The sequence below is a fragment of the Centroberyx affinis genome, unplaced genomic scaffold, assembly GCF_046629955.1.
Source record: "Centroberyx affinis isolate AG114_WGS23_722 - 3 ecotype Tasmania unplaced genomic scaffold, CSIRO-AGI_Caff_v1 ptg004513l_1, whole genome shotgun sequence".
NCBI lineage: Eukaryota > Metazoa > Chordata > Actinopteri > Beryciformes > Berycidae > Centroberyx > Centroberyx affinis.
This window is the reverse complement of record NW_027282158.1, coordinates 1-68,846: the sequence shown is the minus strand read 5'-3', so window position 1 is coordinate 68,846 and position 68,846 is coordinate 1. Positions and strand designations below refer to the sequence as shown.

At 42.1% G+C, this 68,846-nt stretch overlaps 7 protein-coding genes across 10 annotated transcripts in view; 2 read left to right on the top strand and 5 right to left on the bottom strand.

Moving 5' to 3' along the window:
• The window catches only part of gps2 (G protein pathway suppressor 2), a 6,180-nt gene extending 3,107 nt beyond the window's left edge, over nt 1-3,073 (bottom strand). Inside the window, exons 1-7 of one of the 2 annotated variants that reach the window (XM_071544286.1) lie at nt 2,933-3,073; nt 2,463-2,580; nt 2,261-2,370; nt 1,779-1,894; nt 1,222-1,301; nt 444-523; nt 1 (exon numbers count right to left, since the gene is read on the bottom strand). The exon at nt 1 is cut by the window's left edge and continues 174 nt beyond it. In XM_071544286.1, the coding sequence (XP_071400387.1) occupies nt 1; nt 444-523; nt 1,222-1,301; nt 1,779-1,894; nt 2,261-2,370; nt 2,463-2,556 (481 nt within the window). In that variant the 5' untranslated portion in view covers nt 2,557-2,580; nt 2,933-3,073. The remainder of the gene's footprint in view (nt 2-443; nt 524-1,221; nt 1,302-1,778; nt 1,895-2,260; nt 2,371-2,462; nt 2,581-2,932) is intronic. The other variant, XM_071544287.1, reaches the window with a different exon arrangement.
• Nucleotides 3,074-4,073: 1,000 nt separating this feature from the next.
• Nucleotides 4,074-7,213, bottom strand: LOC139665270 (gamma-aminobutyric acid receptor-associated protein). The gene is made up of 4 exons (XM_071544274.1): nt 6,976-7,213; nt 5,500-5,578; nt 5,253-5,371; nt 4,074-5,095 (listed from the first exon to the last, which is right to left on the bottom strand). Exons 1-4 carry the CDS (start codon nt 7,063-7,065, stop codon nt 5,015-5,017), a joined length of 369 nt encoding a protein of 122 aa, XP_071400375.1. The 5' UTR covers nt 7,066-7,213; the 3' UTR covers nt 4,074-5,014.
• A 3,810-nt stretch (nt 7,214-11,023) lies between these two features.
• LOC139665276 (CTD nuclear envelope phosphatase 1A) lies at nt 11,024-21,280 on the bottom strand. Of its 2 annotated transcripts, XM_071544282.1 has the most exons (8): nt 20,569-21,280; nt 17,966-18,032; nt 15,020-15,138; nt 14,840-14,911; nt 14,332-14,448; nt 13,973-14,084; nt 13,168-13,252; nt 11,024-12,846 (listed from the first exon to the last, which is right to left on the bottom strand). In XM_071544282.1, exons 1-8 carry the CDS (start codon nt 20,671-20,673, stop codon nt 12,786-12,788), a joined length of 738 nt encoding a protein of 245 aa, XP_071400383.1. In that variant the 5' UTR covers nt 20,674-21,280; the 3' UTR covers nt 11,024-12,785. The 2 variants fall into 2 exon arrangements, with proteins under 2 accessions (XP_071400383.1, XP_071400384.1); XM_071544283.1 differs by lacking the exon at nt 14,840-14,911.
• A 799-nt stretch (nt 21,281-22,079) lies between these two features.
• On the bottom strand, nt 22,080-24,545 carry elp5 (elongator acetyltransferase complex subunit 5). The gene is made up of 8 exons (XM_071544288.1): nt 24,248-24,545; nt 24,085-24,145; nt 23,890-23,970; nt 23,590-23,801; nt 23,075-23,250; nt 22,893-22,988; nt 22,695-22,795; nt 22,080-22,587 (listed from the first exon to the last, which is right to left on the bottom strand). The coding sequence occupies exons 1-8, from the start codon at nt 24,300-24,302 to the stop codon at nt 22,479-22,481; spliced, it is 891 nt and encodes a 296-aa protein (XP_071400389.1). The 5' UTR covers nt 24,303-24,545; the 3' UTR covers nt 22,080-22,478.
• Nucleotides 24,546-24,805: 260 nt separating this feature from the next.
• phf23b (PHD finger protein 23b) lies at nt 24,806-28,648 on the top strand. The gene is made up of 5 exons (XM_071544290.1): nt 24,806-25,312; nt 26,659-26,690; nt 26,805-26,897; nt 27,016-27,634; nt 27,826-28,648. The coding sequence occupies exons 1-5, from the start codon at nt 25,285-25,287 to the stop codon at nt 28,017-28,019; spliced, it is 966 nt and encodes a 321-aa protein (XP_071400391.1). The 5' UTR covers nt 24,806-25,284; the 3' UTR covers nt 28,020-28,648.
• A 6,783-nt stretch (nt 28,649-35,431) lies between these two features.
• LOC139665273 (phospholipid scramblase 2-like) lies at nt 35,432-49,504 on the top strand. Its single transcript, XM_071544278.1, has 8 exons — nt 35,432-35,569; nt 36,435-36,518; nt 40,596-40,921; nt 42,318-42,360; nt 42,609-42,829; nt 44,290-44,451; nt 46,083-46,244; nt 46,352-49,504. Exons 2-8 carry the CDS (start codon nt 36,506-36,508, stop codon nt 46,409-46,411), a joined length of 987 nt encoding a protein of 328 aa, XP_071400379.1. The 5' UTR covers nt 35,432-35,569; nt 36,435-36,505; the 3' UTR covers nt 46,412-49,504.
• A 1,838-nt stretch (nt 49,505-51,342) lies between these two features.
• Nucleotides 51,343-64,966, bottom strand: tnk1 (tyrosine kinase, non-receptor, 1). Of its 2 annotated transcripts, XM_071544280.1 has the most exons (15): nt 64,712-64,966; nt 61,833-62,022; nt 60,405-60,475; nt 60,075-60,260; nt 59,537-59,689; nt 59,022-59,299; nt 57,336-57,462; nt 57,006-57,152; nt 56,655-56,749; nt 55,652-55,773; nt 55,501-55,603; nt 54,504-54,571; nt 53,130-53,650; nt 52,934-53,029; nt 51,343-52,032 (listed from the first exon to the last, which is right to left on the bottom strand). In XM_071544280.1, exons 2-15 carry the CDS (start codon nt 61,993-61,995, stop codon nt 51,856-51,858), a joined length of 2,307 nt encoding a protein of 768 aa, XP_071400381.1. In that variant the 5' UTR covers nt 61,996-62,022; nt 64,712-64,966; the 3' UTR covers nt 51,343-51,855. The 2 variants fall into 2 exon arrangements, with proteins under 2 accessions (XP_071400381.1, XP_071400380.1); XM_071544279.1 differs by having other exon boundaries at nt 55,501-55,773.
• Nucleotides 64,967-68,846: the final 3,880 nt, after the last annotated feature.

The following is a 68,846-nucleotide window of genomic DNA, read 5'->3' as shown; positions in this document are numbered from 1 at the left end:
CCTGCAGGAGGAGGAAGAAGGCTGGGTAAATAGTCTGGTATGTATTACTAGAGTCCTAAATTCTTTTTTTTCCTGAAAGACATTTGTTAGTTTGTTTCTCTGAATATAGGTGGATTAGAAGAGTGGTGTATGGGTATTGGCTTCACCCAATCCCCTGCAACTAAAACCACAAATGAAGTTTGCACACACACAAAAACTAGTCAGAGATCAAACTCCACACAAAATTGTAAGGTTGACACAGCAACAAGCAGGTACTCCATTTATCCCAGAGGGAAATTCAATTGTCACAGCAGCAACACACTTGAAACACAATAAACAAATTACAGTGAATCCATACTCCAGTTCACTGCCTGTGGAGAAAAATCCAGAGAGAGATGGGGGGCAGAACAGTGACATTTGGTGGAAAGACAATAGTAGTTTGAGTGCAGCACTCCTCCACTCACCGGGATCACAGGAGTCGGAAACAGCTGTTTACTGCGTTCTCCTAGCAGCGCACCGGGTCGACTGTGGCTGACTGGACTGCCTGAGAGAGGACAATAGAAGGATCAGCGCACTAGTAATAATGTGATATGGATAATAGCATTTTCCCCCACAGCGCTGTTGCCATGGTGCTGTGGGCATCAAGGGGCAAATTCAGGTCAGTCAGTCAGGGGTGAGACACTTCACTCCTCACTACCTGTGAGCAATCAAACTTCAATACGGTTTACATCGCTTTAGAAATCATTTTGCACAAATATGGTCTGTTTATTGAGCGGTATCTACTTAAAAGGAAGCAAAAGTTCCATCACTGTGAAAATGTATCCTTAACTACAATGTTTGCACCTTAGCTGTGATTTTTCATCCCAGACAAATCCTCTTCACATGTTCAGAAAAAAATGATCTGTCTCCTCTATCTTTTAATATTCATGTCAACATCTGAGGAAAAAACTCCCCTGTGTTGTTTATTGGGTATATACCATTGCTGATACATAGCTTATTCACCAACAGGTAGGACGGTTTGGTCACAATTCAAAACTCTGTCTGACATGGATTATAATATTTACACCTTTGCGTTTAATGCGTTTTGAAATCCTTTTTAGCTAGCTAACTGCAAAATCGTGGGACTGTACAGAATCTGTGCGTGAGTTTCTTTGCAATAACAAAACAATGGATTTCGTACACAAAACATTCTCTGTAATTCAGTTGAAGCTATATGACGCATAAAACTTAAAAGTATCTTACCTTGAATGCTGAGGAGGTGCTGTCCTGCGTGCATGGGCAGACTGGGTTGGTAGCTGGCTGACGTCAATGTTGTGATATCACTAGATAGATAGATAGATAGATAGATACTTTATTGTCCTACGAGAGGAAATTTGGTTCCACCCTTTATACACAACCTCACATACATGTACCCACATACCCACCACACATTATTCATACAAAACAGGAAGATCACAATACATTAACAATACATTGGCACAAGACATTCAATCAATGCATTGAATTCAGAGCTTCAATGGCAGAGGGGACAAAGCTCTTTTTAAAACGGGCCCATCTCCAGGTGAGGGACCTGTACCTGCGACCAGATGGAAGCAATGTGAAGAAAGAAGTAAGGGGGTGAGTGGGGTCCGGAGTTATGGTTAGTGCTCTGCATATTATGACAGGTGGTACAGAAATACAAGTGGTCTTTAGTTAAATCCTTGATTCTGACTAAGCCTTGATAACACACCATCCTCTCACACAAAAAGCAAACATACCTTCATGTACTGAATTAAAAAGAAAATCTCTGAAGCCCTTACTACCTCTGCTCCTTTCTGCGTCTCTTCTCCTCTTCATGGAGGACTTTCTTGAGCTGTAAGAAGAGCTGGTGTTTCTCCTCTTGGAGTCCCTGAAGTTTCTCCCCCATCTTCATTACCTGAAATTCAGATGGCAAAGACACATTGAGCTGAAAGTACTGATGCTAAAGAAATATCACAAACTTTTGGTGAGTAAACTCTTTGATCCGCATACATTGTATAACGAGACTTGGTACCATTTTCACCCACGTGTTTTGTGTATGATGAGCTAGCACAGACCACCTACTGAACATAGTGAAGATGAATTTGCAAAAGCTCTAGCATGTACTGCAGTGACAATAATAATGCTGCATACAGAGGTGAAACTGCTACTAATCTTCTCGTTGCACAGTGATGAGTTGATCAAAGAGCTTATTCTCCAAGAGTCCTTTGATATGATGTTGCAGTCTTTTGTGGAGGTGTGAATATTTGTGTTTTTTTCCAACCTGTTCTTTAGTTTCCTCCAAAGACATCCTCTCCTCTATTTCTTTCGTCCTCTTCCTTTCTTCCTCCTCCTTCATCTTCTGCTCCATCATTTTGTCCACCTCTTCCTCCTCTGACAATTGACAGTTGTTACAGTGTTACACACTTGGCACAGCAATCATTGTCTATTATATATTCACATACACACTCCGGGTGGCACCGCACCTTGCCTCTTGCGCTCCCTCTCCCTCATGATGTGCTTATGGAGGGCTCTGGCCATCGCGTTGGACAGCTTGGGTCTCTCCAGCAGAGCGGGCATGGTGACAGGCAGTGGAGGGGCCAGCTGGTGTAGGAGAAATGTAGTTTACAAGTAGTGAGGGTTACGTTTACAAGAAAGAACTGCTTTGCAAATTGCAACGTCTATAGCTAAAGAATATATCTAAACGTTATGGGCCTAGCTTTCTTAGCTTTAAGCTAACAGTTCTAGCCTGGGTAACATTAGCTGCTGCTATGCATTTATATAGTTATCTATATAAATGGTATTATTTGAGATGAAGATGTGTGGAAGTTGAGTATATCGGGTAGCGATTACGTTACACGAAAAAAATCCTTTGAACGTGCCCAAAACGTTAGCTACGCAGCTAATATTATCCGTGCTACTGCGGCAAAGTTGAAGTGGAAAACGGATATCTTACTTTCGTTGCTTTGTGAGTCGTTTAATAAAAACCTAACCGTGTCACGGTTTGGATTTGAGGTGGCTTAGCTTTTTACTTCTGCTGTAATTCAACAAAATAAAATCCAAACTTTTCCCCAAAACATAAACATAGCGAGGGGGTTTCTGGTCAAGTAAATATTTTAATATTGTACTTCCTGTGTCAAACAAAAGACGACATCCGGTTTGCGGTCTTGTCGAAATGCATTCTGGGACTGGTAGTTTTTCTGTACTTCGGCCTAGCGACCCCCGATGCCTTAGTCAAAATATGAAAATATAATAAATCAAAATAAATCCCTGCTGACCAAGACGTTTACGTTGAGTATGGACACATTGTAAAAACCAGTTCAAACAATCTAAATGTGAAACAGTAGGGCTTGTCTTGAGCCAAGCTGGCTCCTCAGATACAAAACATAAAAACACCTATGGCCTTGCACAACTAGGGCAGGCACACATGCAGCCACAAGCTCTCTGATATGATAAGGCAGTTAGTGCAACTGTGGCAAAACAAAGCTATGAAGGTTGAACTAAATAACAATTTCAGCATGTATGTTCAGTACACTGTTACACAAATAAATGTCCCGAAAGGCATGCACTAAACTTTACCAGGGTTGTAATTACTAGGGACCAGTCTACCACCTTACATTTACAGTTTAGCCTCTCACTTACACACACACAAAAATACAGTTAAGTTGCATGTCTTGCTTTTACTTCCCTACGAAGTGTCTCTCTTCCTTTTTTTTTTTTTTTTTTTTTTTTTTACAAAGGATGTTATCCTGAACGGTACCACATATTCAGTATCCATCTTACAGTGAAAATAAGTAAAGCACTTCATCAGCACACCTCCATCTTGGCTCTAGATGGTGAAATCTCTTCCTCACCCATACACTTCACACAACTGATGCAGTAGGAGTGGTTGTCAGCCCAGAGAATTGCAGCTGCGGCCGTGGTGCTGTGCTGACATCTCTGTGGCAACTGGTTGTTAAATTCCAATTATCAAGGGAAAAGATACAGTGTAATAGATGAGTAAAAAACGCATGTGCAGTTCCCTAACAGGTCGTTCACACCAGATAACATATACCCTCCACGTGCACTATGATATTCAATAAAGACAAGAAACACAGTTAGCTTTTTATCACATTTTATCATGTATGGTCATGAGTGGAGAGAAAGAGCCAGTAATGCAGCTGTATACCGAGTTCAAATCTTTTTTTTTTTAAAAAAAGGAAACAAAACTTAAAAAAGAGAAAATTGCACTCAGCTTTACAATACCTTTAGAAATTAAGCCATCTAAAATTAAGAACAATAATAACAACGATAATCATAATAGCAGTCAAAGTAATAGTCTTACCACTGAAAGCAGAGAGAGGGAAGATGATTGTTTAGTCTGAATTCTATTATACTCCTTACAAAGATCATATGCAGGGCAGGAAACTATGATTCTTATTCACTGGCTTTAGTGGCTGATGGTACAAAAATTCACTAGCAATTTTAGTTTTTTTTTAGGGGAAAAGAACAGCTGTAAAACAGTTATCTGTCAAAGTAGCTGATACAACAGACATATTTACCTGCCACAAACAAATTTACCTGGTGGCTGCTGTTAATTTCCAACCCTGGTCAAACGCAACACATCCTCATGCAAACTATAATGACTATAATAACCAATAACTATCTTCATTGTCAATAAGAGCTGATTTTAACTTAAATTCACATTCTGTGCCTTCCATCCCTTGCCTTTGAAATAACTGCAATTACGGTCTAGTTCTAACACCAAATTCTCTCTCAGTTTTGTCAGTAAAGCAGGATCAATACACTACAAAAAAACTGGCCATGAGACCACTTAAACAAAGACACTATCGAAAAGAAAACTGGAGGCAAATACAATTCAGACTGCAGGAGAATAATAAAGACGTATGGATGGGAGAGGGGAAAAGGATGGGTGGTGAAAGTGCATTTGACATATTTACTCTGGGAACTCTAGGCTGCTGAGCTGGATTTAATATTTTAATGAATGGTGGAGGTCTTGGAGAGGTGGATGGGTGGGGGTGGGGTGATGGTAGTGGCATCAGATTTCCCTTTGGCTGTCCCCATACACGCTCTCATCACTGTAGGCAATGTAGAGGAAAAAGTCCTCTTCATGATGCTCCTGTGAATGAAAGAAAGTCAGAAGGATATAGAGTGTGAAAGAGGCAGATAAAAAGCCGTTATGACATGAAAAACAGAAACAAAAATAGCTCAATAAGCTGATAAAGACGCAGTTTGAGAGCAGGTCATCGGTGGAGAAAATTAGATAAGACTCCTACCTGGTACAACAGTCCCATGGTAGCTGAGGTGGGTGGAATGACGTTGTTTACAAAGAAGAAGAGAGCATCCTCAGCTCGCAAGTGGATTCTTTTCCGGATGAGGAAGTAAAACTGGCCCACTATTAAAGAGAGTGTGCGAGAGCAGGGACATATTTTAAAATGCAACTAGGAGATATCAATGTCTCTGTAACATTGTCCATTTTTGGCAGCTAATACAGTTTTTAATCTTAAGGTCTGTTCTGTTTACCTGTCAGGTCGGAGGGGACAAGGTATTTCTTCTTGTCCAGATCTCCTATTCTGGCTTTGGGGGCTTTCTCCACAATTACCTGAAAAGGAGAAAAAAAAACAGTGACACTAAAATATTAAAGACTTGACGTGCTCTCAGCAAATTAATCTAGTTATCTTTTCCATTGAGCAAAAGTTGTGAGCATTGAGTAATTACTTCAGCTACTGAGTGAGTAATATTTCACCTGTTTCTGTCTCACGTTTCTCAGAAAAGGGATCTGAGAACACACACTAAATATTCAGTCAAATGCTGATTAAAATAGAAAAATATTTAATCTATGTTGTTTTTTTTGTCAAATAGTAACCTGGACCAACAGTTTCACAAGATCACCCCCAATATTTTGTCAGTGGTTTGGAAATAGACAGGTTGATTTTCTTTGCTGTTTGGGCAACCAACCTAGGACACAGAATAGACGAGTGGGGGAAGGGTCAATGTGAAACCAAATCTTTAAGAGAAAGAAAAAATGTGCTTCTTCCTGTTCTTTCAAAGAAACAAGCCTTAAAACCAAGCAAATGCATAACCTAGATTTGGGGAATAGACAACTTGAGACAAAGCATTATTACATTAAAACAAGTCTATTACAAAGTATGGCTAGGAGCATTACTACTGAAACCAAATTCTTGCTATAGCTACATATAATACTTGTCATGAGAAAAGACAAACTAGCTTAACCCATTGGCAGTTTTGACCTAGCCATTCTCGTTTAGTTACTATGGGTGATAAAAGGCCAGGGAACATGACCGTAAACAATCTATCTACAAGAGGCAGTGCGACGTAAACAAGTGTCCTATTTGTTGACACCACCTATTTTAGGGTACACTGCCGTTGCCATTTCAACATGCAGCCTAAAGCTATAACCAGGTTTTAGTATACATCTAGCTACCTCTTCGTGAACACTTTTAAAGTATGATCAGCCAGCGTACACTTGATATTTCTTTCACTGTGTTGAACACCCAAGCTACGGCTAACGCTATAACTAGCGAAATGTTACTTGGTTTATCAAGCGACTGAAACTGTTCTTTATCTTTGTATCGGTAACATCAGAAATGTGGGTATTGCGGTTGTCATTGTAACGTTGAATAAATAAACGCACACGGGCAGATTAGTAAATTAAGCTATCATTAGCTGGCCTGTATGACATTTCGGGGCCGTAATTCCTGTTGTTGGTTAACATTAATATTACTGTGTTGTTTTCGAACGTGGCAGTCAGTCAAACGACGAGGAAAAATAACAAAAACTGTGTGGGTAATTAGCAACCTAACCGTATCTGTTACTGTTTAAATTTAAATATGTACAATAAATGGCACAGTAAGCTAGCAAGCTGCGGTCGTAACAGGGTATGGTTAGCTACAGCAGCTAGCTATCTCAAATGGCTATCTCGTTTGCTAACAACACCGAACAAGCTAAAGTGTTAGCAAGCTAACGTTCGCTACTTACTGGTACCCTATCCGGATACTTCTTCCTTATTTTCTCGCCTTCGGACCGTCTTTTCTCAAAAGGGTGCTCCTCTTTGTACTGGAACTTCATTGTTAAAGAAATGACAGACAACTAGTCGGTCACTCCGGGGTATATGATTGCGGTTGCTCAAGGTACGACTCAATTCGGTGACACTCGACAAAAACAAACGTTGCTAGCTAGCGTTAGTTAGCTCGCTACAGCTGTTTTCCTAGTGCGACTGCGGCGGAGGGATACAATAACAATATGACGTAGCGAGTCTAAATCGCAGAATAAAAGTCATGCTGTTTAGACACATTGACATTATTCATGGATCGATACCCAACGTTTCTTCCAATAAACATTCGTCTTTTGAAGTAGTCACTGTCTGGACCGGTTTAAATACTAAGATCACATCTTTATTGGAACTATTTTATTTTGATCAACCACTGCGCGTAAAACCTAGGGGAGGGCTGTGATGAGGCATCTGTCCTTGTCATATGACCGAGGCCCTGCGGTTGCCAGCCAAAGAGCCCTGCTGAAAAAGAGACGCAACAACACGCAATTTTAGGCGGAGGGTGTTGTAATTTTGTCTGTGCAAGGCAGTGGTTGTTAGTCCCAGGACATCCAGGGGGTTCCCAGAAAAATGAGGACTGTTTAATCCACTATCCACTGACCAATTTGGGGATTCCCAGCAAAATGGGGTATAGTTTACACTGACAGTAGCCTATAGACAGTTAAGCAATAACTGGTAGTTAAGTACCTTCAAGCCCCATGTTTGGCAAACATCTGCCCTGCTGTGTCCTTGAGCAAGACGCCGACTCCCTACCAGCTCCTGCAGTGCTGATCTGCATCTCATTCTGACCTCTGACCTCCTTGAAGGGGGTAAAGTGAAAAGAGAAGCAGTTAAGTATAACATTATTATCATTATAAATGATTGCTAATCACAAAAGTCTTCACAGATGGGCTTCCTTGGGACAAAATCTTATAAAATGGGGGTCCATTGTCTTGAGCTGTTGAGCTATTGCCAGTTAGTATTAGATTAGATTAGATTAGATTAATTGATTGTCATGATTACTAGCCAATATTGGGAATTGGGAACAAGGAACTACAATTTAGAAGATACAAGGCCTACTAGCCGAATTAATTACTTTACTTAACTATAAAGTGCTGCTGCCTATTCAATGATTAGTAAAATAGATAATTGAAAACATAAACAGGAATAGTGGCTGTTAAATTTTTAATAGTGACCAACAATAATTGGATTCATTTCTGGTAAAAAAAAAAAAAGAGAAAAAAAAGGAATGTATTCATGTCAATATATTTACATTATCAAGTAAGATAAGTCTGAGAAGTGAATGTTAAAACAGTTTTCCGTCCATAATATGCCCATTTCCCTAAACACACCCTCATGGGAAAAGGTGACAAGTGGGTATTGCGTAAGAGACCATAGTTCCCTGAGTCACACTGAGCTCGACTTCCGTATCTCTCCCTGCTCATGTGATGCCTCCACCTAAACTGACCTGAGTGCGTAATACTCCCCTGATGGTTTGTTCTGCGTTGAACCACAGGCAATCAGCCAGACCGCATGAATCTGAAAAGTCCCTCCCTCCTTCATTCCACAGCACACTCCCACCTCGCGTTCACAAAACAGACTCTGAATGAAACTTCCCCCTTCTGAATGCCCATACTACTAACTGATGAGTTTGAATGATACTACATGTTTTTTTTCAGGCCTGTGAGGAATGCAGTTTCTGTTTTGTACCTTATGAGGAGTGTTGGGCATAATGTGTATCAGTGTACTGCTAGTTGATCTCAGCCCATTCACAGTATTAGAGGATTATCTCTCCACTTCACCCACCTTGTTTCAGTGATTGAAAAACAATATGTTATATAAATACTGAATGACTTGTTTTTTATTATTCCGTCAGTTAGTTTTAGCAGTATAGGTCTAGTTTTTCCTCAGTGAACATTTGGTTTTTTATTTCACTTAACAAAACGTTTTAGTGAGTAGCCTGAGTTTCACTATTGTTTCAACATTTCCATCTAGATAGAAACATGCAATCGACTAGTGAATAGTTTTTAATTGATATTTTAGAGCAGAGGAAAGCACTTTTAGTGTCTCTGAAAGACTTGTCTTTGGATTGTTTGTTATACATGATATACAGTACTGTGAAAAAATATTACCCCCTCCCCATTTGATTTTCTGGATTTCTGCACATTGTTCACATTGAGTTTGGTCAAACCTTATGATGCATTGTGGGACTTTATAGAGGGAATCTGAAATAAACAAAATTACACCAACGTTTGCTGCTTCTTTCATTTGTTTGGTGCGCAAGACAGTGGGGATTCAAGTATGTTTTAAATGGGGGAGCCATGGGGGTCCGAGGACCATACGCATAAAAATGAGGTTGAGAGTTCAAAATGAACTATAATGCAATATAGTTTGATTGCTTTTAATCAATTGTGTGTACCCAGGATTCAGCAAATAAGTTTTAATATGCTCAGAAACAAATTATTAAACAAAGTATTACCTGAAGGACAAAGTTTCTGTCACTGCAAGGACTCATTTGATTTGTATTGTCCAATGATTAATTAGAAAAACAGACTATGGACTGGACTGTGAAATGTCTGGAAAAAACAAAACATAAAAACCTGTCACACTCTATGAGGGGTGTCAAAAAGGGCGCCTCGGTCACTTAAAACGACACAGTCTTACATTTCAGGCAATTTCAATGTGTCAATCAGAGTTAAACAGCCAATGACGTACAGGAAAAATTGGGTTGGCACAAAGGATGGCCAATCAGATTTCAAGGATAGCCAGTACAACTCCAGCCACCCCTGTAGCTCCGCCCCTGGTGCAAGATGATCAAACATGCAACCTTCAAGTGAAAAATAATGCCCTCCAGTTAACAACCAAATCAAAGGGATCGCTGGGGACAGTTGTTCAAATACTTTGGTTCACATATCAGGCTTGCTTAGGGCCAGTCCTGTCCAATAAACATCTGACAAACTTTGACCCTTACCATCGGAGTGAAGTTATCAGTACACAGGTTCTTCTTTACCTTCAATATGTCTTGAAGGGATTTCAGAGTGTAGGGCTCACTCCGCTTCAGCAGTGTGAAATACCTGTCACTTGTGGATGGGATTTGATTCCAGCTCCTGCGATTCAGTGCAAAAATAAATCATCTTCCTTCTGTCTTCATGTGTAACCGTAGAAGGTGCCATTTTCAGCAGATTTTTTTCAGCCCAATTCCTTCATGGACTTCCATAGTAAAAGTAGAGAAGGGAATTAGAAGAGAACATTATTTCTTTCTGAAGAACAAACCCCAACCATAACCATATATAACCAGGTCACTCTAAAGTAGGTCTTCATTGGTTTAAAATGTATACAAAATGTCTATGCAGAAGCAAGGATGGTTAGTTGTATAATGGTTTCATATAAAACCATTGATGGTTCTTGTTGGTTATGCAACAACTCACTGTAGAACCATTACTGGTTAGGTATCTGCTGTGGCTCTGTGGTGGCTCTTTTAAGAGCTCAACTAACAGCCATTCATCTAGGGAAAATATATGTAATTGAGGCCTTTTCCTCAACACAGAACGGAAGTGCACAAACACACACACACACACGACCTGCAGCCTTCAGGACAGAGAAGCATGAATGATTGATCAGTATATCTCATTATTGATGCTTGTTTGTGTTCAGCAACTACCTGTGTGCTCAGACTTACAGGGTTGACCACCACAGTATGGACTCACAACAAAATTCCTGTGGGGCATCAAAAAAGAAAAGAAAAAAAAAAAGCACTTTAGTGCCATTTCTGTTTCTCCATTACACATTATTTCAATCATGAACAGTCAGCAAACTATAATCAAACGTGCACTGCTGAATAGCTAAAAGAGAAAAATAGAGCGGTGACTGGAGAAACCTAAAAACAGAGGCTGGGAACTGTTAGATTTGTACTAGCATCCTTAAAAAAGTTAATTAGCCTACATTTACAAGTGATTACAACAATCAACAGATCAAAGAGAATTACAAGCCACTTGGATCTGAGACGGTGCTACATGGTACCATATGAGATACAATACAGTTCTTAAATAAGTACAGCTGTTCTCAATTGCTTTAATTGTTTAAAGGCTAGAGGAGGCTCTCATGTTACATCCCATGCAGATTCCTTCAAGAAGGGGAAGGAAACAAAAACCTTACGCAACCTTAAGACATCTGTTTCATCTCCAGTTTTGGTTCTGAAGGGGAGATTTTTGGAAAAGCCTGAGCCAAAGTCATCTCAAGTAATTCAGGGGCAAAATACTGGGAAGATGGATGCAGTTTCCTGTCACACCACATGATGGCAGCAGATTATGAGGGAAAAAAAAGTTTGCCTGCCACAGAAATACAGCATGAATCCATCTCACAGGTATCAACACTTCTTTTGCAACCCAGCAACCCAATTCACAGTTGACAAGTTGTAAATTATACATCTTGAATCCATTACAAAAAAGACCGCAGGAGAATAAAGAACATAAAAAATAAGCTGGATAGGAATTGGTTGATACTGACAAGTGTTTTATTAGTAACACAGACCTGGAGACAGAGCCAATAAGAAGCCGTTGTGAGCCTTGACAAGACTGACATTGTTCAGAAGGCATTTAAAGACGGAGGGTCTAATAGTTGAACCCATACAGTAAGGGGAGCAGGTAAAAATTGAAAGGGGCAGGCTGCAAATTTTTTGAATCAAATACGAAACCAACTGCAACAAAAACAGAAGGGAGAGAAATTAAGTGCAAGTCCTATTATTTGAAATTAGGATGGCATCAGATGGCAAAAGGGGGGAAAAGCGAAATGTCATGGTATCCAGAAGTCATATTATCATACATTATGGTAATAGAGAAACAATCAGATATTGAAAGGCGGCACAGCAGTCCACATATCTTTACAAGCCATTCTTTTTTTCTCACAACTTTTCAGTCCAGTCTATATCACTGAGTCCCATAAGGAGCTTTGGGGAAAGTGATGGTTGTGGTAAAAAAAAAAAAGAAAAAATACTCCGGCTGTTTGGCTATTTATCCAGAAAAACTTCTGAGGATGGTACGTTGCAAGCAAAACTTCATCACATCACTTACATTTATCCGTTCTTGTGAAAAAAAAGAAGAAGAAAAGTACCTCAGGAATTCAGTCAGAGCCAACAAACCACCTTTGGGGTATGAGGTTGATCTAAAAAGGGGCAGTTTCGTATTTTCCCCTGCCCCGGTCGCTCTGTGAGGTTAAGACAGTAAAATGATGGGTCGTCATCTATTGAAGTGCAAAGTCTGAGGTGAATAAGAAGAAATAATAGAGAATTGTCTTTGTTGCCTTGCTGATTCTTCTCCTTCCCCTCGCCCCAATCATCAAAAAAGTTTAAAAAGACTAACGAACGCAGCAAGCATACTCCGACTCATGTACACAAACTCTCCATACGCACACAGTCAGTATCAGGAGCTATAAGGCAGAAGAGGCTCCATTTTGTTTTGAAAAAAAAAAAAAAAAAGAAACAAAATTTACAAATAAAGAATCAAGAAGAAAAAAACAAGCTGGCTCCCCCATCCCTCCCCAGTAGTTTCCGGGCTCTGATGATCCCATACTGTTCATCCCATGGTAGGCGCTCACCCCACCCCTCTTCTCCTCAGTACCCTGCTGCTGAGAGAGGCTCCTAGAGGGCTGGTGGGTCGTCTGTGTGGGAATGGAGGGCAGGACGGAACCGGCAGAGAGAGTGAGAGAGACAGAGAGAGGGAGGGGCCGGTCAACAAGCCCCGCCCCCTCTCGATTCAGCCAATCACCAAAGCCGGTGCTGGTGGAGGTTTCGACTGAGGACGGAGCGTACATCAGCAGTGAACCTAGGAGAGAGAGCAGAGAGACGGTTGTAGGAAAAGGCCTAAATCAACTTGCTGTTGGTTATCAATGTTATGTTGAAAAGATGAGAGAGGCCTGGATAGGTGTAAACATAAAAAACAACTAATAAATACATAAAAAACATATAAAACAAGCAATTTAAACCATGAAAGCCAGTTGGAGCTATTAGCTTACACCTCTGAAATTACAAAAGATCACTTGAATACAGGCAAAGGTGCAGCAAAATGCCATGGTGGACAGTGAAAGATGGAGAGTCAAGGTGTTCATATAGTACATTTTCGTGCTTATTTCATCATGCCTCTTACCTTAGTGCATCCAGCATAGGGAGCAAGTTAAGAAGTGCTGTGTCACTAGGGTCGCTGAACCAGGACTTGATGGGTATTGCATTGTCTGGAGGGGAAAAACACCCAGAGAGCCGTGTCAGAGAAAAAGACATGGTTGTGATTACATGCTGTTCTGTTAACAAGGACATTGAGTGTTACAACTGCTGCAGATTTAATGTGCTGTTACAACAATTACAATACACGTCTTGTATTGGAAATGAACAGCTGAGTTAGTTGCTCTGCTCCTGGCCCATCACAAGGCCTCATTTGATTTTGTTTGCTAAAGTCGAACATTCACACAGAGGGGAGCACCCTTTCCCCTCAAACCCTTACCAAACTGAGGAGGGTGACTGGTTTTAATAACATCACTAACACCTAAACCCAGCAGCACATGAGAGGATGTGAAATTACTTTAAATAGACAATGAACACCCATAACATATGCTTAATTGTTTATGTGACAGAGAGAGAGAGATGAGGTAGAGAGACAAGTTAGAACTAGACGTGAATAAGATTTCAGATATTCAAATTTGTCTAAGGTGCGCATGATTCATCTTAGTGAAACATCAAAAACTGAAGACGGGCTCTCAAGTGCAGTTATTTGCATGGTACAATGTAGAAATCCCTTGATATTTTGCATTTCACATAATTCAAAATGTATTCAGCGACTATTTTCCCTGGTCTTGAGTGTAAGACAGTAAGAGGCAGAGAAACAGTGAGTCAAACTGATGTAGGTGTATGTGCGTGTGTGTGTGAATCTGTGTGTGTGTGTGAGGCTGCAGTCTTACCTGGATGGCTGCGATAAGCGCCAGGCGAGTTGTCCAGGATGACAATACTGGACAGGTCATCATGTACTACAGACAGGTCTTTAATATAACTACCTAGATCCAATGTACAATGCTGTGCAAAGAAAAGAAAACACAAACGTCAGTGATGCCGTCAAAACGGGTTTTAGAGAAGGAAGAAACTTTTCCAAAGCAGCAGTTTTAAAGGCCCAATAGGACCAAAGAGCTAAATCAGTGTCATCAGGAATCACATTACAATAATTCCTGATATGGCAGAATGGCTGCAGATCCTTGAGGTCTCAGATTTCGTAAACCCATAGATAGATGCATGCAGCATTGTGTTCAACGGTTAAGCGCAGTACCTGTCTGTAGTATCTGCGTTTCAGGATGTTCCTGTTGTTGTCCAACTTGTCTGCCACTGCCGAACCGTAGATCTCCATACTGGCTGTGAACACCACCAGCTCGTACCACTGGCTCACCTACACACACACACACACACACACACACACACACACACACACACACACACACACACACACACACACACACACACACACACACACACACACACACACACACACACACACACACACACACACACACACACACACACACACACACACACACTAGTTTAAGGATACCAGTTACAGTCAGTAATTAGTAAGTCACCAAGATTAATAATTTTAAAATTCTACTTTTTTATGGCATTAGATAGTGTGAGAGTGCAGCAGAGTGACAGGTAAGAGTGAGAGTGAGCGACAGGTTGAAAGGCGACCTGGACCATGAGCAAGACCCCCAGCAAGTTAATGTTGGATCCAAGCACATAGATACAAAAACACTGATCACAGCAGCTGTTCAAACAGCACTCACCACTTCTAAAAAGAAGTCAACATGTGGCCTTTTATGTACGAAGAATCTGACTGGGTGCTTATCAATGACGACCTGTGTGGAAAAGGAAACAGAAGGACCCATTTTGTTTAGATAAGAGTGGTGTTTGGGCTTGCCTGTGTTAGTGTGCAAACATGCACATGTACATGTACGTGCACGCACCTTGAGGATGAAGTCTGGCGGTGTGCCTGGTCTAACTGTGGGTCTGAGGACCCCGTCATGGTGCGAGTGGATCAGAGTCTCGTCCAGGTCCAGAACCAGAATCTTCCTCTTCACTGCATCTGGAGACACACAGAGTTTGAAAAACAAATCTTGGTAAGACACATACATGTATGATACTTTATATACGCATTGGGAAATTCTCTAAAGAGGTCAACAACACAACAGTAAAGCTGGTAGGGATTCAGTGTCTTCCTCGAGGATGCTTGTTGACATGAGGCTTGAAGCTGGGACGTCCAGTTGAAGGACGATCTCTCTAATCACTAGGCCTCCCTTCACCACACTGGTTGACTCGGAAGAAAAAATATTATTTTTAGCCCTGTGACAGCAGGGGCTCTATGGATCGTATTGTTGGTCGGTCGGTCAGTCGCTCTGTTCACCACTTTTGGTCAGGTGGGTGAAAGTGTACCGCCGGGAGTTAGATTGCAGACTCTCAAGAGTTTCCCAGCAGGGACGCTTCCACAAAATGCAACGTCACGGAGCTGTTAGACCCTTAGTCTTGTTCATCTAATAATGAGAGTGCGCTTTTGAGTCAGGCTTGAAACAAACTTGAAATGAACAAACTTGATTGGTAGTACAGGTATCTATCAGGCTAGTAAACAAAGGAGTCGTTGGTTTGAGACCAGGACAGAGCTCAACCTAAGTGTACAACAGTTCTTCACGTGAATGATATCAGTTTCACGTTGAGACTCAGGTTGATTCCAGGGTGAACTCCAGGATTAGAATGGCTCTTATTTGGACACTTATATCATGATATGGACAACTGCGCTCTAATTGCAAATGCAGCTTATTTTTTGGGGCTGACTGAGCAAAAAGGCTACGATGGATTCTAATCGATTTACATTTGTCAGCTGTCTGGGGCGACCTCAGCTAAATGAATGTAAAGGAAACGCTCACTGGAGATAGGACCTGGCTTACATGGTGAGCAGCTCTCCAGCTGGGGTCACTGCTGTGATGTGCAGGGTGAGTTTCAAGAGGTGAATATAATAGAGCTGAAGAGATCTCATACACTCGATTGGAGGAAACACAGTTCTTTGTAAATTCAAGACTGTGCTTTTGAATTAGCTCTACACAGACCAGAAGGTGGCTCATCTAGAGTACACGCAGTAGTCCAGGCTACCATAAATGCCGCCTGTAACGTTCACATTTCCTCTTCACTTCCAGACCACAAACTCATCTTGTCACCATTACAAGCAGGGCAGGAAACAGTTCTGTCCACAAGCCACAGTGGCAGATGGATTCAGAAATTTACTCGTGAATTTCACTATTTTACCAGCCAAATATGATGTTTAGAATAGAACAGTACATCTAAACAATGGTTGTTTACCAAAATTTACCAGTGTTTTAATTTGGCGCCCTGGTTACAGGTCTTCAGAAACACAAAATATGCTGCGTCTTTGTAACTAGAGGCATGCTGTACGGTGCAATTCAGGACATCTAACATTATTTGCATTTTACATTGTTCATACCACGTCCTTAACGTTCCTGTTTTACACGTCTGAAGCACATGTGTTATGTATTAGATGTCAAAAAAAACCAAAGCTGTTTTGAACTTGTAAGACCCACACATGCTTCAGTAAAACTTGGTAAGACTACAGATTTGCAGTTGTGCGACAGACGAGTCGTTGTCTGGGGGGCATTCAGGCGGCATATCCTCAGCAAATTCACCCTTGCACTTCTTACTGTCAGTTTGGCTTGTAACTGTGGTGACGCAGGAATGTAAGCTTATTCTGCTGTTGCACTCAATGTAACTCACTATGGAAAAGAGCTTCAGCCAAATGCCTAAAACGTAAACTCGATCTTTCTTGGTATTCCATTCAAAGTAATGAGAGGAAGTGTTTATACTTATCAAACTAACCAGTATATCATAACAGGCATCTGATCCATCTTAATAAACTTACATACAACTATAACCCACAGACCTAGGTTGACAGCTGACAGCTCGTCTTGAGTTAACACACAGGGAGGAGGCGACATTATGAGTGTTCCTGTCAGTGTGTCTCAGCAAAACAACTGTTGTGATGTTCATTTACTCTGGGGTGAGGAAGGTCATGATAGAAGGATTCACGGTGTGTGTGGTATTGTTATGTTGTGGGTAACTTTTCATGTCTGCCTGTCAGTAAACCAAGGAAGAACTTGGTTGACTGGTTTAATTTCACCTTAAATTTCTACATTTCATTCATGTTGTGATAGTGACCTAGATTTATGTCTCTAGCTGTGTCAAATCAGGATCAGGCACATATCATATACGGTACTTGTGAAGTTGTATGTTTGAATCAGACTTACGACCTTTGTCACATGTCATCCCTTCTTTCTCCCATCTTATCTCCACTCCACACTATCCAGTATCACGAAACATGGGCTGGACGATAATTCAATATTATCGTTTATCGTCTTTCAGTGGGATTATATTGTGATGATATGGTGATTTTGGGATATCGAGACATACAATTTTGCTGTCTGAACTGACGAGAACAAGCTAATTCTATTTAGAAACTCAGACAAGTAGTATGTTAGGAATGGTAGGAATATTATGTGAAAATTTCAGTTTAGTTTGACATCACACCAAATATTACCATTCGGTTCAATATGATGAACATTAATTTGATTATTTAACTTGATTTTGCTTATGTGAGCCATATTGTCATATATATCGATATCGAAAAAAAATCCTTATGATTATCGTGATATTGATTTCAACCATATCGCCCAGCCCTACACAGAATGTGTGTTCATACATGTAACGGGACCGAACAATGTTCTGTACTTTTCCAAACGATTGGTGCAATTCTTACCTTTCCAGACTTATGCAGGAGCCCTGACAATCTAGCAAAGCAGTCATAGCATAAAATCAATATTCAAAAATAGACAAAAAATAAGTGTACTCACTGAGTCTGTTTCTGGAGATAGGCGACAGTGGCAAAGTGTCATATCGCACCGTCTGATACTGGATTATCTGCAAATGAACGAGGCAAATGAAACAGTCATGATAGTGCCTCATTTCAGAAGACCAGGTGAACACAGAATACAGTTGAAACAATAAACCCATATACTGGATGAGGTGAAGTTAATCCCATCATGGACAGATTTCAAATATATTTTATGAAAGTCAGTTTATGGATGCTAAATCAAACTACAGTGTTGATCCTGAGTGCAACTAAGCCTCCAAACCTCCCATTCCCTACTCCCAGACTCTCTAATTGGGAAAATGTGCCTGTCTCTATTTCCAAGGCAACAGCATTTTGTGTGACTTCGCACAGAAAGACAGAGTTAGATTAGTGTTTTGGCAATCGTTGGGGGCATTTCAGAAGTGGCTTTCTTTCTTGGTCTTAATCCCTCAAATCCATAATCCATTAAAAAAAGAAAGCATCACGGTTGAGATTTAACTCTGCTTGACTTAAAGGCAGAGGGATGCACAGCAAAAGTACACCGCCAATATCTTGATAAAGTCTTACGCTATGCATAAATCCTAAAACGTATATTTGGTCCTTTTAGACAATACAACTTCAGCACACCTGCTCTGCTCTTTTACATCAACACAGATGAAACAAGAGAACAGGGGAACACGGCATACTGGAGTATTGAAATGCACCCAGGTGTGTCCGCCCCATGGCTGCTCCTCTCCAACTTCTTCGCTCTCCTCTAGTGGAAATGAGTGAAGATACAGAGAGGCTCCTTTCCAGTGTCGCTCTCGCCCCGGGGCACTGTACTTTTCTCCATGAGGGCTATTTTTATCCCCCCCAGCTGTCGGTGGGTGTCAGTGGAGCATGGGGCACAGGCGGAAAGGGAGACTTGCAGGGTGACTTTGACTGAGCCTGGGCTGCTTGGTACCTAAACCTTGGACAGGGCCTTCCTCTTTGTCCCCTCCCACTGCTGCCTGGCAGAGCGAGCTCAGGGGAAGCCTATTGGTGGCAGCAGCTGCTGGGCACCGCGGGGGGACCTGACCCTTGGCTCAGCTCGCTGTACCTCCAGGAGTGTCCATCTGGCCCCCGGCCCTGCAAACGTTGACCAAGCCCTTTGCCTCCAGACTCAGCAACGCTCTGGTCATCCCCGTTATTGTATCATGGAGATTATATGCAGAAGCATTACGCTGTATTGTTGTCTTTAAGATTAATAAACAACCAGCTTTCTGTATGTTTGCATACAGTAGCATGCAAAGGATTACGAAATGGTAGCATGCGGTCCTATTATGCGTAATCTAATTGAGCTTTTAATAATCTAAATTTTGTAAGTCAGTCCACTCTACATAATGTGGTCTACTCTTTCTAAGGGATTTCTAACTTGCCGTTTTCAATTTCATTCAATTTGAAAACCAAGAAGAATAGTCAGAAGGAATACTTTTGTGCCATCTTAAAATAACTGAAAAATCTAACAGAAGACCTTGAATCCTACCCAATTCACAGATAAGAAGTTGTTGGAGAGGCATCTGATTAAGCCAGAAAGAAACAGGCTTAGTATTATAGTTTGTATTAATAGTTTGTGTTGACCGGGTGCATTCTTAAAATCCTAGGCTGTGAAATGTTTCAGCAAGATCACCTGTCCTAAATTACTCAATGGCTATCCAAAGAGTCCCTTACATTATATTCCTCACTATAAGCACTCACTGGATAGGGACATTGTGCCAGTGCATCACACGTCGTGAACAATTGAGCTAAACTGTGAGTGAGAATGAGAGAAAGAGAGAGGGAGAGAACAGTGCGCTCTCTGTGCTAACATAATCCCTCTCACTTTACCCCTAACCTGGACTGGACTACTCACTCTCAGGGCCTGTTGACAACACGTGAGTGTGAGTGCTGCACAATAAACTGCAGACAAACCTCTAACAGCAAGACTATTACAACACAGGGCACTACTCCAGCTTTGTTGCCTTGATACAGAGTTAAGAGTCAAAGTCCACTCATATTACACCATATATGCATAATATCTATAACAACAACTCAACAACACTTGTGTGTATCTAAGTTACAAGCAGACAGCCTCGGTCACCTTACATGCCATGTTTATTGTCGTGGCATTAGTGGGTAACTGAAGGTGACCGCAGGCTTGAACTGGCCACTCCATACATCAAGAAGCGTTTGGATGTGGGAGGCTTCCTCTCTGCACTGTAGTTGGATGGGTCATTCATTAAAACCATTACATCACATCAAATGAATGATAAAATGTGGAAGAGTACGGCTTTTCAGATAGTGGGCTTTGTTACCATCCACTCACATGATGATAAAAGTTATGTTTCACAGAATAAACATGATTGCTGCACATGTTGGGACATAAATAACTAGAAAATGAATATTTAGTTCTAACACAGATAAGGAACGCGGGCCATCTAGCTGAATGAGAGGGCAAATTGAGAATGCTTATTGGTGAAAGTGATTTGGAGAATAATGTACCGGCATATGGGAGCCATGGCAGTATCATAAGGACTTTGCTCGCTTGTCACAAAACACCCATGCAACATAATCGATTAGGAAATAGCTTTTAAACCCCATGCTCACCGTTCGTAGGTGCTTCCTGAGAATGTACAAGATGAAGCCCCATATTCTGGACGTTACGCCAAGGAAAGTGCGGATGCCAAGTAAACACTGTCGGGTCTTCAGCATGTTGATGAGCACGCAAAGACCCCACAGCAACTGAACTTGAATTCGTAGCTGATGGCACGCTTGTCCGAAGTTGTTACGATAACTACAAGGAACTTGCTTGCTAGTGATATTCAAAATCCGTCTTTAGCCACAGCAGCCACACTAGCAGTTCAAATTAACAAGAGGCCAAGCAAACGTGTGAGTACTCGCTCTGCACACTTGTGGCACAACTATCATTGAATAGAGTGCATTCGCATCGTAACGATGATAGAATGAGTTTGTAAAAACGTGGACGTGGTCAAAAGTAGACTGCACGACGTCTGCTGCTGCTGAATGGATCTTACCACGCAGCTCGCTGACAAGCTAGCTCAGTAGCTGTGTAGCAGCTAGCTAGTAGCCAGCAAGCTATCGCTAGCTCGATAGGGTGACCACCTTGAACCTTGGAGAAAAATACCCCAAAAACTTTCGGGCCGCTCGTTGTCAAGCACCACTTCAATGCGCCTTTACTCTACGTGGCGTCCAAAGAGAGAAAATGTCTGAAAAGTTCCCAAAAGTCAAACCAGTCGGGATAAAATCAGTTTGTAGTTCACTGCAAATCCGGAATGAAACTGCGAGCCGCCATCGCCGCCTTGCCGTCACTTCCGCGAGGAACCAAATGGTTGCGCGCAGCACGTCCACGTGGAAAGAAAATAAACAGACGTGGACGAGCAACAGTAGGAGGGCTTCCACTAGATGAAAAATGACCAATCTGGTCAGTTTTACTTGTTTATACTCATTATGTTCAGTAGATTTTCACCTGTCCTGGTAGTGGTTCTAGTGCAGGTTAACATGAGTGTGATTTCTGGCAAGAACTCAACCAGTATTTAAAATATCTCCAAGGGAGAGCCTCAACAAGTTTTCAGCTGTCAGCAGACACTTAACACCAGAGGGCTTGCCAACGGCACAGTCAATTCAAAAAGTCTGTAACAAATGAATCCACTACTTCACCACAAACTGTCAGCCATCTAATAATAATAATAACCTCTAGCTATAAAATTTAAATAGCATCACACACGTATTTGGTGTAACTTTAGTAACGTTATTTACAGGGTGATTTTTAGTGAAAACCATATTAATTATCACTTGGTGAAACTATTGCAGTTGGACCATAAATAATGATTTGAGCAGATCTCAATTGATGAGATCCATCATCCAACATCATTTACAATAAATTAGCAGATTGATTACTTAAAAGGCAAAATCAGCAGAATTAAACACCTGAACTCATGTATGTCTGTACTGACAATCATGCTGTAAAAAGGTCAGAATACACTTTGAAAATAAATATTAATTCCAATAAACCACAGTGTGAACAGTCAGTGATGGCATGACAGTGTTTAAATTGATGCACTATACTGTAATCCAAGATTAGGGCTTTAATACTCAAACTCACACCAGTGCAATGGTTAGCAACAGAAACTACATTAATCCAGTGACATGATGTGGCAAACCCTTATCCATCCTCATCCATTTTTATAAACATATTGTGGTCACTGAACTCAAGCACATGTACTGACAAATGAATTGGCTGTTAGTTACATTATGTAATATATAAATTAAGAGTTGGGTAATATTTTGCATAATTTTATTCAACTACCAAAAAAATAACAACTGAGATATAAAACTTTTTTTTTTAAACAACACAGATTTCTAACAGAATCATTAGGGAATTTGTTAAGAGCTTCAAACTTCCATAAGATCGTGTTAAGGCAGTGATTCTGAACCACTGAAAATGTCTCAATGAAACAGGGCACTTCTTTGCTTTCAGTGGCTTTTCTGCCCCGGGCCTAGACATCCAGATCATCATCTGGGTCTTCCTGGTCGTAGTCGTCGTTGGCGTCGGGCTCATACAGAATCCTCCCTGAACCCGGGCCTGAGTGAAGGAGAGCTGTTTTCCTGTTAGGAAAAAAAAAGAAGAGGGAAGTTAAAACACAAGTATTGAAACATATGGAATGCAATCTATGAATAAAAAGACCCATAACAATTGTGAAAATGTTGCTCACTTCTCTTTACTGAAGACAAAGGGAAGTGCCAGTTTTTCCTTGGCTTTGCGCTCTGTGTCGGATAAACGGAGGTTGAAGGTCAAGTTGGCTGTTGGGTCCGCCTAAGGAAACAAGACAAATGCAAGGTTGTCAGTCCCTCCATGTCTGCGCCCTTTCTTTATTCTATTTATCAGAGTATGGTGTACAGATATTGAGCACCTCAGGTTCCTCTGGGTCAGTCTGCATGGTGCCAGGATGACTGGGCTTGCTCTGTACTGTGACAGTAAGATCCTCTTTGATACTGAAAATCTCCTCCTGAGGACAAACAAATTAACTTGTCAATAATTTATGACATCAGTGTAGGAACAGAAAATGGTAATCCCAAAGGAAACTCCTCTTACATCTTGCATAACCTTCCCCGATTTTGAGCGCCTTGTTGTCTTTGCCACTGCTTCGTCTCCCCTAAGCCCGGGTATCACAGTGACGACTGAAGTGGCCAAGTGGCAAACACTTCCCACCGTACCCTGCTGATGCATATCTGAGTGCAGCAGGCCGATAATAGTTCTCACAGCTCCCCCTAACGAAAAAGAGGAAAAGATCCTAAATAGTGGCATGGACTGCATGATCTTACAGTTGCACTTTACTCTGGAGTAAATCAACGCAGATAGTCTGTTTGGCAATATCAGTTAACACTCAGATGTATATTTAAATAAAGATTTGCACTGGTGTCATATCAAAGGTGAAAGTGCAAGCATGCAGGTCTCAACAGAGGTTACTGACAGTGATTTATTATGGTCATGGTTTGGGTTGTGATCCTTACAGTCGCTGTCGAAGCACTGAGTTCTTACCTTCATCCAGTTAAAAAACAAAGACATTATTATACTGATATGCTGACATTAAGAAGATAATAACAAACCTTTTTTAAGTTGCTGAAGACTCTGGCAGATGGCAGGAGGACTGAGATGTCTCAGAATCCATGAAAGAGAGTCGATCACCAAGGTAACTGGTTTGTGTTGCTGTGTTTGTTTGATGACATTTGTAAGCTCCTCCAAACTGAACTGGTGAACTGTGAAAGGTGGCTGTTCAGTCCAGCCAAGGGGGTCTGCGTAACCATTATGAAAGTGCAGCCTAAAGTGATAGAAACAAATGATTAATGGTTAGTTTGACAATGAGTTAAATAAACTGTCTCCTAAAAAGGACTAGTGCCCTTAGTTACCTTTGCATGGACGATGCGTTCAATCCATCTTTGATCTCCTCCTCACTAACCTCAAAGCCCAGCACATTGACAACTTCCTCCCTAAACTCAAATCAAAGGTTCGATTAGTTTTTTAGCAATATCTGTCTGCAATTATATAATATTACAATAATTACAAAAAAAAAAGGTATACACTGTAAGTATTACTTTGCCTACCTGTTCAATGCGGCATTGATGAAGCTTCTCAGAAGGGGTCGACCAGAATAACTTACAGCATCTACGAATGCAAGTTAAGTTTAAATAACATGACAATAGTTTAATGATACTGCTTCTTTACTTACAGGCAGGCATGGCACTGTTAGCCATCAAAAGCACGTACCTAGTATTATAATAAACCCTCCAGCATCAGTTCCTTGCAATAATTCAGGTAACATGGTAGAAGCGGACTGTAGCAGGTCCAGGCAGCTTCAGCTAGCTAGCATGTTTCTGATTCACCACCAGTTTACATCTATCAATGCCACGATAAACACCCGAGAACTCAGTATTTGGATGATAAAGAAGATCAAAGCTTGTAAAAGTGAGAATGGCGAACATCAAAGACAGCAAGTCAAATTCCACAATAAGTTTAGTTGTCTCTCCTCTCCGAGTCCGAGATGATTAGGTAGCATGTCAGGGACCGCCGTGAAAACTTCATATCCCACAGATTTGCTTTATCGCGATCTCGATCATGTGGGAAATGTAGTTCAGCAATGTTTACTATCAACCCGTGTATGGGTGAATGATTATATAACCAACTACAATACCCAGCATGCCCTACAGGAAGCCACCGCGCTGGCAGCCACAAGAGGCTTCTGCAGTGTAGTGCGCGCGCCGCGCAAGACAAGACCGTGCGGAATTGTATTTTTAGTCAAACTCCAGTCGTTTTCTGTGCGTACATTGCAAGAAACGACTAACTTCAGCTGAAAAAGTTCTCGTCAGAGTGTTTTTGTGTATGGACCTACACAGGTATTAATCGTGCTCATCCAGCGGGCTTTTACGTTTTGCTACACTTCTAGTTTGATTGCGAGGATTATGTATGCAACAACGTTAGCAGTGACGAAGAAAAATGAGCTAGTACAGCTAAGCGACACACGAATTAACGTTAGTTTTCTGTCGGGCAACGTTAGTGTGGCGACGGTTTAGACGCGGTTTCCTTTGGAGTAACTCTTGTAACGGATCAACGGGACAATACAACTTCGACCTATAGTGGACTGTGTTTGGAAAGAGTTGAAATCGGGGGTCCGCGCCCTTGGTCTGCTGCTAAAGTTGCCTGTAAGGTGCAGTCACGCCGGGGGAAAGGCACAGCGCGACGGCTGCTACTCTGGCTAGCTCGCCTGCTGCTTCTACTTGGATCGAGGCCTTGTTGCTGAGGCGACAATGCTTGAAATAATGTCTGAGCACCAAGGTATGTTTCACCAGTCTCAACGACAAGCCAATAATCACGCTGTTCATGTTGGATTTCAATATATTCATTGTTAACCTAGCTATCTGTTGTGTTTTGCGGGCATTAGGCAAAGCTGAATATGGCTAACGTTACATTTGGTGGTGTATGCTAACATTAACGTTAGCTAACGTTACTTCGCTTGTTCTTTTACAAATGTTTTAGAATACAAATGTTATCATCAAAATACTTTGAAGGTTAGGTTAATCCTAAAGCAAATATCAACCTGGTAACGTTAACTTACCATAACAACGTAATTTTAACGTTGTGTTGCAGAGTTAAGTTAGCCTGCTAGTTAACGCGCCGACACAACAAATACTAGCTCTAATTCGCTTCAGGAAACAATTCTGTAACTTGCGTAACTTAACAGTTAACGTTAACTGTTTAATGTAACGTTATCGTTAAATTGTTTAGCATGAACGCAGTCTGCAGTAGTGACATGATCGGTTAACGTTGCACCTTGCTAACACCAAGCTAACTTGGCTAACGATAGTTAGCCACCTATCTGTACTTCGATTGCAAGAAAGCCTTATGAGCTAAGTTAGCTAGCTAACTGGATGGCTTGCTAGTACTAGTCCACTCACTTACGGGCTTTAGTTACAATCCACATTAGCCAATTATAATGCGCTTACTCAGGAGTATTTCCACGGTAGGAAATCAAACGCGCCAACTTTACCGAACATAACTTGTTGCTCGTAAATGACCATTCTCGTTACAGGCGACATAACGTGTTGGGTTAGCTTCTTCCCTAGTTGTCAGCTAACATTGGCAAGCTAGCATCAAGATAATGCAAACTGACGCCAGTTTAAATATTGGGTAACCATTGACTCTAACTCTATTAACTATGCTAAGTAATAATAATGCGTATTTGAAGATGTTAAATGAGTGAACAATAAGGTACAGGTGATGAACAAATTAGCCAGTCTGAGTTAAATTTAGCTAGCGAACAAGTGCTGACTGACCGCCGTGCGGTTGATGGTAGGGAGATGCTAAATTAACAATCGATGATTGTCTTGGCCACAATTTTCAAAGTAGATGGTTGTGAGTGAACTCTGACGGTCAATCTAACGCTAACTAAACGAACGCCACTCCGATAATGTTAACACACACACCTCTCACCAACACAATAACACCACGATTGGTAAGCGATGTTAGCAAGCCCGCTAGTGCTAGCATTAGTCAATTCGTTTGTCAGCATGCCCTGAAGCGTATGTATGCGAGGTTACTTTATTTATACGGTGTAAAACGATATGCGAATCAAGAATAGTTAAATGTACTTGTGACTCACAGATCTGCTTTCTCTCCACCAGATTCACTATTGGCGTGCAAAACGGAGCCTCTGGTAAGTACACTTCTTATCAGTAGTTTACTTAAGACTTGTGAGAGTTGTTTGGATGAACCTCACCTGTGGATGCTTGTAGACTTGCTTTAATATTAAGACTTTTGCTTTCTGCAGCCTCCAGAGAGGAAAAAGAGGACTGTTGAGGACTTCAACAAGTTCTGCAACTTTGTCCTGGCATATGCCGGTTACATCCCCAGCCCAAAAGAGGTAAGCTGCCTATTTATGTTGTTATGAATATCAAAATTGCTCACTTTTACAGCTAAGTTGCCTCCCATGTTCAAGTTGTGAGAAAATACAAAAAAAAAGTCTTTCCTCTTTTTTGCAGGAAAGCTCATGGTCCCCTACATCCTCCAGTTCGGCACACAGTTCGGGGCTGTCAGCAGACGGTGGTGGTGGAGGCAGCAGCTCCATGGGTGCGACTTGGGGAGACGGAAGCTCTGACATCCACACCATCCACACGTTTGTCCGTAAAGCCCGTGCAAATAAGGGCAAAAATATTCGCCGTATGCACTCAGATAGCACTCTGCTGGACAAGATGCGCCTTAAAGACTCCCTGTACGAGAGCCAGGCCACCACTAAGGCAGAGCGCAAGAAGGACAAAAAACTGAAAAAGTTGTCTCTGGGTTCGGCCATGGCAGTGGTCGATAGCGGCAGCAGCGAAGGCGAGAAGAGAGCGCGCATCAAACGCAGCAAAAACCCCAAACAGCCGAAAGCACCCAAGAAGCTCAAGAGCTCAGCCACTCAAAGCGAGACAGACTCTGAGGCGGGCCATACACACAGCGAGGTACGACCTGTCAGGGAGGAGCTGGCGGTGCACGGGGGCTCCTCCCCGAGTGCGCAGGGGCTGGGAAAGATGCAGCCGGAGGAGTCCATCAGGGAAGCGGAGATGAGCTCTAGTGAGGGCGAGACCTGGATCGCAGATGAAGACATTATGGTGGAGTCAGGTATGATGAATATGTTTGAATCTTTGAATTATTATCTCCGACACATCTGATTAGGAAATTGTCAATACCAAACCCTGTGATGCTCGTCTCTGCTGTCTGTGTCTTTCTATCCCTTCTTTGCTTAAATATGTACCCAGTGTGGACTTGTCCCGCTATAACAGCCTATAACTCTATTCCCTTTTCCAACACAGGTGATGACTCATGGGACTTGATCACCTGTTACTGTGGGAAGCCATTCGCGGGACGGCCAATGATCGAGTGTAACCAGTGCAGCATATGGGTGCACTTGTCATGTGCCAAGATCAAGAAGTCCAACGTTCCTGACATCTTTTACTGCCACAAGTGCAGGGACTTGCGGCGGTCGGGACACAAAAAAGACACCTAGACATGAGGGGGATGGGAAGGATGACAACCCCCACCCCCTTTTTTGCTGTCCTCCAATGCCCGTTGTTTTCTTTGATGCCTACAGCTAAAACAGCCTAAATTCTCACCTGGATGGCAACTGTATTGTCAGTTTGTAGGATTTCTTTTGACAATCACACAACCATTCTTATTTATCTCAGTGTGTTTTTTACTTTTTTGCCCCTGTGAAAACTGGACAGAAGGCAACAATGACAGTGGAGAATCATTTATTTGTAACTCATTAATTCCTATGTTGATTGGCTTTATAATTATATACTATGCTAGTGATGTGCACAGAAATATCCACACTTTGGTTTTCATGGATGTTCACAGAAGGTGCATGTCAACTTATTGTGAATTATTTCTTGAGGATATCAGACAATATTTCGTCTTTCAGTGTTCCAAAGAAAACTGAATATTTTCTGTTTATCACTGTAAGTGAGAGCCACATTCTCTCAACTTTGAATCAATGCGATTTTCACACCTTGACAAAATGTATAGCTAAAGAGAAGGAAAATGTCACTCCTCTTTGTTTAGAAGTATCTAATAGTGCTAGATGGGCAGCTCATTTTATTTTTGACTGTATTTTGGCAATTTATTTTCTTGTTCGTTTTCAGTTAGCAGTTTTTTCTGTCAGTGGTGATCACTGAGCATTAAGCCGTAGAGATCTCACTCCTCTAGAATAAACTCTTTGTATTCAAAGTACCACATGAAATTTGATTTTTTTTTTCTTTTCTTTTTGAACTGCATCTAAATTGCTGAATTTCAAATTGCACATAGACAATTGTGTTTCAACAGTGCACTTTTTAAATATAAGCCTAAAATACCATTTCCTCTGCATATTAGGGTGGTATTGGAAATATGATTAGCTACAACTGATGTAATCTGTACTTAGCATGTAGCTGTTTCTGTACATTCGCGGCTCAGCGCTTAATGTTTCTCCCTGTCTGGCTTGTCAACCATTGATAGCCATTTACCATGAACAACATTTTAATTCGAACATTGAAAGCTGTTAAGTTTTGATCTTTTTGTTTCCACATTTTGTGTGTTTGTTTTTCATCTTTGAAAGTCATCTGATATGGGAGGGTGATGTAAGATGAAAGTGGGCCAATGCTTTACAATGTCAAAGTGGCTCTGAGACTTGTGCATGAATGGTTGTAAAATATTTGTTTTTCTATTTCATGTTATTGTTTATTTCTTAGCTTTCTGAGAAGCGGGGAGGAGAGATGCTCCCGTATCAGAGAATGGACGTATGATTGTCTCACATCGAGAACGAAGTTGACTGTAGTGTACAGAAAATAAGTTGACGCCGCACGAGTTGTGGCATTCGTTTTATGTTGGTTGGTTTTACCATTTTGCTTTTTCTTTCGTCGGTGGGAGAGTCTTGGTTAGTCCCCAGTAGCAGTTGCACTCTCACCACCACTCCTTCAATTCTGTGTACATACCCTGTTCTTTGACAACTGTACATATGTGAAAGTGAAGAGAGAAAATAACCAAGCAAATACTATATTTTCTGCATTCTGATATTGTTTTCTTTAATTGTAGCTCGAAAAATAAAAGTCTTTTGGGGAACATACAGGTGGTATTTTGAGTTGTACATAAAATAGACATTCATTTGAAATACATGTATTTTTATTATATCACTTTTTGTTTTATTAGATTTAAGCACACAGCAGTGTTTGTCATGTTTGTATTTTTTTACCACTAGAGGGAGATGGTACAGGCATCTCACTTGGTTAGTGTGGCAGTAAATTAAATATGAATAAATATCACTGTTAGTCTCATACCAAGTGCACAAAAATAATGGAACAAATTAAGCAGCATGGAGGAGTTGGTTTGGGGTTGAGAAAACATGAGCCAGCAGCAAAGGAGATGACCTTATTCACTGTAATCTTCCCAGTTGACATCAGGCTCGTCCTGTAACACATACAAATGTAATGTACTCATGTAATGTAGGCCTACTCAGTTCATTGTCTCTGAGGAAAGCAATGTCCTCAAATATAGATGCTAAGTCGTTACATAATTGTGACTGATCTTAGGCAGGGCTCCTACTGTCATTGAAAAACTGGATAAGTCTAGGACAAGCAATTTGAAATTTGTGTTTATGGGAGTTATGGAAAATGATAGTCATCCAAGCAGTTTAGTAATATGGAGTTTTCAGGATTTCTTTTTTTTTTCTACCTTATTTTGCAATCAACCAAGTCATACATGTCAAGCTTGGCTGCTTGTAGATTAGGATAATTTGGAGGGAAAATTAACCCAAATCACAAATTTCCGTAATAAATACATCACCACCAGTGATAGCTATAGCTAACTAAAACAAGACCAGGAACATTCAAATCAGCTGTTCAATACTGATCATGAAAACTGCCATATTACATTGAACATATAGACCTATATGTATACACAGTGTGAGGCATTTAAATGTCAGTGTGCAACAAGCTGATTTGCATCGGAAAGAAGTGAAATTATCTCACCTCATTAAGAAAAACAAGACTTTAAGATTAATACCAGATTACATGACTATTTTTTGTCAGTGTTGCTTCTAGTGTAGTGGCAATATCAATAGTTCCCAAGAGTGTTTGTCTCTAGTGTCTCACCTTTCTGTTTCGGTAACTGGACAGTAGAGAGCTGCCGATGGAGTCCAGAGGAGCTACTCTCCACCTGTAGACGCAGTGAAGGAAAAATCAGAGCCTCAGTCTATTACAGTGACTGTCTGGTAACTGTAGATGCATCAGAATCTCCATTCGGACTAAACATTCACACTATACTAGACAACTTAATCCTTTCATCTTCCTATTTCTGAATGTGACCAAACACCATGAATCCAGGCTCATTTAACTTTACAGGAGATCCATTTTACTTCAGAAAGCTCTGAATGCAAAAATCAATAATCTATGAAAGCAACAACAAATTTATAGATGCAGATGCATGTTTGCAAGTTACTTACTTCAACACAAATTCTAAGTTATATTGTAAATTTGGAAGTATATGTGGTGTCATTCTCTTCAAATACAAATTGTGTCACATTTATTCAGATGATAATTGACATAAGCTGAAAGTTATTTGTGTTATTTGTTTTCTCTTTTTCATGCTGGGTCACATGTTTGTATGCACCTGTGTGTGACAGACTACATAACTCTTGGGACTGATGCTTTGATAATAACTCATGTATCTCACAGTCAGTCAGACTGTATGCTATAAGGTTTCACTGTCGTCCTCACCTCTTCTCGTTGTTTTTACGGTGGCTGTGGAGAGACAGGTGTTCCAGTGGGGTGAGGAAGGCCGCAGACTGAGAAGGGCGGCCGCCCGTCTCCCGGCCCGTCTCCCGGCCCGTCTCCCGGCCCGTCTCCCCTGCATCCCCCACAGAGAGGTCTCCCCGCTCCAAGCGCTCAGGCAGGCGGGGGAACAACTCCTGGTCCAGCCAGCTGACATCCTGAGGACAGGAGACAGACAACAAAACAATGATCAGAAGGTTATAAGAATTGATGAATTTAAGTTTGCATGAGTTTGTTGTAAATTTTGTGTACAAAGGCCTTACCCTTCTCTTTCTGAATCTGTTTGGCAAGACGAAGGCAGACGTCTCCTCCAGCAGCAGGTAGAAAGCCAGCAACGGCAGCACACATCTGGAGCAAAGCATCTGAACAGACAGAAATAGACGATCAGAGTCAAATTCAACTCTTAGGTCTACTCCAGCAAAACCTCACTGATACTAAACCAAACTAGGGTGAGTTTTAAAAGCTGCCACGGATCACGTGTTCACCTCAAATCTGTTCTCCTCTCTGTGGAAACTGCAGATCTTCAGTTCTCAAAGATGCTGCTTCCAGATCCAGATTTCTCTGTGCTGGCGGCTGGTGTGGAGGGTTTTTGTAGCCGTGCATCTGGGGCGGGTTTATATTATGAGACTGGGATCAAGGGCTGTTTAGGCTAAGTGTGTGTGTGTGTGTGTGTGTATTGGTGACTTCAGACATGCCAATTACATCTGCTGCCTGGCATTGTCATCATCAGTGTCAAACCTCTGAAGCCACACCATACACACACACACACACACACACACACACACACACACACACGTACACGCCTCCCCTTCCCCTCCTCCACTTTCCTTTCAGCAGATATGAGGATAGATGAGAACATGATAAGGGCAGCGCTGTGGATATTGTAGTTTGTTGTTTACAGGCTTGTGTTGGGGTTGCACGTTACCTCCCAGCTGGCTTCAACTGGTTTCACCTCATTTGTATTTGAACATTTTTGCCACATTAAGGTGTCCTAAATGTCCACTCGTATCAGTATAATGGCAGATGTTCTGTAAAAATTTTTATACACATTTATTTATGAATGAGTCTTTTGTATTTTTTGTTTTAATAAGGTCATCCTGGCCCACCCAAGAATGATTTCTTATGTCATGTCCCTTCTTAATTCTTTTGTCCACTGGAAGAAATGATCAGTGTCTCCCAGTCAGATTCAGAGAAAGCTTTATTGGCATGAATCAGGTAGTATTGCATGTTGCCAAAGCATATTACAATAGTACAGGATAAAATAAGCCACAATACAGATGAATACAGTACAATTCCATTCACTCTCCCTCCTCGAAGAAGTGAGATTTCTCATCAGCCTTTAGTTTCTCATCAGCCTTTAGTTTCCCATCAGGCTTTAGTGTGTTTGGGTTTGAAAGACAGGAGCCACAGAGAAGCACAGAGACAGATAGATCAGAGATTGCTTCATGATGCCAGTGTGTGTGTGGCAATCTGGACGGCTTGATCGCTCCGTTTCGCCCGATTTCACCCGCGGATTGCAACCCAAACCACCCTATTCCCTCTCCTCCCACACACACACACACACATACACACACACACACACACACACACACACACACACCCGCTGCTCCTGTCTCCTGAAAACAAAACAGAGAGGAGATAGTGAAGGAGGGATGGATTGAGAGGTGGGGAGAGGAGGAGGAGGGGGGTGGGGGTCGGCCTGGAGTGTATGCGCGTTCAGACACGTTTTCACTTTTCCTCTTTTCCCGCCCTGTCCTAATTACTTCTATTTTTGGGACGGCAAGGCTCACCAAACATAGAGCTAGTGCTGATAGATCAGGCGAGTATAAATAAACCGCGGCGAGGCCCTGCAAGGCGAGTCAGCAGGGGCAGAGGACAGATAGGCAGCACTGATTACCAGGGACGGCTCATTAGGGGCCTCTGAATGTGTGTGTGTGTGTGTGTGTGTGTGTGTTGTATTTCTATTCTTTTGAGGACCAAATGTCCTTACAAGGAAACAAAGATGAGGAAAATCCTTCAAAATTAGGACATTTTGCTGGTCCTTACTTCTTTAAAGGTTTAGTTTAGGGTTAGGATTTGGGTTTAGGTTAGGGTTAAGGTTAAGTTAGGGGACTGAATTGTGTTGTTTGTGTTATATTAATGCACTGGCACAGGTTTGATGTTTTTGCATATTATCTAGGCCTACTTTAGGAGGAAGAAGAAAGGTTAGTTTAGGGTTGGGGCTTAGGTTTAGGGTTAAGACTAGAGTTAGGATTAGTTTAGGTTAAGGGTTAAGGGTTCAGCATGTAGTGGAAAGGGTTAAAGTTAGGGTTAGGGGTTTGGGAATGAATGTAGTCAGAGAAGGCCCTCACAAGTATAGAAATACAAACGTGTGTGTGTGTGTGTGTGGGTGGGTGGGTGTGTGGTAGAACCTGAGGCTATCACAGCTTCATCCACACGTCTCTGTGCATGTGCATGATTTACTAATTTATGATATAATGTGTACTGTGTGTGTGTGTGTGTGTGTGTGTGTCCAGAGCGACGTCCCTCACACCCCGCCCCTGCCCAGCGCCCTATAAGTATCCAGCATTGCAGCAGGTGCCAAATATAGACTCAGCAGAGACTCTGTCCTCCACAACCATTAGCACCTCGGAAAAGATTCACCAAATGATGTAAACAATAAATAAATAAACCAATAAGACAAATAATGAGCTACAGTCTTAACTTTAACAGATTGAGAAAATATGATTTCAAAAGCAGTTAAGAAACAGTTGATTTCAAATTTGTGAGATCTTTTATTCTGAAAAGCGAATGAACGCCCTGTTAAATAAGTTGTTATAACAAGTTATTTTCATTTGTATTTAATAAAGCTGGACAGTTTCATATATGATAAATCTATGTTAGCAGGAATTAAGTAGATTAAACCTGTACCACTAAACTGGACATCAAGTTAGTTTTGTTCTGTGGTGAGGTTTCATATTTTGTGTGAATGGTCTTGGTGTTTCACTTGCTTATTCTGAAAGGTTTCATTATCACATAAATTGTTTAAAAGGGATTTTGCACTGGAACGACACCCAGAGCTCAGAAATCGACTTCTTATGAGCCTTTTTCTTACAGAGGTAAAGAATCAGAAAATATATTGTATTATGCAGAGTAGTTACTTTTTTCGATTAGAGTAGAATAGTTTAGATAGATTTAGATTATTTTAGTTTGCTGTGGCTATATATATACAGTATATATATTTTGTACTTATTTTATTTTGTTTTTATTTATTTTTTTACTCAGAATCTAAGTTAATTTGGTTTCATTTATTTTAGTTTAATTCAGTTTAGTTTAGTTAATTTGTTTCATTTAGTTTGGTTTGTCTTAGTTTTTCAAGTTTAGCTCTTTTAGTTTAGTTTAGTTAATTTGTTTCATTTATTTTAGTTTGGCTTATTTTAGTGCAGTTTGGTTTCTTTGTTTCATTTAGTTTAGTTCAGTTCATTTTATGTTATTTTAGTTTAGTTCACACTTGGACCTTGGCAGAACGCTTTGGTCCAACTGATTCCTGGGTTGTTGTCTCCCTCTCGTGGCGCTGCAGCAGCTGACAGGTTGAACACCGCACCGTGTTTTATCTCCGCTGCCAAACCTTCGCCCTCCTCCTGCTCACACTGATAATAACATGCAAGCGTCATGCAAATCCTCCGGCGTTTTGCTGCAAAAATACATTTATGAGAGCAGCTGTGACAGCTGGCATGTGATAATAAGATAAATGTGAATAAAACCGTGACAATGCAAGAAGAAATCACCATGCGGCTGCCTTTGTCTGTCAAAATAGGAAAATGTGCAGGTTGTTGATCGTCTATATGGCGCTGCAGCTGAAGGTTTCTACTGTCAAAACAAAATATACAAACGAATACATGCTTGCCTATTTCTGAATATGCACTACAGCAGGCCTACAGTGGGCTCCATGATACATCTTACAGGTCTTTTCTGTGAGCAGGTCCGATTTTGACTAAATTTGGCTCTGTGCATGATGATGTTCATGCAGCTACACGGAAGCGTCTTTAGGCATCATGTGAGCATGAAGGGGAGGAGGATATTTCAGAAAAAAAAAGAAAGTATGAGGAGGGAGGAGTGACAGCAGGCAGCGACACAGGTTAAGAAAACCAATGCAAGCAATTCATCTGCGACCATAAAGCGACTCCTCCGCTCGATAGATTAGGGGTTTTAGCTGTTTTTTAATCATTATTTTGATTTTTCTGGTTGGAGCAGAGAAGCAGCAACAACTCGACAGGTGAGATTCTTTATCTTTTACCCCCTATTTATAAGTGAAGGATTAGAAAGTTTTGCCTTGTACCACCAGGCACAAGTGTGTGTGTGTGCGTGTGTGAGAGAGAGCGACAGAGAGAACGAGGCGGGGGGTCGATCAGTGTCAAAAAGTCATTGTGCTGTAAAATGAAATACTGGTGACTGTATGAGGGATTTAGATTAACCTTTTCTAAACTCTGTTTCTAAACTGGAAATTCAGGTTAAGTCATTTCCCCTATAATCATCAGTTTGTTGTGAAATAAAAAGCAGGCAGAGCTGGGTGGGATGAGGGAGGGGCGAGGCGACTAAAACACACACACACACACACACACACACACACACACACACACACACACACACACACACACCCACTTTCCATGCGTCTTGTTCTGCCCTGCAAACATGAAACATCAGGAACAAAAGAACCATTTGCTCCGCATTAGTTTCCACTGTGTCACTAAAATCCCGCGTGTTTCCCAGTGTGAGCGCTGGGAACTGGACTTGTGGACTCCTGACTTGGTTGTAAACCTGAACAGGATGAACTGATATGGTTTTTATGAGGAACAGGAGGCAGAGTGTGATTGGAGAAGTCACTCAAAATGATGATATTATGACTGAATGATCTGAGTTATATGTTATTGTTGTGACTTTGTCTTATTCTCTCTCTCTCTCTCTCTCTCTCTCTCTCTCTCTCTCTCTCTCTCTCTCTCTCTCTCTGTGTGCAACCCCCTCTCCATGTTCTGATTTACACCCCTCCTCTCTCTCTCTCTCTCTCTCTCTCTCTCTCTCTCTCTCTCTCTCTCTCCCTCTCTCTCCCTCTCTCTCTCTCCCTCCTCCTGTCATTCCTCCAGTTTCCCATAGCGACCCTGGGAGTGGACCAGGAAGTGTGACCTCCTTTCAGTCTCTTTCTTAACTGCTCACCATGTCTGCTCCTGGTAAGTGGAAAATACCACTAGATTTGTTTCAGATCTCTTCGTTTAATTAAAAATACCATCCTGATTAATTTCTCTGGCCTGTTGCAGATGCAAAATAAGCTTTTGTGGGACTTTCCTAGCTTGCTACAAGCCAAAATAGATGGCTGTTTGTGGATACAGCTGTCACATAGTGTCAGTCCTGGGATTAGAAGCTCAAACGATAACTTCCAGATTGGAAAGTAATGTGTGTTGTGCTGCAATTACTGGCTTGGGTTTTGAAGAAGAAAGTTTCTGCACAAGTGAATTGTTTTCTGATACTGATGTGAGAGCTGTGATGTGACTTTTTCACCTCAATCTTTATTAAGTTTTGTGGAATAAGGATAAGAAAAATCCATGCTTTGACCATGGTGAATAGATTTTTTCTCTCTGTACTTCTATCTTAAAACACGGGCTGAGACAGTGACTTTTTTTCCCATTGTGAGCCTTATTTATCTTACACTCCTCTCTCCATTATTCACACAGATTACAACCCGCCGTTTTGTCACGTCGCGTCCTGTAGACTTTGTGAAAGTATTCCTCTTTTCATCTCAAAAGTTTCCGTTATATATTTTCCCTCACAAACCGCTCCAGTGAGCATAATCACTGTATGTAGGGAGTGAAGGCCATGTTGACGCCCTCCAGGTCCCACGAGGCCTCAAGAGAAACCTTATCCTCCCCCAAAAGTGGTGAAATATGAAAGGAATTTTCCCAAATGTTTGCATGAAAACTGAAGTGAAAACACCCCGAGATTTCACCAGCCTGTCTGCAGTATTCTTCCATTCGCTGTCCAAATACTCTTTAATTTTCCTTCTGAATAGAAAAGAGCAGAAACACGAGAAGTGGACAGTGCTGCTGAATGTGTGTTACTCTGCTGAGTCTCAGTGTGTGTGTGTGTGGGCATGTCTGTGCTCAGGAGGGAAGCCTCTGGTTAAACTTTTTAGAGTTTTGTTTTTGAGGAAGGAATGCGGAAAGAGGTGGAGCAACAAGTAACAAAGTTCATTACTCACATCCTCCGTTTGGCTTCAGGCTCTGGTTAAAATGACAGATCTGCGTTTTTGACTGTCCTCAGTGATTTGAGACTTAAATTTAGGAAAGTCTTCATTCCATTTATTTAGCTTTCAAACGTCTGTGCAGTCCAAACCAGGTTAGCAGATGTGTTAGGGACCATTGTTGGACCGTCTGACAAGAAAACCTGTTTGGTCAGCTGAGTCAAGTTACTCACCAGTGTCACAGCGCACAAGCAAATACTCCTGAACCATCAAGACTCATGACATCATGGCTTGTGACACTGGTTTCTGTTGTGGGAAAGAGCTGTGGTGCGTTTGTGTGGTACGGGTCCACAGAGGCGGGTAGGAGAGGGGTGGTGCTAATTATGACAGTCAGCAGTGACCAAGCACAGTGTCAATTACTGATGACAGCTATTTCCCCACATAACACATAGATTATGAGAGAATAAAAATGACAAAACATATACCAACACAACATCAAATGCAAGATATCTGTATCTCTATATACTGCACCTAAAAGAAAAAGAACATGCAAGTTGCAATAAAAAAATCCAAAACACACAGAAGCGAGAATAAACAAGAAAGGAGACATTTCAAAGTCATTACTGCTGCCTCTATGGAGAAACTTTAAAAAGAAAAGTCGTTTTAAAACCCACTGTATTTCTTTTCGGTTGAGTTGCTTGAAATGGGGGACATCGTCAACACTGCCGGCTAAGAGAGAAGAATAGATAATTATTTATGTAAATGGTGAAGAAGACTAATGTCTATACTACCTGAATGCCATTTCTCTTGTCTCTATCTCCTTCAGAGCTAAATGGACTGCATTTATATAGCGCTTTTATCCAAAGCGCTTTACAATGCCTACATTCACCCATTCACACACACATTCATACACCGATGGCGGCAAGCTACCATGCAGGGTGCTGGCGCAACCATCGGGAGCAATTTGGGGTTCAGTATCTTCGACATGCGGACTGGAGGAGCCGGGGATCGAACCACCGACCTTATGATTAGTGGACGACCCGCTCTACCTCCTGAGCCACAGCCGCCCCAGAGCTGATAGCAGTATATCTTGTTTTTTAAATTGCATCAAATAAAATCAATTCGTTTTGTGGAAGTGTTTGGCCATAGGATCGTCCAAATAGCCTTCCTGAGAGTGGTTTTGTTTTTTGACACGATCCTGTAGATGTAATTTAGTTCGTCCAGCGGCGAACACATGACAGTCAGGACATTCCAGTTTGTAAATTATAAACAAGGTTGGCGCCTCATGCACTGTGGTGTTAGGACTCTTTTTTATTGAGTAGCCATATAAGGTAATTGTCCATGATCCACATATTATCCCTGGCTGCTTTAAACTCTTTCTGAATGACTGTAGGATGACTGATTCACTATTCTCTAATTGATGTGGATCCTCTTGAACCTGATGTCCTCTGCAAAATACAACTGTAGCTGCCCTTCTGTTAGCTTGTTGAATAACATTGTGTCTGCCTCATGACATGTTTTGTATTGTTTCTATTGTTTTTGTCTGAGAAACTCAGGACACAAAATAACAAACAGCATCTGAACATTGAAAATCCACTTTTTGAAAAGCTTATCCTAATGTGTGTAAAAGTTGTGTGGATGTTTATATTGTTAGCAAACATTTAAGTGCAGGCCCGTATTTTGAGATCAGAGGGCATGGGAAAGTTTTGAAAAACTGTTTTTTTAATTTCTTATCAAGAGTCTTTACACACACAAGATAACTGACATGTTCAAACAAACTGGATGCTTCAAACAGAAAAAAATATGAAATACAGTACTGTGCAAAAGTCTTAGGCACCCTAGATTTTTTATATAAATTTCTTGGGAGTCTTAGATGTTTGTTTGTTTTCTGCATTAGTGTGTGAGTAGACTGCTGTTTATTGTAAATTTTTGATATTCAGAAACTTTTCATTTCATTAGTTCTGAAAGCATCTTCGCTTTATGGATTTCTTTGACATATGCCTAAGACTTTTGCACAGTACTGTATATGATCATGTCTCAGTGAATACTTTTTTCTTAAGAGATAATTAACAATATGCAGCATTTGGGCCGCCACTAAAAATGAAGTTAAATAGCCTAAGAAGTGGAAAAAAATAATCTTTGGTTGGTGTCACAGTTGACCAGTCGGTGCATACACACCCATGTCAGGTTTGCAAGTAAGAATTGCTTCACTTTCACCACTGCTTTGAACCAGCAGCTGAAGCTGTTACTGATTAGTGTGGTTTGTTTTGGTCAGATAAGAATTCAGAGGCGGTTGAATGTTTGCCCAAATAAAGACTGTTATCAGTTAAGTGTACTCCAAAATCAATAAAAACTGAATAATAAAACAATGAAAATTTAAATCTGAAAATACTAACACATCTTTATATGCCGCAGCCCCGTATATTTACATGCTGTCCTTCCCTCATGTGGTCTTTTCCTGTAAGCAGTGTCAATCTGCACTGTGTGTGTGTGTGTGTGTGTGTGTGTGTGGGTGTGGCTTGGCTGTCTGGACATTGCCTGATAGGAATAACAAATAGTTGCAGACGTCCTCTTAATGGTATTGTTGTCCCAGTGGGGGAAAAGCAGGACGCCCCACATTCACTAACACACATCTGCCCGCTGTCAGGCAGACGCTCACTCATCATGAGTTGCTCCCTCTGCAGTGTATCGTACTGTGATGTGGTGCAACGAAGGCCTGAGGGTATTTCCACGTGTTTCTGCATAATGTTATTAGTGTCTGGCATTGGAAGATAGGAAGTTAAACCCAGGTGTCGGCATGTAAAAGACTTCTGATCAAGATTCCTGAGATTAGATGTTGAAACCATGTGTCGTATGTTTCATGGATACAATGAACTTCTATCGCCTACAGGATGAAGTTGAATCTGGTCTGGTTTTGGTCCGGGTGTCTAATAGTAGTTCCATGTTCATCATGATCAGAAGTCTATATTTGGACTTTAATTAAATTATTAAAATAAAGTGAAATACAAGTTATTCTTTCTAAAGATGTTGAGGTGAGACAGTATGTGGATGATGTTTGTCTTTTTCCCAGGTTACCCCGGCCCTGCCGGCCAGGCTCCCTACCCCATGCCCCAGCCTGGCGGATACTCCACAGCCCCTTACCCCATTCCCCAGGGGGGGTACGGAGACCCCAGCCAACCCCCCCCGCCAGTAGGCTTCAACATGGGCTACCAGCCTCAGCCGGGACAACCCGTCATGTACCAGCCAGGGCCGGTGGGCCATGGCCCGGCTCCGGGCCAGAGTCCCATGCAGGGGCCGGAGTACGGAGGGCCTCCGGGGGGGATCTCCCCCGCCCCGGCCTCAGCTCCAGCTGTGGTTGCTGTTGGGGTCCCACCTGGGCTGGAGTACCTCACACAGGTAGGCCGGGGAAATGAGCCAGGGGCAGCGAGAGTATAGCTGCTACTGCAAGAAATGTATTGAGTCTTAAAGTCCTGTTTTTCAGCCTGCTTAGAGATGCCCAAATGCACAGGGGGGCTGGGTTTGCCTAATTTCTTATTTTACTACTGGGCAGCCAACATTTCTAAGCTGAATTACTGGATTTCAATGTGTGAAACCAAACAGGGACCAACATGGGCCTTTGTGGAACTTATATCCAATTCGTTACCTTCACCTATTTCTATCCTAAGTTGTTCTTTACCTGTCAGTTTAAGTCTCCAAAGCCTGAGCCCAGTTGGTTTAAATTCAGGAAACATTTTCACTTCAACCAGGCAAACATTTTCCTCCTGTTAGTAGACAACCACCTGTTCCCTCCATCCCAAATTGACACTGCTTTCAAAACATGGCATAGGAATGGGTTGGTATTCTTTGGTGACCTCTTTGTCAAAGGCACATCTGCTTCATTTGAAACACTGCAGAAAGATCACAATATTCCGAAGAACCATTTTTTCAGATACTTGCAGGTGCGTAGTTTAGCACCTGCAAGTATCACTTCCCATTTCCTTCCTTACCACCTAAAAATGCAATAGACACTATACTGGAATTTGACCCTTATAGGAAAGGGAGGGTGTCTAAAATCTATAAAACAATACAAGACATCAGCCCCCCCTCACGGGATATTGCTACACTGGCATGGGAGGAGGACTTGGATGTTATACTCTCTGATGAGATGTGGCAACGTAGTTTAAAACGTATACATACCATCTCTTTCTGCATAAGACATGGTCTCATTCAATTCAAAGTTGTACATCGGTTGCACTATTCGAATGAGAAACTGGCCGAAATATACCCTGGCACAGTCCAGCTATGTTAGGTCACATGTTCTGGTCGTGCACTTCACTAGGTAACTTCTGGGTGAGGATTTTCGATGCAATCTCCTACATTTGTGGTAGGACAGTAGATCCTAGCCCCATTATTGCTGTCTTTGGGGTGTCTCCGTCAGAAGAACAACTTACTGTTCTCCAGGCAAACGCTACAGCATTTGTAACACTGCTGGCCCGGAGGCTAATTCTTCTGCAATGGAAGTCAGTGAAACCTCCCTCGTTTAATGAATGGGTTAAGGAAGTACTCTCTGTGATTCCATTAGAGAAGTTGAGATATAATCGGAATAACTCCCGGGATAGATATATTAAAACCTGTGTCCCCTTTATGGAATTTGTCGAAAGCATAGCCTTCAGTTGATATAATTTTCTCTTACACACTTACATACACATGAGATAGCCAGTTGGATTCATTGATGCATAATGTTTAATAAATACGATATGGTTATGGTGTTTTGCAGTTTATCTCTCTCACATGGCTTCCTCTTGTGTTTCAGATTGACCAAATTCTGATCCACCAAAAAGTGGAACTTCTAGAAGGTAAAGCTTGTTAGTCTGCTGACAATGTTTCTTCAGACCTTAGTAAACAGGAAGGCAATCTTTTTGTTCCTCTGGCTAGCTTCAACCCTCTCATTAATAAATCATAAAGATAAAGTGACCTCAGCCATCTGACCACTTATCTGTGCACTTCCTTCTTCTGTTCCCCCACCATGTCCACCCTTTTCCCTTTCCACTTTCCCCGACTCCTTCCCTCCCCTCTTCTCCCCTCTTCTTCCTCTTCTGCCCAGCATTCATCGGGTTCGAGACCAACAACCAGTACGAGATCAAGAACAGCCTGGGCCAGAAGATCTACAAGGCCAAGGAGAAGAACGACTGCTGCACCAGGAACTGCTGCGGCTCCCTACGCAGCTTCGACATGAAGATCAAGGACACCATGGACAGAGAGGTCATCCGCCTCATACGGCCCTTCCGCTGCGTCTCCTGCTGGTGTCCCTGCTGCCTGCAAGAGGTCTGTGTGTGTGTGTGTGTGTGTGTGTGTGTGAGAGGGTGAGTCAGTGAGTGTCAACAGCATTTCTGAGTGACCTTATCTTATATTGATTTAGCATGCCCAAGACCAATAATGTACCAATTCACAAGTCTATTGAGTGCCAAACTTGCCCTGAAAATCTACTTGAATTAGTCCTGGGCAAACAAACACTCCTTGATATCTGGATTCTAATATTTGACCTAAGTAATGTCATGCTGGGGTTCAAAGATAACTGTGCCATTGTTGATATCGTTAATATTTAACCGTATTGATCTTCTGTACAGTTTGTCACTCTGTAGATTAAGCCAGGACTTGCTAATGCTGTTGATTTACAGTTTTAACTTCACTGACCTATCCCCTAGGCATATCTTAACAATAAACTTTATTTATAGGGCAAGTTTTGAGATAAACTTACAAAGAACACCAGATAAGCAAAACAGTAAAAACAGCCAAAGCAAAAAACTGCAGTGATAAAATGAACAGGTAATAAAATAACAGAGATGGTAGTGATCCGTCTAGACAAAAGAAAAGCAAATTGAAAGTAAGTTTATAAAAGTATATGTTTTTAGGAGTGTTTTAAAAGAAGACACAGAAGAAGCTGGCCTGATTTACTCTGGCAGCCTGTACCATAATGTGGGTTTTGGAGCGGCTAACAGCGGCGTGCCCGAGGAGCTCAGGCTGCGTTTTGGCTTGTTTGGGGGTTAGAAAGCTTCATGTCTCACCACAGTCGTCTCCAGCCGTGTGCCATTCAGAGCAGAGTGTGTGCAGGTTTTCACTCCAACCAAACGCTACAGCAGCTGTTTTCACAGATTAACACACCTTCGACCAGAGAGGAGGAACGTATCAGTGAATTTGGCTGCTGTAGTGTTTTGCTGGCATGAAAACCTGCAGACTCACAGCTCTCAGTGCCTCATGTTTAGAAGCCGTTGCCTTGTGTTACTGTTGCGTTGCTGCATGAGGAGGGGAACCAAGCACTGGTTACACTCTCTTTGTGCGCCGGCTTGCTCAGGCAGCGTTTTGTTAAGCCTCTGAATGGCCCTTTGTCAGTCCAAACTATCTCCTAGACTCCCCTGATCCTCTGCCATCCCTCCACCTCTGAGACCTTCCTCTCTCTCTCTCTCTCTCCGTCTCTGTTTAATCACATTGTTGGCAGACGGGCTACAGTACGTTCCCATGGGCCTGAAACCAAGCCTGCACCCTCACTACAGTGCTGTGGTCTGTTTGCTGGCCAGACAGCAGCCATGTGAAACATATTATCTTTGTTCTGCCACAATCGAGCAGTCACCAGCTCACTTATCACTCTTCTGCTGTCCCATGTGACACGGTGAGGAACCCCGTGATGTTTTATTTATAGCCACAGTGTCAAGGGTCGAGGGCAGGTTTTGATGCTTTCTATTTCTGTGTTCGTGTGTCTTACTCGCACCTGTGTATGTCACCCACAGATGGAGGTCCAGGCGCCGCCTGGTACCACCATCGGCTATGTGAAGCAGGACTGGCACCCCTGTTTGCCGCGCTTCTCCATCCAGGGAGCCAACAAGGAGACGCTCATGAAGCTGGAGGGGCCCTGCTTCGCCTGCAACTGCTGCGGGGACGTCAACTTTGAGGTCAGCCTGGAGTCTTGTTGTGTCGGCTGGGGAAACTCGGCTCCTTTGGTAGATTTAATGTGGCTCAGCTGAGCAGGTTCAGTGACAAATCCATCCTCAACGCCCCACAGCTATGCAATCTAAACCGAAAGCACAGTTAAACTTTACTTTATTAAAGTAAGAGTAAAGTTTGGGCTTTGCGGCCAAAACTGGAAGTACAGTGTGGTTTAACTGAGGTATTATACCACTTCCTCTTGCAGTCAGAGATATTCACCTCCACAAATTCAAAACCATATGCACATATTTTGAACACCTTCCAACAAACAAAACACTCTAGGACAGCGGTCGGCAACTAGCGGCCCGCGGGCCAAAACTGGCCCGCCTGTAATAGTATCTGGCCCGCCAGATGACACTGAAAATCTCTGATCTTGCCATGCTTTGTGTCGTGGTGCCGTCGTATATTGTATTCCTTGCAAACTGCAACAACTTTGTTGCAGATTAGACAGACTGGTTTGGCGTTAATAAAATCAGGTAAGATGAATGCATACTTTTCTTTCCATTCTTCTTTGTACGTCCTACCTTCGCTGTCAACTTTTCTTTTCATTGCTTTTGACAGTGACATTTTGTCTTGCTAGCTATCAATGTTTTGCTAATGTCTCTGTGCACACAATGTAACCTCCCGCACAATAACCCGGGTAACGATGTAATGCGAGAGTAACGTACGTCGGATATCCAATCCTGAGTCCATAAAATAATTATTACAATACGTTAGTTAGGCTCAAAGAAGTAGTCATTTTCAAAATGGAAATGATACACATTTATTATTAACTGTGTGGAGAGGGGAAATATGAGATTTACACACATTCATGTCTTAAAAGACAGTCTGTCGGTGATTAAAGACAGCAGTCACATTATCAGCAGGTTACTATTATAAGCTGTTTTATAACGCAGCCACAGAGTGGAGCAGGAGACAAAGCAGTAATAACACACTAATAACAGTCTGTAGCAAATTCAAGTTACTTTATTTTAAACAAATAACTTTCTTAAATTACTCTTTTGTACAATATATAATAGTATAGATTAGGAAAAAAAAGTTTTGTTCGGTAGAAAAAAAGGTTCTGTCCAAGATATTATGTTTTGGCCCACCATTCAGTCGCTTGGAAAAAATTTGGCCCGAGGCCAAACGTACTTGCTGACCCCTGCTCTAGGAGATACTCTAGGAGGAAGGATTGTGCCACTGCTGCAGCCAAATCTGCCTTAGCCTGTCATCGTCTCAGACAGGAGAACAACTGACACTGTAAAAAAGAAAAATGTGTGATCAACACTGTTTGAGAATGTAAAATGTATGTATTTAGATAAATTGGTTGACTGTATTATATTTAAATTTAATGACTCATCAGTTGTATATTTATTGCTCACTGTCATTTGAATTTGTTAACTTTGCTAGTGGGGTTGGCCACACTTTTTATTTTTGGTGACACCTCAACATATGGAGAGACTGCTGTGAAAGCAAATAAATGTCAGCTCTCCAGAGTTAGCAAAAAGAGCTAGTGTCCCACTCTCTGTCCGTTCTATCAAGATTAACATTACACTGTGGTGACAGTAGTGGGTGACATCGTGTTATGGACACTGTTGTTGTGATTCCTCTGCAGCTGAAGGGGAAAGATTCTGACAAGCCCATCGGACGCATCAGCAAGCAGTGGAGCGGACTCCTGAAGGAGGTCTTCACAGACACAGACAACTTCGGCATCCAGTTCCCACTGGACATGGACGTTAAGATGAAGGCCGTGCTCATGGGAGCCTGCTTCCTCATTGTAAGTCCATACGTAGTTTTACCCGTGGGACTATTGTTTGTGGTTCATTTAATCCATAAAGTAAATCCAGAACGATGATCATTTCCCTCTTTGTTTTCGCTCTGCAGGACTTCATGTTCTTTGAGAAGGTCGGGGAAGCGAACCAGCGCAGCACCGTGTTTTCGTAACAGAAGAAAAGGGAGAGGAAAATAAGAGCATGAGAACGAGGACTTTCTCCAAATCCTTCGTTGCTCATTCTCTGTCTGTGCACTCTGTTTTTCCGTTCCCATTTTAAGATCCTTCCTCTTGCAGATTCCAGATTCCGTAGCTCCTTCCTGAATCCAAAGCCTGTGGGAAGCTGCCGTACTGCCAATCCCAGAATCCTTTGTGTTACACATGAACCAGCATGAGTTAATGAGCTAAGTTTGATTCCAGATGTCCTCCATGGATTGTTTTGGTGCCTCCATCCAAATTCAGTGACTGACATGTTGCCTGACCTCTTACATTTTATATTTATCTAGGTTTATAAACGAGAGAAAGTGATTTGAGTCTGTATTTGCAAGTTTTGCCCTTTATCATGGAGAAGTGCCTCCAGCTCAGACGTGTATCCCTGCCAAAGACTAAAGCAAGTCAACTTCATCATCTTGAGTGTGTTTTTCAGTGCCTAAGAAGCATTCAGTGAATATCATCACACACCTCAGATGAAAGGTTTGGGTTTTGGGTTTGAATGTGCGTTATGCTACATTGTCTTTAGTATCGACATTTCATATATATGCCATATGTCTTGTCTTGATATATTAGCATTACACTCTTACTCTCTAGTAATCAGGGTTGGGGCCATTCATGAATTGAGTTGAGAATGCATGGTAAATCCAATTCAGTTCCTGGAGTTGGAATGTCACCGAGCTCTATGGAAACAGAATTGGAACTGAATTGAATTGAATTCCATGAAATTCCATGAAATTCCACTTCTAAGAGAGTTTGTCTTGACTTGCTAAACATTATGAATCAAATAAAAGACACTATAAACAAATCAAAAACATTCCATCATAATGTACAGTATGCATCAAATACCACCTGAAAGGTCCCTTCAACATTTTGTGTTATTCATTATTGATAATATATAACACTACCTGTAATCTCAGATATGTGGTAAAAAATAAATAAATTTAAAATCACGTAATTTCATTGAATTCAATTCAACTTCCTGAAATTCCAATTCAATTCCAACTCCTCAGCTGAATTGGAATTGAGGAGTTCATTCATGAATTGACCCCCAACCCTGCTAGTAATCTCATTGCTTATTGTGAAGAAATCGCAATATATCGTAGGATTTATATGTGCAATACTATTGTGGTTGTAGAAGCTGTATTAATTGCTTTTTTCGTAAAAATAACATGTAGGCTACAAAACCTGCACATTAGCCACAGTAAAGAAACCGCCATCTAGTAGTGAAGTGGTGGCTGTGTTGGGAAGAATATACTTAAAAGAATATACTTAGAAGAATATACTTAGCATCCTTTACGTGAAGTGAACAGAAACAGCAAAAAAAAAGCTGACACTTGCTCCTAGTGTTTGCCAAAGTGCTCCTGCTCTACCTCTTTGCTGTCTATTTCTGCCTCAAAGCACTCTGCAGTATACAGTGTGTGTAATCTCGCTCTCTTTCTGTACACAGTGTGAATGCTTCCATGTCCTGTGCTGTGCGGTGTGTTTGGTTCCTGTCTGTGCCGTATGGCTTTTCCTGGCTGGCTGGTTGCTGTGGAGACTCGCCCAGCACCATAACAGTTTCCCCGCCTTTTTTTTCCCCTCCAGACACCACGGTCTTGAATCAGTGCCAGTGTAATAATATGGGAGAGAGAGAGAGAGAATGAGGGTTAAGGTTAGAATGGCAGAGAAACAAACGGTAAAGGAAAACAAAAGAAAAAGGGGAAGTTGAGGTTACTTAACATTAATCTGACCTCAGAGTGGCTGTAAGTGAAGGTTAAGGAAACACATTTCTCTAATTCCTATACTGTTAGTCTTGCTTAAATAGGCCATAATGTGAACTCTTCGTCTGAACTTTGGTCTGGTAGATTACAGTTCTCAGAGAAAAGCAGATATCTGGTTGCTGTGCACTGGGGTGAATGAAAAGAAGATATGCTAAACTTTGCAGATGTTGCCCATTGCTCTTGAATGCAACCTTTTGCCCTGTATTTAACTCCATCGCTCATGTGTTAACATCAGATTACATGGGTGTGCCTCCTGTGAGACTTGGTTCTCACTGGTGCTTTCAGATTCAGACTGCAGCTCTCCAACTGCACTGTTTCACTCCTTTAAAGCCACTAAATATGCCTCTTATTGCTTATTTCTCAATATGAATACAATGAATGATTACTGTGTATTGCCATTTCAATGCACATATGTGTGTTAACATGATATTCTGCCTATGTGTGACCTGACCACTAGCAAGGAAACAGGAGCTAGCCAAAGGATGTATACTTAATGGGATTATTGGGAGTTAGATACTAATTTACAGCTATTTGTGAATCAAGCCGTTTTATCTGCAACTGGCATGAGCCGTGGCATCCATTTTCTATGTTCCTGTCAAAGTTGTTTGTACCATTTTTCTGTGATTCGTCTTGTAATTTTGAATTCTATTTTGTACACATATATACATTCACCGAGCCCTTTATTAGGAACACCTGTACACCTGCTTATTCATGCAATTATCCATTCAGCCAATCATGTGGCAGCAGTGCAATGCATAAGATCACGCAGATACAGGTCAGTAGCTTTAGTTAATGTTCACATCAAACATCAGAATGGGGAAAAAATTTGATCTCAGGGTTAGGGTTAGGGTGACTTTGACTGTGGCATGGTTGTTGGTGCCAGACGGGCTGCTTTGAGTATTGAAACTGCTGATCTCCTGGGATTTTCACGCACAACAGTCTCTAGAGTTCACACAGAATGGTGCGAAAAACAAAAAACATCCAGTGAGCAGCAGTTCTGCGGACAGAAACGCCTTGTTGATGAGAGAGATCAGAGGAGAATGGCCAGACTGGTTGGAGCTGACAGAAAGGCTTCAGTAACTCAGATAACCTCTTTACAACTGGTGAGCAGAAAAGCATCTCACAATGCAACACGTCAAACCTTGAGGCGGATGTCACTTTGGTAGCTGGTTGACACTGAGCTGAAAGCTGATACCTACCCAGTATTAGTATGGTGTTCCTAATAAAGTGCTCAGTGAGTGTACGTATATAATAAAAAAGATCTGTACTTAAATATAAATAAATCAAACCCCATCTACGTTGTTTTAGTCTGTGTTCCTCTAGTTCAGGGAGTGAGTGCCAGGAGAGCTTGGGGGGTGGGGGGAGGGGGGGAGGCCTTCTAAAACCAGTCTAAATGAGAGTCATCTGGTTTCAATTGGAAAAAATTATCCTTGCCTCAGAGGGATCTCCACTCTCTCATTCTCCGACCCACTGGCCAAACACTGGGCCCAGTTCCATTAAAGCTCAGCAGCCCTTTCCTTCTCGCTTACACCTCCATTTCACCCCTAAAGAAAGGGCGCTGGGCATCTTTTCAGTACCTTTACCTCTACAATAGCTACTTTGGTGCAGTAGCAGCCTTGTAACTGCTTTTCACTCAGTCTTATTTATCTACAGTGATGGTAACATGATGCTGGGAGAAATAATGGAACCAGGCTCTGCAGCAGTAAAGCTCTCCTTCCTTGGACAGACACTGGAGAACTTACCACTCCCCCTGCTGGGAGCCTGTGGGAAATACAACTATGTAAATTGTTCAGGGTGCATGTCCGAGCATGTCCATCCTCACCTTGCAGCTGGTGGGCAATAACCCATGATTTGACTGTCATCCTGTAATATTTAATATTATGGTTTTTATTATGCTTATTCTGCAGTGATCACCAAATTCAGTAGCTTACCAGTCATCAGTACAAGCAATTCACCTTCTACCTGCTACTGAGCTATATAAATATTTACTCTAAGTCAATATACAGGGTGTCTGCAAGTTTCATCAAGTTAAATTTAAACATTTTAATGCCGATTAGAAGGAAACATAAAACCAACTTCATGTAAAATAAACCCACAAATGAAAATGACTAGACCCATCTGAACATAATCTAGGTCTGAGACTCCAGGATGATTATCTCTCAAAAAGTACTTAATTAAGACTTCTATTTAAGACCCCAAATGCTTTGTTTAGCTGCATTTAACACCATTTAAAACCTTGAGTTTAGATAATATGATTTAAGGCATTTTTAAGTCTTTTTCATGACCTGCAGACAGTAAAGTTACTATATTAACTTGCAGAGCGGATGGAACAGTGTAACTTGTAAACAAGCATAACATTTTAGGTACATAAGTTCTTGGAGTAAATGCTCCAGGTCATCGGTCTGAGTATTTTTAAGGCTGATAGGAAAGGAGTTTTAAACTTGAATTACAATGGAAGCCTATGAGCCTGAACTGATGATGAACGGCTTCATGCCAGTGTATGAACCCAAGGGGAAAATATTGTAAGTGCACAATAAAAGTTAATGAAAACTGTACTGAGCACATTATGTATGTGGGAGAAATACATTACATATGCGCAACTTATAGCGTATTACTGTAACTTACAAAACTTTTCCATTGATTAATTCACTGGAATGAAACCATTTTAAAGTGTTTCCTAAGCTTGACCAGCCAGTGATTCAATTATGAAGTTTCTAATATTAAAACTGAGTGAGTTGTGAATATAGTGAAAGCTTGTAGGCATACTACAAAACGCAGCAAGTCTGACAACAGAATAATTTGAAGGAAGCACACATACTTTTTTCCTTTTCTTAAAATAATTATTGCACATAGCAGACTCAAACCCATGACTTAAATAAAAGGATTACTAAAGCATAAATATCCGTTATGAAAATTTCAACGTATTTCCATGTATGAAACGTTACAATTCAGAAAAGAGAAAGGAACTAAAAAGTGCACAGGAGAATAATCTGCTCCTGTAGTTAGTGAAGCACGGACAGCAACAGTGATGTTGTCATGTGATGAACCAAGGAGGGAAATTGCTCATATTGTCACGAGACAACTCAACATATGGCTTGATCAACAATTTATTCAACACAAGAATCATTACTAACACAATATATACAAATTCATCAAGATAGAAAACTATTTGTAAAAAAACAAATAGATAATACACTGGATAACACAATATAAAAACAAGTCAGAAGTCTTTTGGGTGAATTCCTGTCTTTTTAAATCTTTTCTTCTTTCATTCATCTTCATTTTTCCATTTTTGTATCCTCTGTAGTGACGTCCCATGCCTTTTTGTCAATATTTGGGCAGCGGCAGCCTAAGAGTTCGAGCGGTGGGTTCGTGACAGGAAGATCGGTGGTTTGAGTCCTGAAGTGGGCTGGAAAATCTGGGCAGAGTGAGAGTGAATGGGAAATGCTCTTCCCTTCCCACAGCTACCATCAAGCTGCCCTTGAGCAAGGCATCTAACCCTCAGTTTCTCCAGCTGAGCTGCTCAGCGGCCAGCAGCAGCAGACTGTGTTTGTACTGGGCAGCTCCCAGTGCGGATGTCTGTACGCTCGCTCAGTCCAACCTTCCCTGGATAAATAAAGATGATAATAAGAAAAGAAATAATATCAAACTCGTCTTTCTGAGCTGATCTGAGGCCGCTCCCTCTCGCCGGGGCCGGGCCGGTCTTCGCGGGACATCCGGATCAGGTAGCGGCTCGCTGACTGGAGGTTCCACTGGTATTTGGAGAGGATCCTCAGGCAGTCGTCTCTGGAGCAGAGGCTCAGCGAGTACAGTTGCTCCAGCTGAGGAGAGAGGGGACAAGGACAGAGGATGAGGCTCAGCTGCAATGGTGCTACTGTGGCTGTGCATTTAGTTTTTTGCACATACAAAGAAATGGTAACACTTACAGAGAAGAAAACATGAAAAACTAAAGGTGAGACAAAGAAACTCCAAGAGGCTTATAAAAATAACTCGCTCGAAAAGAAAAAAAGAGGAAAACATTCAGCAACAGAAACCACAAAAAACTCAACAAGGAGGGTGAAAAGTTGTCTTCACACTCTTTATAGCAAATGCCCTGTTGATGGGCCAATAAAGCTGCACTAGGCAAGATCTTTATATAAAACACGCCCGTCTTATCAGCCTAAATCACAAAGTGGGCCTGCAACAGAGAAGAGCATCCCATCCCACCTTAATGAAACGCTGTATACTTTCCCTATTTGCCCAAATGAAATTCTGGTGCCAGCTATGCTATGGACACTGGTGTGAAATAATCTCAGTGATGAAGGAAATGACGGACTGAAACCTAAACAGCAGTGAGCAGCACTCTGTCCAGAGAAAGCTGGACTCACCATCATTAGATCTTTTGCCTGCATCGTCCTTTGATATAAAACAATCACAGACCGTCCGGTTTGGTAAAAATTACTGGCATCAAATTGATTTCTGATTCAACTTGATTTCTGGGTATTGAAGTCAAGTTGCTGCCAATTGGGGCCTGCCGATATGCAAAGTTACCTAGCGCAGCTTTAACTTCACGCATAAGAAAAAAGCCTATAAAGCTGTTTTATCAGTGTCAACCATCTATTGGCTTGTACTTGATACCCTGCTCTTCTTACTTCTTACTTCTTCTTTCTAAATGACTCTAGGCAACAAAAGAAACAGGTAGACGTGGGTTTTTTTTTTTCTTTTGTATTCACAATTAGTCACCTTCAGTTGTTGTTCAGCTCGCGTTGGGTTCCAGTCACTACGGCGAAGTGCGCTATGAACTTCCTCAATGGTCACTCCGTGTACCGCCTCCATAACCTGCCGAGAGCAGAGCAGAGCAGGGAGGCTTGTGTTTCACTCCAGGAAACAAAAATGATCACGAAAAAGCATCTAAAAGAGTGAAGAGCCCATCTCATACCTGTGCGACGACAGCGTCCCTGGTGTTCTGCACCTGAGGCGGGTACCGCTCCCTCTCTCGCTCTCGGACTCTCTCCCTCTCTCTGTCCCTCTCTCTGTCCCTCTCCTTACCGTCCGTGTGGTCGTCCAGCTGCGGGGTGGAGCGCGCCATGTGGGCCATTTTAGCCAGGTTGCTGCCCCCGACGCCCTGCTGAGGCTGGGGTTGGGGTTGGGGTTGGGGCTGTTGCTGCGGGGCCTGGACCATCTGCGGAGGCCAGGAGGAGCCCGGGACCGGGTGTACCGTCGGCCTCCGGTCCCGCATCAACATCTGAGGCTTGAGGCGCTTGAGGTTGGGGGGCGGAGGCCTGGGAGGCGGGACGATGCTGGCCTCGCTGAATCTGCGGGGGTCCTGCTGCATCACCACACTGCGTGCCACCAGCGCGCCGTGGATGGGCCGCCCCTGCTGGTCCACTCTGACCCCCATGACGGTCTGAGCCCGGCCCTTCGCTCCACTCAGGACCGACTCCAGGCTCTGAGACATACCTGAACACAGAGGGAGACGCGTTCCAGTACCAGTCCCACCAGTGGGTCCATCATTACCAACACGTTAAGTGGTCAAGCTTTGCTCAAACCCACAGAACTTTATTTTAAATTCTAATCAAGATTTCCAAAGACAACAAATATGTCAGGCTGAATTACAGGGAACGTGTATAAAATTATACAAGACAACTAGATTTTTTCCATTTGACGTAATGGTGCAGCCAAAAAAATTGCCTGAGCTTGACCAGCCTGTGATTCCATTATGAAGTTTCTAATATTAAAACTGAGTGAGTTATGAATATAATGAAAGCTTGTAGGCATACTACAAAACTCAGCAAGTCTGAAAACAGAATAATTTTAAGCAAGAACACATACTTCAGTATGAGAGACAGAATATCTAATATCATTGTTGTACAGTATGACATTTTATTTTTTTAAAGCTACTTGAGGTGAAATTTAAGGGGAACGTCAGGGTGCAAGGGGTTAATGGCATCAGGTCTACCATAATTGATGCTCAACACCACTTTAGACACTATGCACTATCATTTTATAGTTTTTATATTTATTTATATTACCTTTCCTGTATTATTTTTGCTGCTGGCACCCGAATTTCCCCCAGGGGAAATTGCAATCTTATCATATTTCATCTTATCTCATCTTATCTTAATAATACTCCAGGCAGCCTGGGCAGTCTAGGGCAGCGAGGATAGTAAAGTGGCAAGAGGGAAGGACGTAGAATAGCAGCTAAACAAGTTAGTGGCCATTTTTCTCGAGGCTAGAAAGCTCACTGCATCATACAGCTCTCTCTACATCCCACAACTGCTTTTCTGTATCATGGTTTCTATTCCCTCCGTACCTGCCATCCTCCTGAGGTTGGAGCCCTCCCTCTCCCTGCTGGCCGGGCCGGTCCTCCAGTTACCACTGCTGTAGAAACCAGAATTGTAAACACATTAGTCAAACAGCCTTGGGTCTCAGAGTTTACTGACTGACAGCAGATCAAAGTTCAATGTCAGACTACGGTTAACATTCTGGAATAAATTACAGTGAAGGGAAGTTTTTATCTTCTACATAATATAGGCAGTGTACGAACCTTCTGCAACCATAGCTGTATTTAGTTTGCTAGTGCTGATTCTGTTACTACTTTGGGAATCTTCTAATTTGAAAACTTGAAAGCTATAGAGATAACAAATGAAGAAAAAGACACCAAGGTTGCAAAAGCTAGTACACTTTAAAGCAAAATCCCACCCTAAGACACTTTAGCACTGTTAAAAAGCTATTGGTGATGTACCTTGCATTTGTGGGCTTAACATTTTTTTCAGCTTTTTTCATCTAAAACATCAATGGTAAATGTCAGATTTTGGTGTCAGCCCCTCAGAATCAAAGAGCAAGGGTTTCTTTCTTTATTCACCATTTTGCATCAATATTTATCATGCAGGGAGAGATCCATCGTAGAAGAAGCAGAGAGACCAATTTGTCCACCGCCAGTAGCCTCAATAGACCAGAATGCAATGCAGCTACAAGACATGTTGTGTTTTCAGTAAGGGGCGTGACTCTTGCTTTTTCTCGAGTGGAAAAACTCTCACTCTCTTACTACGCTATCGCTCTCTCCACCTATATGCATAACCAACACCTGAAACAAGTTACAAGTTCAGGCCCGTTCTCTGGGGAATGTAGGAAATCACTAACTGAAGCAGAAGTAGACGAGGAAGGTTAAGGGAAAGTGGGTAGACCAAAAAGGTTAACTACAACACAGAGTATCTAAGTGTGGATTTTTCCTTGAAGAGCCTAAATGAGTTCTAACCAAAGCTCTACTGACAGCTTATGGAGAGGAGTTAATGAGGAATATCACTGACTCGTCCAGGCCCTCAGGCGTTCCCCAGCTGCGGTCGCCGTGGACGTCTCCGTGCCCGGTGTGATGCAGGCTGCCTTTCAGCGGGGCTGAGATGTGGGCGGAGCCTGGAGCCGGACCGGGAGCCGGGCCGGGAGGTGGACCTGGAGCCGGACCTGGAGCCGGGTTGGGTGCGGCGGTGCTGGGGGCAGGGAGGTACGGCACGGCCAGGCTGGCAGGAAACCAGCCCACTGCCAGTGTCCTGTGGCTCTGGCCCTTCCACTCACACAGCTCCAGACTGCACAGGGAGAGGCGGCACAGTCAAATCAATTAGAAACACACAGAGATTCTACTGTACAGGTGCACAGGGACCATCTGGGTGCTAACAGGATACAGATAAGCCAGTCTCTCTTTATGCCTGTAATCATTACCATTTAACATCTCTTGGCAGCAGAGACTGGTAAATATCTAAAAGTCTGCATGGCTACTGAAAAACTAAAAAGATTTGCATCATTAATGACCTGAGTATAAGATATTTCCACCCCATTTAACTACAACTACAACTTAAGTCCAACTACTAATAAACTAATCTCAAGCCATAACTTAACATCAGCATTAACAACTGCTGTATTCTTAAAAGGTTTATTTTTTTACATTTTACTGGCATTAAATGTGAAAATATTCAAACCTTGCACACTCAAAATGCATGCTGAATAGGAGGCAGTGTACACTTTGACTTGAATACTTTTTAAGTATCTGTAGATATTAGTTCATGAGCGATATAATGTATCCATGTTGATTTATATGGATTTTTGTGTTGGATTGTGTTCTATGTTGTATGTTTTTGTGAATCTAGGATCTATTTGTAATCAGTAGATTACAAATAGATTATGTGGAATTAAAGTCTGCATGTAGCGACAGGTAACTGCATACGCCTCACTTCTCAGTCTTGACCATAGATCTACTTTATAAAGACACTGTAAAGAGAGTGCTGCGGCTGCTAGACTGAGTCAAAAGAGCAAAGATGGAGAGGAGACTGTGAGGACTCAAATCACAGTTGGAATGCACTGCTGAGAGTGGGCCGGTCTTAAACCCCACGTCTTATCTTAACAAAGGACCATTGTGTCCGTCTGGGTTTTTTTCCCTCTGTTCTTTTTCGTCCCGCCCTCTCTCTCTCACCCGTGGTCTATGACAGTCACAAGGTCGTTGGCCACAAGTGTGAGTTTCCTGGGTTCAGCAAAGTCCCGTATTGCTTGTACCTCCATTGGATGAGCCTGTGGAGGCAGAGAGGCAGTGAGGAGAGAAGTGAGGGCAAAACACACAGATATACAGAAAAAAGGATTAATTTCTGTATTTATTTTATGAGGATATATTGCAATTATAAGCACACTGTGGGTTATCATTAATTGTAGGATTGCAAATTATAGTAACAATTTATGACTTGGTATGACTATGAGAACAGATTGCTCCTAAATGCTCACAACAAAACAAAAGATTCGAACGGTGGTTGGATGTTGATTAGCTCCTGACCTCTGCCACCATAGTGGTGAGCTGGGAGAAGGTGGGTCGGTCGGCGGGGTTGCAGGCCCAGCACTTCCTCATGACGCCGTACAGTTCCTGCGGACAATCCGGCGGTCTCTCCAGGCGCTCGCCCTCTCGCTCCACACGCCACAGAATCTGGAGTAAAACAAAAACAAAACAGCAGAGGGAAGCGATTAAGAGTTAATGGTAGAGATAGTAAAAATCTGAGTCATAGACCGTATTATAAAAACACCATGTGGCAGGTGGAGACACACATTCCAAATACTTTTACACAAACATTTTGGCATCAATATTCTGATGTAGCTGACAAACGCATACCTGTCTGCCAGACAGGCCAAACCAGGGCTCCTCACAGTAGGTGAACATCTCCCACAGGGTGACACCAAACATCCACACGTCTGAGCAGTGGGAGAAGGAGCCGACGCGCAGACTCTCCGGAGCACACCTGGAAGAAAAGGAGGTGGATGGAGCGGAGGGAGGGATGGAGGAGCAGAGGTTAGAGGGGAGAAACGTTAGGCGGCGATCTCCCTGGAAGAGCTGAAAGCATGCCCACTGAGCAAAAGACGTGATTTCAACGTTGCGTCTATGCTTTAGCTCTCATACAGCCCAGGATCATTACGGCTATGTAAAGCAGTAAATACATTATTACAATGAATAAACATCTGTAAATACCAAAAATAAGCACCAGAGAAGTCCTGTAGACTAGTCTACAAGATAATTATCTGAGCACAAGAAGTAATTTCAACATTGCGTCTATGCGTAGCTCTCATATAGTCCAGGATAATATTGTCTATGTATAGACATCTAATAAACTTTCACTTTTCAACCCCATTTAAACTTAATTTAGCCTAGACGGCTATGGCCATTTAGACGTGTTTTAAACATCTAATCAACGTAAAATTGCTCAGTGGGTGAGGTGCGTTGTTTCAGAGAGCTGGTGAGCAAGCAGACTGATTAGCAACTGTTGCTATGGCACCGTAGAAAGACCCAGTCAAAGCATGGTGGGTTTAAGTTGGGCCAAGTTTAAAGCTACAATATGCAACTTTCTGGACATTAAAAAAACAATAAATAAATAGCATATATAAGACATTATCAGTCTGTCTGTCTGTGAGTCTGTGTGTACAAGCCTAAATCCCCCCTTGCCTGAAATTGGCTTTTCAGTGATGTTTGGGACGTTTTTGTGTTTATATTATTCGCTGTGGCTGTGCTTAGCAGTGAGTTGGGTTGTGGCTATCAAGGGTAGGGAAGTCATAGCTACAACAACAATGGAGGAAACCAGTAAGAAACAAAAGAACAGCGAAACTAAACATGCAGCAGACTGGGCCTGTTCAAAAACATGGTGAACATCAGCATTGTTTATTTTTTTTTATTGCAGATTGGCTGCATTTACCATCTGCTTCTTCATTGCCTGTGGTGGCTTTACAGATGTGGGTTGCCTCAGCCTCAGGCTAGATGCCATCTCAAGGTAGGCAGTACTGGGGAATGAATTCAACCAACTGAGGGGGAAGAGGGCGGGACTAGCAAACATTTCCCGCCTGAAGGCAAAAAGCTGCATACTGTAGCTTTCACTTCAAACGGTGCAGTGTGTACCGCAATACGCCAAACCCTTGTGAGGTGAAATGGTTATGCTCCAAAACCATTGAAAACAGTGGAGAAAAGTGCACTAGCACTTCAGCTTCATGCCGTTATTGTAACCGTCACTTTACTGACAGATAACCAGAGCCAAACCAGCAAATCAAGGACCCAGTAATGTTACAATTAAAAGAAAAACCCCTCTCAGGTACTCTTACATTGTTAAATATCATCAATCTGTGATGTTCAATGTGTTATTTTGTGGTGAAGACTTGCTCTAACAAAAGTAATCTCTCAGATTAGTTTTCAGCAAACATCAGTAATGCCCGATCTAATCAATCTTAGACCTCAAACCTAGATTCCCTCCTCCACCTCTGAATTCCCCCTTGTTGATTTTAAGCACCCTCCTATCCTCTCCCCTCCGATCCTCACCAGGCAAACGGGATCCGTCTGTGTGCCGTCATGACGTAGTGGTCGGTCTCCTGGCTCAGGCCCCTCATCAGCCCAAAGTCCCCGATCTTCACCAACTCCCTGGAAGCCAGCAGGACGTTTCGGGCGGCCAGGTCCCTGTGGATGAACCTCCGGCTCTCCAGGTACTCCATCCCCGCGGCGATCTGGGTGGCAAAGAGCCAGAGGCGCGCCAGAGGGTACTCATACTGACGAGAGCGCAGGGTGTCATACAGGGAGCCCAAGGCGGCCAGCTCCGTTACCTGGGGGAAGGAAGAGGAGGAGGAGAGAAGGAGTTTAGGGAGGGAGGAAAAAGAATTCATCATGTTTATTCAGGCTCCTCAATAGATCTTAGATTGAATAGATCCTTGATATAAGTCGAGATATAAATCCATGGAGCAAATAACAGCATCTGAAAGGCAGACCTGAGATCTGTGCGCCAACGGAGATCTGTACCAAGACATAAAAGGTTTTGTACAAGGCTTATAAGAACATCTTACCATCTTGAGCGGCTGTGTGAGCACCACACCATAGAGTCGGATGATGTTGGGGTGGTCCAGGGACTGCATGGTGGTCACCTCCTGGAGGAAGTCTGTCAGTGTTTCTGTCTGTCTGGACATACTGCTCCTCAGGGACTTAACCGCTACAGGCAGCTGAGGGGTAAAGAGAGAGAGATGGAGAAGTCAAAATGTGCCTAAGAATGTGGGTGATGGCTTTTAGTCCAGATGTACAAATCCTAGCTCATTATTGGGGCATTTTCATCTTTATTTTGCCAGTTCAAAGTAGAGAGACAGGAAAGACTGGGAGGAAAGATGACATGTGACAAAGGACCTGGGCTCATTTTTATGGAATATTAACCCAAATCAGTCAGATTCTGTAAACTGTGGTCACTCAAACTGGAGATTTCAGGAGCCACTTTACTGCTGCCAGTTCAAAACCTACTGTAAAGATGCCCCAGATAAATAAACAAATTAATTCAATGCCAAGAGGTTTCCCACTGGAACAGCTGATCAGCTCTTGCAGGCTGAAGTCCCTCACCACTCTGCCGGTGGGCGTCTGCCACTCTCCCCTCTTCACCACCCCGAAGGAGCCGGAGCCCAGCTTCTCCCCCAGCGTCAGCTCGCTGTCCTGGATCAGACAGGGAAGAGCCCGGCTGCCCGCCTCCTGGCCCGGACCCCCTGCGCTCCACTGGTCGCTCCCATCCGGACCTCGACTGCTAAACACCTGCGGACATAAATAAATTCAGGAATTTATTTTATCTAATTGATCCATCTGACTACATAAAGTTCACATAAAAAATAAATGAAATAGAGAAAATGGTACTCCCACTCTAGAGGGTTAATGTAATGAGATGCGTCAGTCGGATACCTTGGCCATCCATGACCGCGGCCGCGTGTTTGTCTTGTAGCGCTTCAGAGCATCCCATAATCTTCTTTGTGCTGAGTGGGATGGAGGAAAAATAGAGGTGAGCATACTCAACATGACGCATCAGTCTGGTTTCACAGAGATAGAAATTAAGCATAACCTGAAACTAAAAACATCACAGGACAGTACAAAACAAATCCTAACTTGATTTTACCCCAAACTTCAGTGTAACTGATTCCTCAAAGGTTTTTTTTGCTATGGTCTTTACTTCATTACATCATGCAGTAACATGTAAACCTTAAAGGTGCAATGATTGTTTTGATTTGAAAACATATTTACTGTGCCAAGTATATTGTTGTTGTTGGGTGAAAATGTTTCATCATCATGTTTTAACATATATCTAAAGATTACATGGCTCTCTGTAGGTTGAGTAAATTCTGCGATTCTTGGGCTTTCAAATCTCACTGGATAAACTAAAAAATGCATAGTCATCAAGCTAAAAACAGGCCTGTTTTTCTTAGCTAAGGTTTTCACCAGACAACAGCGATATGTAATAATTCACTAACTTGAAAGCTGTATTCTTAAAAAGTATCCCTCTGTGCCACTTTATGCCATGCTATTTTTTTATTTTCATCATTTCATTAAACTGTATTTAACTCTACATTGAATAGTGTCGTCAGGATGACATCGCTTTGATGACATCTATGCAGTTTTGGCATATATGTGTGATTAATGTGCAGATTTCAGATATATTATTTCTGTGCACCATGACAGTTCAGTCAGTGTCTGTGAACTTGCACCACTTGTGATGTAAAATCAGGGGCGGCTCCATAGACAATGAATGGAACCCTGATTTTGTTGACCAATAAGATGCTAAGTTGAGTTGTCACACTAAAATGAAGTTCATAGTCTAGCATTGCTAACAACTATGACCCAGAATTTGGCTGCAAGAACTCACACAAAACTCTGCGTCAACAAAGTGCACCATTCACTGTCTATGGAGCAGTGCCAGATTTTTCATTCCAGTAACATCTCAATTTCAACGGTCAGTTCTCCAGTTTCTAGCTTTAGGAAGGAGTGGTGCACGTTCACAAGAATCTGTCCTGGGGCACAGAAATAACGTGAATTTTTTAAATGGGTGGCATTCCCCTTTAATTCATGCCTATGAACCAAACTCCTACATAACTATCAGCTTGAAACAAAGGACCAGGGAGGAATCCATGACTGAATCCATGGAGTGACCAACAGCATTTGAAAAACAAACAAACTACTGTGGGAAAACAGAAGGCAATGCTTTTGTAATAGAGAGCTCTCCCTTGTGGTGAACCAAACAGTTATTACTGAGCCGATGGGGAAATCCTCTCTGGTCGAAGGAGAAGACTATGCACGTAGCAGTAATCAGCCTGAATTAACGGAGCGGGTCGGACTAACCGGGTTTGCTGATTCCAATCTGCTCGAGGTCGGACTCCTTGACGTAGGCGAAGTGCTCGATGCGGGTGATGTTGAGGCCGTCCCGGACGCGCAGGTAGAACTTCTCCAGCTGGACCTCGGCCAGGAGCTGGTACAGCCATTGAGTGTCCTGGTCCATCAGCATGACCTGGCCTGCCAGGCGCCGGCCTGCCTTCAGGAGCAAAAGGGCAAAGGTCACAAGACAGCGCAGGGCCAGTTTGTGTGGACAAATCAGTTTTTTTAAATCTGTCTTTTGTCGTTTCTCTTTTAAGTGTTAAACATTTTACTGATGTGCTAATCATTCTAAGTGCCTTTTTCATTCAGCCGTCGTCTTCAGGCCACGTTTTCCAGTCAGGCCACATGAGAGAAAGTCAAAGATCCAATTAGGAGAAAGTGTCCTTGCTGAGTCTTCCTCAGCTCATTAAAGAGCCTGTTTTACAGTATCTGTGCTCCCACTCGGGCCTCGTTTGGTAACCATGGAGATCTAACAAAAAGCCCTTGATGTGCGGTGTGCAGCAGGGGGGCTACTGAGCTTTCAGTGGTGTGCCAAAATTTAACAAGTTGTTTGTTGGTACCCGACAAAGAGGAGGAATCTCATACAGGCGACTAATTTACTGTCTGCTGATCCAAGTTTTATTGTATCAAAGTTTTACAAAGACTCAGTATCCCCCCTAACAGAATGCTACACCTTCAAGCTGACAAAAATAGACACAAGATGGGAAAATTATGGTGCTTCTTTTTTTTTTTGGATAATCAAGAGAACATGAAAGTGTGCCATGAATTGCATTTGCATAGACTCAGACTAACGAAGCAGCAGTTAGCCACACAAATGAAACTGAATATGAGATAAGAAGTAAGAAGTAAATGGGTGAAAGATGATAGGAGGCGCAGAACAGTTCGGGCACAGAGGAAGAGAGGAACAGATGGATGAGCGGACAGAGCGGGGCAGGAAACAAAGACAGAGATAAAAGTGTTGCTGTTTTTTTTTTTTCCTCTCTTCCCTCAGAAGCATGAACGTCAGTCACAGACGACGATCTTGCAAGGAATCCTGCAGCAATGCCACAAACCCAGACATGGAAACAGCTTGTGAAAGGTTTAGAGGTTCCAGTCCGACCGGATCCTCTTCACACAGTATTTACGTAACTGCGTTTACAAAATCCACAAGATGCTTGACTGCTGAAGACATACTTTGTGTGGGAATTATACCATGAAATAGCAGCATGACTGAATAAACTGATATGGGTGGTGCCGGTGTCACTTTCACTTTCTAATGAACCACCTGTTTTCCAGTTTATATTTATTTAAATATCTTTATTGTAGACAATTGTAGACTCGCTCTGCTTCTCTTTCTCCCTCTTTCTCTCTTGTTGTTGTTGTTGATGATGTTCAATATGTACAAGTGTCTTAATATGTGTTGTTTTAAAATGATGGACTGGAAGATTAGCCTTTGGGCTAAAAGAGAGCCAAATAAAACCAAATCAAAATCAAACACAATCTTCTGCTTGAGCTTTCCTACAGTACGCCAAGGGTGCAGCAGCAAGAGTGATAAACCTTGTATTCTTCCTCTTTATTGCAAATTCATACAACTTTTCATAAAAATGCTGGCTGCCTTCAGGTCTATGTATGCCTGGTTGGTACTGTAGTCATAAATCATCCTCTCAGTGTGTTATCAGCAGGCCGAGCAGAGCGGCTGTGAGTCAGGAGGACCTTCAACATTCCTGTGTCAACCACCCAGGGAAACCTTAACTAAGTGACTGCTACAGGGTTATTGTGCGTCTACATTTCACGGCTGTCTTGGACAGATGAACAGCCTGTTATAAAACACTCTGACACACAGACAGACCGACCGACCGACTGACACTCTAACCAGGCAAATCCAAGAAGGGGCTAGTCTGGGCTTGTGTTACATTGTACCTAAATTAATTTCCAGGGACAACTCCCTAACACACCCCCAACTGGATCTCACACCAGACAAATTCTCTTCAATTCAAATAAAAAAAACAAGAACTTCACTGTGCAGCAAAGGCAAGTGGGCTGGTAAACAGAGAGGTCAGCTCTGGCTCTGAGATCATCCCCTCTCTATATGTACAGAGTGATGAATCTTTAACCCACCCAGCTACTGAATAATCCTCCCAGCCTAATGGCATGTGTGATATTCATTTAACATTGCTGAGGAGTCACCGGTAAAGCTTGCCGCTCTTTTATCATGCGAGCTATTATCAGACAAGTTGGCTTCAAGTGGCCAACAGGATTGTTTACCCAGTCCGGCATCAACTTCTGTTTGACTGCCTTTCTTTACGCACGTGATGGCTGCTTCCTCTGGGTGAAGCCAAGATCAAACCAATGGGACACACACACACTCAGTGCTTGATCAGTGACAGAGGAAAGAGTGTGACAAAGCTGCTCAAACACAAAACACCTGCAAAAGGAAGTGCATGGAGTGTTAAAACCACTGTGTCACTAATCTTTATCCATCAACAGAGGGTGTGCCTCTCAAAAATATACATGACCTTAGTCCTATGCAAAACTGTATGGACAACAGCATGGGAGTGTGTAGAGACTTATTTGGGCTCACCACTGAGTTCATTTTGCTGGAAAAGGAAAAAAGGCATGACAGGTATGCACCTAGAGGAAACATTAATAGTCAAATATAGAGTTTTGTTAAAGATAAACATGATAGATAAAGCTATAGACAAACCAAAGCTGGAGAAACGACATATCTGACTCTTGCTTATTTTTTTTATCTGCATTTAGGTGCATTTCAGGACTGTTTTATGTCATTAAACTTGCTGGACTACTCAAGTTACATATTCCTCCAAATGCCTGCAGCGTCCCAGCCAAAGAGAAGCACTGATACCTACCGTTAATGAAAAAGACTCAGTCCTCTGGAGGTTGACAGGCTGTTATTCCTTATGAACCCAGCGTCACATTCACACACGCTCGAGGATAATCCATGTTGGCGACGTCGGCTCTCCACAAATCACGACTCTGCTCTACTAACACTCGACCTTGGTTTAAATTCACCATTTGATAGATAGTTCGACCTGTTTGTCCGCAGCGCTGTATTTTCATTTAGTTTTTCATTTCTCGGCGAGTCATAAAAAGTTCACTTGCGGGATCTACCTGTGTGTTTTCAGCCTGTTTCTCCGCCCCTTCCTGGTTGAGTTTCACTGACCACACCTCTTCTGGGTTCCCACCTGTAGCCTCCTGACAGCAAATCACCGGTGATAAAAATAACAGTCTGCTGCCATAATAAGTCTAATCAGCCCATTAATAACACATATCAGTGCTGTTGGTTCCTAATTAGATAATCACTCATCAATAACTAGTTTAATCAGGGATGTACTGGAGGGTAAACCCATTTAAATCCAGTTTATCCATGTTTTTATTTGAGTTTACACACTTTTTAAGCTGACATGAATGTTTATTTATGAAAGTTATATGAGGAGAGGGTATTTTAAAGAAAAAAAAAAAAAAAATCTTCTGAGAATATAAGAAGTTAATGGTCATAATGGTCATTGTTTCCTTATAATGGCAACAGCAGATCATAGTTTAGCCATGTTTTTATTTACTATTCTCACTGGGTCCAATGTAATAGAATTGGGAAATTCCATAGGAGTCATGACTCCTCTGTCAAAGAAATTAGAATAAAGGTGAAAAATATTTCTCCACGTAACATCACTATTGTTCTTTTGTGTCCATTATCCATGTTTATTCTTGCCTTTGGATGCAGACGAAACTTGCCACAAGCTATGAGTCAAGTAAAGAAACTCAAATGGTTTTCTCTCTCTCTCTCTCTCTCTCTCTCTCTCTCTCTCCTTCATACCTGCTGCTGCCAAGCAAGTCTGACCAGATTTTTCCCTCTCACGTGGTGCCAATAATTTGAATGTTCCCCAGCAGCAGCAGAGTGGAGGAGCTCCTTGCACCTTGCTCTTCCTGGTACAGTACCTCACAGCTGCTCCTCCCTGCCTGGATTACTCAATATACAATAGAGGCGGTGGAGCCCATTCACAGGATCCTGCAAACAGGAGTGGCCTTCCGGATCTGTTTTCACTTAAAAAGCCTTCTGGGACACTTTTGTGCAATTGCAAATGAGACTATCTTGAACTTTTGAGACATTTGAGAGGAGTTTTGTGTGACGATTGAGTGTCAGTTTGATAATGTATTCAGAGCAATAATTCTCTTTTAATCCACCAGGCAGAGACAACAACATGTCAAGTCCAGCTTCTGATAAGGCGTGTGACTGTTTTTTGTGTCGCGTGATGCAGTGATAAGTATGGGGGCCATCAACTGCCAAGCGCTTTTCAAAACAACATAATGCTACAAAGTGCTTTGTAAACAACACTCAATAACAGTGACAATAACAATGAAAGGTTGGCAAACAATAAAAACATTAGAACTGAATAATTCATGAGTTATTCTTGGCTATTCCATGTTAAAATGTTAGAAAATGCACCAGTAAACCAGGATGTAACACTTTAACATGAAATAGCCAAGAATAATAAAGGCTTTTTCACTTTATACAGAGGAGAGTGCCTTTGATTTACTTCTTCTTTTCTCCTCTACTTATGGATTCCCCATATTTCCAATGATCACCTCCAGTGAGCAGCAGCGTTCCCCATCTGATCAACACTGAATAATTCATACATTCAAAATTCAGTGAAACACCTTAAACCCACCGGACAGGTAGTTAGATAACAACCCGTCAAGTCCGCCTTTCGACAAGCAGCTGAGTCTCGGGGGCGAACGAGGTGTGTGTGGGAGGGATATTTACTCTGTTTCTACTGTCTTCAACCTTATCTGATGTTAAGATTCATGGGGCCAAAGTTTCTGAGTGTCAGCTTACAGCGTGGGACGCTCTTTCTTTCTTGTTTGTGTGTGCGAGAGGCCTGGCTGGAGGTGAGGGGACTTGACCGTGGAAGTATTATACAGATGTGACGCGCTGGGTGATTCATGCAGTTTCAGTCTTTTGAAGTGGGCAGAGGGAGTGTTGAGAGTGAGCGGAGAGAAATGTGACAGAGTAGATATGAGCCAGATATGAACCAGTGCTTTCACAATAATAATTGGTGTACACCAGTCCAATCCAATCAACCACCAAGTCATGCCAGAAGAGCCAGACTGTTGTGCAGTTTTTCCACTCTTCATCACTCTGACTTCCACTTCTGCTCTCTGTAATTTAGTAAAGATTTGGATCTGGCAGTGGATATAATGAAATGGATGAATAAGACAAGAGATACATGAGAGATGACAGAAGAACAAAGAGTGACAATGAATGGAGGCTTTGAGGCAAGGCGATTCAACTGTTGAATTAAACTCTTGGCATCATTTATGGAAAGGTCGAGGGTCAAAGCACACAGAAAAAGGAGAGCTCGTGACAAGATCCAATGGGTTTAATTATAGGAAAGGAATCACAGTTATTGACTAGGAATCTTCTTCTTCTTCTTCTTCTTCTTCTTCTTCTATCATGTTGACTTTTCCGTGGACCCCAGGAAGACTAGAGGTCACTGAGGCATCAACCAATGTGGATCCTAGTAATAGGCCTACCTACTACTAGTAGTAGTTTGTTCACTGGAACAATAAAAATAATAAAAAGAAAAAAGGAAGAAAGTGCTGAATCAAGTATCACTGGAAATAGTTTCGTTTTAGTCATCATTTAGCCTACAACTTTCTCGTTTTTCAAAACAGTTTTTAAATTACATTTTCCAAAAAGGTTCACTGCATCAACAGTCAATATATTGGCTGCTGATTAAAGCTAGATAAAGAACAACAGCACTCTCTACTGTATGATTTTGGAAAAGCATATTGACTGTGCAAACGTCATCAAAGAGCGACAACATTTCGCTACCTTTTAATATAGCATTATTAATAATAAAGCTTAAAAATATGTTTTCATGTTAGGATATGATCTGGAAGATTATCCGAACAGATTTTACATGCACGCTTTATTAAAAAGCCCCTGTTTTCTTATCGGGACTTCTACTTTGAACCTACAAAATAAAAGTCCCCGGAAGTCAGCTGGTCGGATTTTGTAAACACATGGCATGCCGTCCTGTTTGACGCTGAATTATGCCAAAACTCTTTGATATAAAGTTCTCAGGAGAATGCAAGACTCTTCCCGAGGGATTCTGGTCAGCTGTCGACGTCTGGATAAAGAAACCTCACGTTGTAAACAAACGTCTCTGCGGCGCCAAGGAGACGGAGAGTACAGATGTGGGAGCTGAGGCTGTCGGACCGCTGCTACATCCTGATCCCAAAGAGTCTAGTGATGTTTTATCCTTCTTGACAAGTGGAGTTTCATCTGCTCACGAAACGGAAAAACTCTGGTCCTCCACTGTCAGAACATTTATTCCTAAAGTGAACTGCTACGGCTCAAATGTACACAAAGAAGTTATACTGAAAGGTAAGATTGTGAAAGGCTCTGCTCAGTTCTGCTATCTTATGTTCGTTTTAAATGTATTTCAAAGGCCTCTTTTTGTATTTCTTTACCTTCTGTAGACTTTGACAGGCAGCGCGTGACCTTTCTGCCGTTTGAAGAGGATGCAGAGGGGCGGGTTTCTCAAAAGAAGGGCAACGTTTATCAGATCCAGCTCCTCCAGCAGGACGGGGAGGAATGGTGAGTGGGAAAATGTGATCCAGAAAACTCCTGGCTCTCCCTGCTGCGGATCGACATGACTGAATACATGGACTTTCATAGACCTTGTTTTCTATTCAGCCCATGTTCAATTAGTACTAGCAAGGACACTTAAGTCTACTGAATCCCCCTCTCTAAGTTTGAAATCATATTAAAATACTTAATGCCCTTATCTGGAGAAAAGAGAGACATACCTGCACGCTGAACTAATGTATCTTTATTTGTGCAAGGTAATGGATGGACACTTAAAGAAAATGAATGAAGCAAGCCTCTCCTAAATATTCTTTGTTTTTTAGTTATGTTGACGTACTTGTTGCCCTGAATCCCCTTAGCAGACTGATGAAAGCTGACACACACAGAATAAC

What these genes read in the sequence shown, in the direction of transcription:
- LOC139665273 (XM_071544278.1), top strand. An exon ending in GGCTGGAGTACCTCACACAG is followed by an intron (nt 40,922 to 42,317) that starts GTAGGCCGGGGA and finishes CTTGTGTTTCAG; the next exon opens with ATTGACCAAATTCTGATCCA. An exon ending in GCGGGGACGTCAACTTTGAG is followed by an intron (nt 44,452 to 46,082) that starts GTCAGCCTGGAG and finishes ATTCCTCTGCAG; the next exon opens with CTGAAGGGGAAAGATTCTGA.
- tnk1 (XM_071544279.1), bottom strand. Translation starts at nt 61,995, where the DNA reads ATGCTGATGGACCAGGACACTCAATGGCTGTACCAGCTCCTGGCCGAG. An exon ending in TCACACAGCCGCTCAAGATG is followed by an intron (nt 59,300 to 59,536) that starts GTAAGATGTTCT and finishes TCCTTCCCCCAG; the next exon opens with GTAACGGAGCTGGCCGCCTT. An exon ending in TTGGCCTGTCTGGCAGACAG is followed by an intron (nt 57,153 to 57,335) that starts GTATGCGTTTGT and finishes GTTTTACTCCAG; the next exon opens with ATTCTGTGGCGTGTGGAGCG.
- elp5 (XM_071544288.1), bottom strand. Translation starts at nt 24,302, where the DNA reads ATGTTACCTGAATTATTGCAAGGAACTGATGCTGGAGGGTTTATTATA. An exon ending in AGGGTTTATTATAATACTAG is followed by an intron (nt 24,146 to 24,247) that starts GTACGTGCTTTT and finishes TTGCATTCGTAG; the next exon opens with ATGCTGTAAGTTATTCTGGT. An exon ending in AACGCATCGTCCATGCAAAG is followed by an intron (nt 23,802 to 23,889) that starts GTAACTAAGGGC and finishes CTATCACTTTAG; the next exon opens with GCTGCACTTTCATAATGGTT.
- phf23b (XM_071544290.1), top strand. Translation starts at nt 25,285, where the DNA reads ATGCTTGAAATAATGTCTGAGCACCAAG. An exon ending in CGTGCAAAACGGAGCCTCTG is followed by an intron (nt 26,691 to 26,804) that starts GTAAGTACACTT and finishes TGCTTTCTGCAG; the next exon opens with CCTCCAGAGAGGAAAAAGAG. An exon ending in ACATCCCCAGCCCAAAAGAG is followed by an intron (nt 26,898 to 27,015) that starts GTAAGCTGCCTA and finishes TCTTTTTTGCAG; the next exon opens with GAAAGCTCATGGTCCCCTAC.
- LOC139665276 (XM_071544282.1), bottom strand. Translation starts at nt 20,673, where the DNA reads ATGCTGAAGACCCGACAGTGTTTACTTGGCATCCGCACTTTCCTTGGC. An exon ending in TTGACTTCTTTTTAGAAGTG is followed by an intron (nt 14,449 to 14,839) that starts GTGAGTGCTGTT and finishes GTGTGTGTGTAG; the next exon opens with GTGAGCCAGTGGTACGAGCT. An exon ending in CGCTTATCGCAGCCATCCAG is followed by an intron (nt 13,253 to 13,972) that starts GTAAGACTGCAG and finishes TTTCCCCTCCAG; the next exon opens with ACAATGCAATACCCATCAAG.
- LOC139665270 (XM_071544274.1), bottom strand. Translation starts at nt 7,065, where the DNA reads ATGAAGTTCCAGTACAAAGAGGAGCACCCTTTTGAGAAAAGACGGTCC. An exon ending in AGTATCCGGATAGGGTACCA is followed by an intron (nt 5,579 to 6,975) that starts GTAAGTAGCGAA and finishes TCTCCTTTTCAG; the next exon opens with GTAATTGTGGAGAAAGCCCC. An exon ending in TGTCCCCTCCGACCTGACAG is followed by an intron (nt 5,372 to 5,499) that starts GTAAACAGAACA and finishes TCTCTTTAATAG; the next exon opens with TGGGCCAGTTTTACTTCCTC.